The following is a 72,089-nucleotide window of genomic DNA, read 5'->3' on the forward strand; positions in this document are numbered from 1 at the left end:
CTCTACAAGAAAGATATTCACTCTAAATAGAATTCTATTCATAACACTCCCCCTTGAATGTCTACTCGATAAGTAATGTGCCTCGTTAAAACCTTAATTAAAATAAAACCCAATGGGAAAAAAATCTAGTAAAGGAAAAAAAGTACACATATCTAACAATACCCCTTTTGATTGCCTCATTAATAACCTTGCAAGGAAAACCCAGTAGGACAAAATCTTGTAAGGAAAAAAGAGTGCAACGCGCATTAACTCCCCCTGATGAGAGCATCAATTCACATCCTTGAGCCTTCGCATCCCAATCTTGTGCACTAGTTTCTTGAAAGTTGACGTCGGTAGAGATTTTGTGAACAAATCAGCCATATTATCACTTAAACGAATCTGTTGCACATTGATATCACCATTCTTTTGAAGATTATGTGTGAAAAATAACTTTGGTGAAATGTGTTTTGTCCTATCTCCTTTTATGTATCCTCCCTTCAATTGAGCTATGCATGCTGCATTGTCTTCATACAAAATCGTGGGTAACTTGTCACATTTCAAACCACATTTGTCTCGAATAAGATGTATTATAGACCTCAACCACACACACTCTCGACTTGCTTCATGAATAGCAATTATCTCAGCATGATTAGATGAAGTAGCCACAATTGATTGCTTAGTCGGTCGTTAAGATATGGCAGTGCCTCCACAGATAAACACATAACCTATTTGAGATCGAGCCTTGTGTGGGTCAGATAAATACCCAGCATCAGCATAACCAACAAGATCGGACTGCAATTATTGTCATAAAATAAGCCCATATCGGTAGTCCTTTTTAGATACCGCAATATGTGTTTGATTCCATTCCAATGTCTCCTTGTAGGAGCAGAGCTATATCTTGCTAAGACATTAACTGAAAAAGTTATGTCAGGCCTTGTAGTATTAGCAAGATACATTAGTGCACCAATTGCACTAAGATATGGTACTTCCGGACCAAGTAGCTCTTCATTCTTTTCTTGAGGTCGGAATGGATCCTTATTCACATCAAGTGATCGAACAACCATCGGAGTACTTAATGGATGTGCTCCATCCATGTAAAACCGTTTCAATACCTTTTCTATGTAGGCAGATTGATGAAAATTCCGTTTGCCAAATGTTCAATTTGCAAACCAAGGCATAATTTTGTATTTCTGAGATCTTTCATCTCGAATTTCTTCTTTAAATAATCAATTGCCTTTTGGAGTTCGATAGGAGTTCCAATAAGGTTTATGTCATCAACATATACGGCAAGTACAACAAATTCCGATGTTGTTCTCTTTATAAAAATACATGGGCAAATGGCATCATTTATATAGCTTTCCTTTAATAAATACTCACTAAGACTATTATACCACATTCGTCATGATTGCTTTAGACCATACAACGATCTTTTCAATTTGATTGAAAACATTTCCCGGGACTTTGAATTATTTGCGTTTGGCATTTTAAATCCATCGGGAATTTCATATATATCTCATTATCAAGTGAGCCATAAAGGTAGGCGGTAACCACATCCATTAAATGCATGTCAAGCTTTTCATGGATAGCAAAACTAATGAGATAGCGGAAAGTTATAGCATCCATAACGGGTGAATATGTCTCTTCATAATCGACACCAGGCCTTTGTGAAAATCCTTGTGCAACAAGGTGTGCCTTATATCTTTGTACCTCGGTTTTCTCATTTCTCTTGCGTACAAAAACCCACTTATAGCCAACAGGCTTAACACCATTAGGTGTTTGGATTACAGGCCCAAAAACTTCATGTTTTGCAAGTGAGTTCAACTCCGATTGGATTGCTTCTTGTCATTTTGGCCAATCAAGTCTTTGTCGACATTCTCCAACAGATTGAGGTTCAAGATACTCACTTTCTTGCATAATGCTAGATGCAACATTATATGCAAAGAAATAATCCACCACTATATCCACTCGATTCAACTTTGTCTCAATATCGATTGGATTTATTGATAGTTCCTTATTTTCTTGAGTCTCGGGCTTAGTGGATTCCTTATGAATCTCAGAATTTATTAAATTGTGGATTTCTTCATGAGATTCTTTCGTAGTGTCATTTTGATCATTTGTTTTCCTTTTTCTAGGATTTCGATCCTTAGAACCTAATGGTCTACCACGTTTTAGGGGTACTTTTGACTCATTAGCTATGACACTAGAAGATTGTCCAACAGGGACATCAATACGGATTGGGACATTCTCTACAGGGATATGTGATTTTGTTATCCTTTTCAAATCCGTAAATGCATCTGGCATTTGATTTGTTATTCTCTGCAAATGGATAATCTTTTGCACCTCTTTTATACAAATAGAGGCACGTGGATCAAGATGAGATAATGATGGATTTTTCCACAAAATTTCCCGTTTGGTTTCACCAACTTCTCCCCCTAATTTTGGGAAAAGTGTCTCATCGAATCGACAGTCAGCAAATCGAGCAGTGAATAAATCCCCCGTTAATGTTTCAAGATAGCGAATAATGGAAGGCGATTCAAACCCTATATATATTCCTAACCTTCTTTGCGGACCCATTTTGGTGCGATATGGCAGTGCTACAGGCACATATACTGCGCATCCAAAATTCTTAAATGGGATATATTAAGTTCATGACCCAAAACTAATTGCAACGGGGAATATTTATGATAATTTATCGGTCTAAGACAAACTAGCATTGCTGCATGCAAAATGGCGTGACCCCAAACAGAAGTGGGCAGCCTTATTTTCATGAGTAACGGTCTTGCTATCAATTGCAGATGTTTAATTAAAGACTCTGCAAGACCATTTTGAGTGTGAACATGAGCTACAAGATGTTCCACTTTTATCCCAATTGATAAGCAATAATCGCTAAATGCTTGGGATGAAAACTCAGCAGCATTATCAAGTCTAATATACTTAATTGGATTATCGGGAAGTTGTGCCCGTAATCGAATTATTTGTGTCATTAATTTTGCAAACGCGAGGTTGCGAGATGACAATAGGCACACATGAGACCATCTAGAAGATGCGTCTATTAAGACCATAAAATATCTAAACGACCCACTAGGTGGGTGAATAGGTCCACAAATGTCCCCTTGTATACGTTCCAAAAACGCAGGGGACTCAATTCCAACTTTTGTTGGTGATGGTCTAATAATTAACTTGCCTTGATAACAAGAAGTACAAGAAAATTCATCATTTAAAAGAATCTTTAAATTCTTTAATGGATGCCCATTTGAGTTTTCTATAATTCGTCTCATCATAATTGATCCAAGGTGTCCCAATCGATCATACCAAAGTACAAAAGTATTGGAATCAGTAACCTTTTGGTTTACGGTAGAATGTGCTTCAATTGCACTAATTCTTGTCTAATACAGACCACAAGATAAAGATGGGAACTTCTCAATAACCCTCTTTTGGCCAGAGACATTCTTGGTAATGATGAGATATTCAAGATTATTCTCATCTATTGTCTCAATATGATATCCATTTCGACGGATATCTTTAAAACTCAACAAGTTCCTCTTGGACTTGGAGGAGAACATTGCATTCTCTATGATAAGTATTGTTCCCTTAGGCAGAGTTATAGTAGCTCTTCCAGAGCCTTCAATTAATTTACTACTACCAGAAATTGTAGTAACATCTGCCTTACACATATTTAAATGAGAGAAATATTTCTTCTCTTTGAATATTGTATGTGCCGTACATGAATCAATTAAACAAATATTTTTACAATTGAACTTTGATCGAAGTTTGTTTTGTGAGATATCCATATTTGCTTCCCATTGTTTGACATACAAAAAAAAATATACGATAAACATTAGTACGAATAACAACACATTTTTTTCTTTATTTGTTGGTACAAAACTAGTAACTTGAAGTATCATTTTGTTGTTATAATAAATGTATAAAATATAAACATTCGCAAACCATAACTGTATGTTCTCGGAAGTACGAACACGTAAGGATAAAGTAACAAGGGATCATAACAGATTATGTAATGAAGTATGAATAATGTAAGTTTTACATGTAACGTGATTTAACACACATTGTTTTAAAACGGATATTAAGCAAACTGATCAATTTGGATACTTTGTTTTGAGAAGACTGAGCAAGCCGAAACATTATTTTAAAGCGAACTGATACTATCCCATAAAATTATATTTAATCAAAATGAACTAACACTATTTTATAAAATAAATAATACTAATGACTACTACTCATGTAAAAAAAATTATGATTACATGATATTTATTCACTAGCTACTACGAATAGGAAAAATAAAAATTAAACTACTCAATTATCTTTAACCACGGATTCATCACCGATCAAGTGATCTATTTTCCCATCAGGGCACTCAAAGAAGTCTGCCACATCCAAGTGGGTGATGTCAAAATCATTGTCGAGGCAAAATTAGCTTCAGGGCCTTTGTTCTTTAGAGATGCTTGATAAAGCTCAACCAAATATCTTGGTACACGACAAATATTTGCTCAATGGCCTTTTCCACTGCAACGATAACATTCGGTTTTTGAACCATTTGCCTTTGGTTTCTCATCTTTCCCTTTCCACTTTTGGTGGTTATTTTTCTTTGGGAGCTGATCAGCACTAGGAAAATTTCTTCCTTGTCCACGGCCACGCCCACGGCCACGACCACGAATAGGGCCACGGCCTTTTCTACGCTTAGCATAATGGGAATACACCTCATCCACTTCAGGCAATGATATAGACCCAGTGAGCCGATTTTCGTGATTTCTCATGAGCAAGTCATTGTTTCGCTCAGCCACACGGAGAAGATAAATCAACTCAGAGTACTTTTTGAAACTTTTCTCTCTATATTGCTGTTGCAAGACCATATTGGAGGCATGAAACGTTGTGAACGTTTTTTCAAGCATATCATAATCAGTGATAGTATCTCCACAGAGTTTCAATTTAGAAGTAATTCTGAACATCGCAGAATTATATTCAGAAACAGACTTAAAGTCGTGGAGCCTCAGATTAGCCCAATCATATCGTGCTTGTGGAAGAGTGACCAACTTTAAGTTGTCATATCTTTCCTTTAAGTCATTCCACAAAACAAGTGGATCTTTGACTGTGAGATATTCTATTTTCAACCCTTCATCAAGGTGATGGCGCAAGAAAATCAAGGCTTTAGCACAGTCTTGGGTGGATGCTTTAGTTTTGTATTTAATGGCGTCTCCAAGACTCATTGCATCTAAATGGATTTCAGCATCCAACACCCATGTCATATAGTTCTTGCCCGAAATTTCAAGGGCAACGAACTTTCTTTTCATAATATCAGTCATAATTAAAAGAGGAGAAAAGTTGTACCTTAATCTTCTTGAGACGGTAGAGTCTCGTGCTGATAACGTGTGATAAAACAATAAAAGTAGAAGAACAATATTGCAGAGAAAGAAAGAGAGGAAATTCTTATTGAATTTTGGGATGATTTACAATGGGGTAAGACCCTTCTATTTATAGGGGAAAAATGACTTAGCCACAAAGTAAAACTCTCTACAAGATAGACATTCACTGTAAATAGAATTGTATTCATAACACTTTTTGAAATGATCAAACCAAAACAATTCAATACTGTATTGTCTCTTATCTGGATAGGATCCCATCTCTGTGCTTTATGTGTTTCTCACAACCTTGGGATGTCCATAATTTACGCGTGAAATATAACAACCAAAATACCAAAAATGCTGTAATTTTTTTCAAATCAATATTTTGCTTTCCTTTTCTTCCTTCTTTTAAGCTCCTTTGCTCCTAAATACCTAATTTATTTTCTTCCCTAACAATCAACTATCTCTAATGATGAGGGATTTTCATAATCTCCTTTCATTAAAAAAGGTGCGCTTTCCTCTTATCTTTCAGTTTCTCCTTTAATTTCCTCCCTCTCCTTGTTTTTGGAATTTATGCATTTTGTTTCAAAAATTTGTGATATTGCTTTAGATATGAACACTAAGATGAATCGTCTTTTACATTCTTTAATTCATACAACTTTTCTTGAAAGTGTATGTCTTAAAAGAAAATTGATTTTATATCTTTACATTTTTCATTTATGGGTTGGTTAGTGGTGGGAATGGCTAATCTACATTTTGGAAACAGCCTTTTCGGAAAAGTATTCACCTCAGCGGTAGATGAATAAAAAGGAAATGGTTTAATTAGGATGAGAAAAAGGAATATTTAATAAAAATCTTTTCGCCATCAATTATTGAGAATATTGATATTTAATTTAAAGTGTATTTCCAGTGTGCTGAACTTGATACCTATATTTGTAATGTGCACAAGTGAATTTGGCTGGAAATTTGGTCAGAGAAGTAGTTGTCCTCTTTTGTAAATTTGGTTGGGACTAAAGTACGTGCAAAGTTTCTTCTCACGAGTCATGTTATGAATTGGGGAAAAAAAAGAGAAAGAATGGAAAAGAATTATATTTGATATAAGAATTCTTTTTTCTTTTTCTTTTTTTTGGCGTAGCGAACCCCTTTAATTTTTTGAGGTTTGGAAAAAATACTTCATTCACATGTTGAATACTAGGGCTGTGCACGGATCGGATTTAATATATTTCGGATTCGAATTTCGGATTTCGGATTCTAGAAAATACAATCCGAATCCGATCCGAATTATATCGGATCGGATCGGATTTTAAAGTTTGGATCGGATCGGATATCGGATCGTATTATTATGCCTCAAAGTTAAACTAATATGTATATTTTCTTTGTAAAAGAGGCAACACATTAAAAAAAATTCATGTTTATGCAATTATGAGAGTACTATGATGCCAATATAGCTAAATCTAGCAAAGCAATTGTAAAGGTAATAACTTGGAGGTTGATGTAAATTAAAGTGTAGTATTTATACATGTCCTAATAATTTCGGATTGGATTGGATTAAAATATACTAATCCGAAATCCGATCCGAAATCCGAAATTTTAATAAACATAATACGAAATCCGATCCAATTCGAAATTCAAAATTGAATGGATCGGTTCGAATTTCGGATATCCGATCCGAATGAACAACCCTATTGAATACTCCATTCACTAATATAATGGGGTGGAAAACGACAGTGCATCTAAAGTCAACAAGCAAAATGAAATGATGGTTGTCTCCGTAGAATTAACTGAGATGTGCACAAATTGATCTGGACATTATGTTCATAAAAAAGGTGATAATAGTTGTAAACTATTCAAAAGGTAAGAAACAACCCTTAGTAATACCCCTATTATGGATTATGAGATGTTCTAAGTACCAAAAATAATTTGTGTTTTGTGGGACCTTTTTCTCTAGAGTTTCAAATTTATCTTTGAGGAATTAGTGTTTGGTCAAAGGGGTTTTATTCTCGGGAGTGTTATTTTCCAACCTCGAAAGGTTAAGGAGTTAATATTCTTTAGTTAACATCATAAATAACTTATCTCTCCTTTTCTTAGTGAAAATAGTGTCATCGCTTGAGCTGCTAGGTGATATACGCAATCCATTGGCAAAGTTTGAAAGAAAACCTTCCGCCCTTAAACTAATAAAGAAAGCTGAATTTCTTAATAAAATGAGAGGGCAGAGCCATATACGTTTTGCTCTTTTAATTGTAGTGTGATTCTCTTTATTCTTACATTCCCACGTATTTGTTTACACATAAAGTTCAATTTCGAATTTAGGCTGCAATATATACAAATCTATACCTTAAGAAAAGTTCTTATTCTCTAATCTATATATCTATATATATAAAGGAGAGAATTAAAAAGGTGACTTGGCACCTCTCTTTAGCCAAGGATCCTATTTATCTTTTTTCTCATTTTTTTTTTGCCTTTTCCCTTTCATTCTTTTCATTTAAATTAAATTGTTAGTAATTGGAAATTGCTCTATCATTACTAAATTAAGCAAACATCATGTTTTAATGGCATAAAAACCAAAACTTGCGCCTTTTAGTCCATTTAATTAGCCACTCTCTGTTCATAATCGTTTTCTCACTTAACCGTTACCATTTATACCACATATAACTTCCCTTCGTCCATAAAGGGTTCCATTATGCATACCACCAGTTCATATAAGATCTCAAAGAATTCCTAAATATTTAGTTGATTTTGTTGAAGTTTGGCAAAATGCCAAAGTCCCACATTGGTTGGGAGTTAAGTTTGGGGGGATTTTTCCCCTATAAAAGAAGGCCTAATGTTTAGGATTGAAACACACCTCTCATTTGCCTTCTCATCTGTTTAAGGCATTTGTATCTTCTCTCTTTAGTATTATTTCACTTGTATTTTTGGAGTGAAATAAAATATTGGTTGTGTCCGAGGAGTAGGCAAAATTAGCCGAACCTCGTAAATTCTGGTGTTCCCTTTATTATTGTTTTATTGTCTTATTTATTATTTGGTGGCTGTCATAATTTTTGGTATAGTAGTTGTGACTTATTCACACTATATACATTTGGCTTCCGCAACAATTGGTATCAGAGCCAAGGTACTGTCTAAGTATGCTCTGTGGTTGCAGCATAGTCTGATCTTCCACATCAGAAAAGATTTATCTTGGTAACTGAGTCAAGGTTCTGTCTGAGTATGCTCTGTAGTTGCAGCTTAGTCTGATCTTCTACATCAGAAAGGAAATAATCTTGATTTGTGTCGTCAGCTATTAAATAATATTTGTGTCAAATATGGGGGACAATAAACAAGAAGAATCTACATCAAGTGTCAACAATACGTCATCATTGGCATCTTCGCTTATGACAAGAATTGTGTCAAATGCGAAATTTGCGGTAGAAATTTTTGACGGGTCCGGACATTTTGGGATGTGGCAAGGCGAGGTTCTAGATGTCCTTTTTCAACAAGGGCTAGATCTGGCCATTGAAGAAAAGAAACCAGATGTTATTGGAGAAGAAGATTGGAGAATTATCAACCGTGTTGCTTGCGGTACCATTCGATCCTACCTTGCTAGAGAGCAGAAATATCCATACACAAAGGAAACTTCTGCAAGTAAATTATGGAAAGCACTGGAGGATAAATTTTTGAAGAAAAACAGTCAAAATAAATTGTACATGAAGAAGAGACTGTTTCACTTCACCTATGTTCCTGGTACCACGATGAATGAACATATCACCAGTTTCAATAAGTTGGTCACAGATTTGCAAAATATGGATACAACTTATGATGATGGTGACTTGGCCTTAATGTTGTTGGCGTCACTTCCTGATGAGTACGAGCACCTTGAAACTACTCTACTCCATGGAAATGACGAAATTTCTCTCAGAGAAGTTTGTTCAGCTTTGTACAGCTATGAACAAAGAAAGCGAGAAAAACAGAAGGGCGGAGAAGGAGAAGCACTGTTTGTGAGGGGTCGTCCTCAAAATCAAACGAGGACAAAGAAGGGAAGATCCAAGTCAAGATCCAGACCCAGCAAAGATGAATGTGCCTTTTGTCGAGAAAAAGGGCACTGGAAGAAAGACTGTCCGAAGTTGAAGAATAAGGCCAAACATAACAATGGAAAGGCTATTATGGATTCAAATGTAGCTGATTGTGATGATTCAGACTTCTCATTAGTTACAACAGAGTCATCAACATCATCAGACATATGGTTGATGGACTCGGCTTGTAGCTATCATATGTGTCCCAACAGGGACTGGTTCGTGGAATTTCAAGAAGGAGAATATGGAGTCATCCACACAGCGGATAACAGCCCTCTTACCTCATATGGCATTGGTTCAATACGATTAAGGAACCATGATGGAATGATCAGAACATTGATAGATGTTCGATATGTACCGGATTTAAAGAAGAATCTCATCTCTGTGGGAGCCCTAGAATCAAAAGGGTTCAAAATCATTGCAGAAAATGGAGTGATGAGAGTATGCTCCGGTGCACTAGTGGTAATGAAGGCTAATCGGAAGAATAATAATATGTACCGCTATCGTGGCAGTACAGTTATTGGGACAGCGACAGTAACATCCAGTGACGACAAAGAGGCAGAAGCAACCAAGCTATGGCACATGCGCTTGGGACATGCTGGAGGAAAATCCTTGAAAACTCTATCAGATCAAGGATTGTTAAAAGGAGTAAAGGCTTGCAACTTGGAGTTTTGTGAGCATTGTGTTAAAGGGAAACAGACAAGGGTTAAATTTGGTACAGCGATCCATAATACTAAAGGCATTTTGGATTATGTACACTCTGATGTTTGGGGTCCTTCCAAAACACCTTCATTGGGTGGGAAGCACTATTTTGTAACCTTTGTTGATGATTTTTCCCGAAGAGTATGGGTGTATACAATGAAGAGCAAAGATGAAGTGTTGGGAATTTTTCTCAAATGGAAGACGATGGTGGAGAATCAGACAGGCAGGAGAATCAAGTGTATTCGCACAGACAATGGAGGTGAATACAAAAATGATCATTTCAATAAGGTCTGTGAAAATGATGGCATCATCCGACACTTCACTGTTAGACATACACCACAACAGAATGGAGTGGCAGAACGTATGAACCGGACCTTGCTGGAGAAGGTACGGTGTATGTTGTCCAATGCTGGCTTGGGCAAAGAATTTTGGGCTGAGGCAATTACATATGCATGCCACCTCATTAATCGTCTACCATCTGCTGCTATTGATGGCAAAACACCATTTGAAAAATGGTACGGAAAACCTGCTGTAGATTATAACTCTTTGCACGTGTTTGGCTCAACTGCATATTATCATGTGACAGAGTCAAAATTGGATCCAAGGGCAAAGAAGGCTATTTTTATGGGAATTACTTCTGGAGTCAAAGGATATCGCTTATGGTGTCCTATGACAAAGAAAGTAATATTCAGCAGAGATGTTACCTTTGATGAATTTGCTATGGTAAATAAGGTAACAGAAGATACCAAACAAAATGAAGGTGCTTCTAAGCAGGTGGAGTTTGAGGGAAAATTTATTTTTCCTACACAAGAAGCAGAGGAGGAAACAAATGAAGATTACCCTCTGGAAGGAGAGCCAGTAGAGGAGATTCCAACTCAGGAATCTCAACAACAACTTGAATCAATAGCAACCAGCAGGCCAAAAAGAACAATAACGAAACCTGTTCGTCTCATAGAGACGGTTGCTTGTGCAACCTCAATTGTAGCTGATGATGTTCCTACTACTTATAAAGACGCTGTCCAAAGTTCAGAAGAAGATAAGTGGAGGATTGCCATGAATGATGAAATACAGTCCCTTCATCAGAATCATACATGGAGATTGGCCAATCTCCCGAAGGGAAAGAAAGCAATTGGGTGCAAATGGGTATTTGCAAAGAAGGAAGGATTTCCTAACCAAGTAGATGTTCGCTACAAAGCAAGATTGGTGGCCAAAGGATATGCTCAAAAGGAGGGAATTGATTACAATGAAGTGTTTTCTCCAGTTGTAAAACATTCCTCCATTAGAATTATGTTGGCTTTGGTAGCACAATTGGATTTGGAACTAGTTCAGATGGATGTAAAAACTGCGTTTTTACATGGAAACTTGGAGGAGGAAATCTACATGACTCAGCCAGAAGGATTCAAAGTTGCTGGAAAAGAAAATATGGTGTGCAAACTTGAAAAATCGTTGTACGGATTGAAACAATCTTCTAGACAATGGTACAAGCGATTTGACGAGTTTATGTTGCGGCAAGGGTACAAGAGAAGCAAATACGATCATTGTGTGTATTTGCACAAGCTTAAAGATGGTTCTTTTGTATATCTTCTCCTATATGTTGATGATATGTTGATAGCTTCCAAGAATTTGGAAGAAATTGATAAGTTGAAGATTCAACTGAAGAAGGAGTTCGAGATGAAGGATTTGGGTGAGGCAAAGAAAATTCTTGGCATGGAGATAATTAGAGATAGACGTTCAAAGAAACTCTGTTTATCTCAAAAGGAATATTTGAAGAGAGTACTTCAACGTTTTGGCATAGATGACAAGACTAAGCCAGTTAGTACTCCACTTGCTTCCCATTTTAAGCTAAGTACTACTATGTCGCCAATGGATGAAGCTGAACGAGAGTATATGTCAAAGGTACCATACGCAAATGTTGTTGGTAGCTTGATGTATGCAATGGTTTGCACAAGGCCTGACATTTCACAAGCTGTTGGAGTTATTAGCAGATATATGCACAATCCAGGGAAGGAGCATTGGCAAGCTGTGAAGTGGATTCTACGGTATATTCATAATACTGTAGATGTCGGGTTAGTTTTTGAGCAGGAAGACAATCAGTCTGTAGTTGGATATTGTGACTCAGATTTTGCGGGTGATATGGACAAACGAAGATCAACTACTGGTTATGTGTTTACTTTTGCAAAGGCACCAGTTAGTTGGAAGTCTACTTTGCAGTCAACAGTTGCTTTGTCTACAACAGAGGCAGAATACATGGCTATTACAGATGCTGTGAAAGAGGCAATTTGGCTTCAAGGATTGCTAAAGGAGCTTGGTGTTGAACAAAAAGGTATCACAATTTTTTGTGATAGTCAAAGTGCTATTCAATTAGCGAAGAACCAAGTTTATCATGCAAGGACGAAGCACATTGATGTTCGGTATCATTTCGTACGCGAAATCATAGAAGAAGGTGGAGTCACGGTGAAGAAAATTCATACTACAGAGAATCCTGCTGATATGCTGACAAAGGTGGTGACTGCGGTCAAGTTTCAACATTGTTTGGATTTGATCAACATTGTTGAACACTGAAGATTGAAGATGAAGACACAACCAAAATTTGTTATTGAGAGAGAATTGAAAATGTGGAATTTTGCCAAGGTGGAGATTTGTTGAAGTTTGGCAAAATGCCAAAGTCCCACATTGGTTGGGAGTTAAGTTTGGGGGGATTTTTCCCCTATAAAAGAAGGCCTAATGTTTAGGATTGAAACACACCTCTCATTTGCCTTCTCATCTGTTTAAGGCATTTGTATCTTCTCTCTTTAGTATTATTTCACTTGTATTTTTGGAGTGAAATAAAATATTGGTTGTGTCCGAGGAGTAGGCAAAATTAGCCGAACCTCGTAAATTCTGGTGTTCCCTTTATTATTGTTTTATTGTCTTATTTATTATTTGGTGGCTGTCATAATTTTTGGTATAGTAGTTGTGACTTATTCACACTATATACATTTGGCTTCCGCAACAATTGGTATCAGAGCCAAGGTACTGTCTAAGTATGCTCTGTGGTTGCAGCATAGTCTGATCTTCCACATCAGAAAAGATTTATCTTGGTAACTGAGTCAAGGTTCTGTCTGAGTATGCTCTGTAGTTGCAGCTTAGTCTGATCTTCTACATCAGAAAGGAAATAATCTTGATTTGTGTCGTCAGCTATTAAATAATATTTGTGTCAAATATGGGGGACAATAAACAAGAAGAATCTACATCAAGTGTCAACAATACGTCATCATTGGCATCTTCGCTTATGACAAGAATTGTGTCAAATGCGAAATTTGCGGTAGAAATTTTTGACGGGTCCGGACATTTTGGGATGTGGCAAGGCGAGGTTCTAGATGTCCTTTTTCAACAAGGGCTAGATCTGGCCATTGAAGAAAAGAAACCAGATGTTATTGGAGAAGAAGATTGGAGAATTATCAACCGTGTTGCTTGCGGTACCATTCGATCCTACCTTGCTAGAGAGCAGAAATATCCATACACAAAGGAAACTTCTGCAAGTAAATTATTTAGGAAGTGAGGAAGAAAAGAACATATCGTATTATTTGTGGATAATATTGTAGGTATTCAACTTTAACCTTGATAAGTACACTACCATTATTATTACTCGTTTAGTATGTTGCTTATAGTTATAGTATGAATATACATGTAATAAGTAATAAATTTGCTTTTTTGTCTTGCAGTAAAATGCTATACTTATTTAAAAATATTTAGGAATGATTATGATAGATTTACGTTGAATTTTTTAATATTTTTTCATTATTTTAGAAAGAATTGATAAAGTATGACTACAAAATGCTCAAAACAAATGATAATTTGCGACAATAAGATTATTTTTCTCATCCGAAAATAAATGACATGATTTGTGTTATGGTACCTTTTGGTGGCACTTTGACAGTTTTAAAGAGACTATCTCGCCAATTTCTTCAAAATATATATATATTTCTTGACTCCTCTCTATTAATATATAAGATAGGCGTGTTGTAGTGCCATAAGTGATTAATCAAGATTGATTTTTAGAACTTTTGTAAGATTAGTAAAAAAAAAGGTAATTAATTTGATTATTCAAGAAAGGATAACAATTTCTCATTTGCTTGAGGTTTTGAAAAAAATGAGAAAGAAAAGAAAAGAAGAACAAAGAAAAAGAAAATAACACTTGAGAAATATTCGAGCATTCAATTATGCATTTTATTAGCATGTGATTTTTATAAATTAAAAAAGAGATGTCAGTGAAAGAAGAGAAAGATAAAGAATTATAACTAAGATTATTGAAGAAATGACTATTGGATCTCTTAATGTATCACAAAAATTGTGAACATTGCGATGAAAAGTTAATCAAGAGGGAAGAAGTCGAGTTTTGTAATTTTTCATAAGATCGGTAGAAGTAAAAATGAGAATTGAGTTGATTATATTTGGGAAGGATAATAGTAGTTCCTAATTTACAGAAGAATAGAAAGACATGAATACAACAACGACAACAACAACGATCCAGTATAATCCCACAAGTGGGGTCTGGGGAGGGTAATATGTACGCAAACCTTACCCCTATCCCGAAGGGTAGAGAGGCTGTTTCCAGGAATAGAAAGACATGAATATGATAAAGAAAAGAATAAAATAAGAGGATTAGAAAAGGTAAAGAAATGAAAAAGAGAGTGAGGAAGGATAGGAATCGATAAATAGTATTTTGAATGAATATACATATGGAAGTGAAAGGATTATTATCAAGAAAAAATATGAAAAATATAAGGAAAGTAAGGCCTGATAAAGAGAAAAAATATCAAAAAAGGAAAAAGGAAATTTAAAAATTATCAAGGAGATAATGAGAATACGATCAAATGAAAAGCATTCTTTTTGCTTTTCCTTTATAAAATATATAAAATCGAATAGAAGTTTTTAGAAATACTAGAAATCTTAACAACAAAAGTGAGATGGGAGGGTTATGTTTAAATTTCTGCAACTGTCCCTTTTAACTAGAAATGCATAGAATTTTGATTCAAAGAAGTAGACCAAGAATAATTTTTGACTTAACTGTTTGTTAGATAAAAATAATTTCTATAATAACATGGCTATTTCAATAGCATTGTTTTTATTCAGTTATTTTCAAAAAGGAATATATCAATAATTTAACCGCACGAAGCGCGGACAAATTTACTAGTACGTACATAATTTGTGGTGCTTTATATAGAAAAGTAATGAAAGAAATTTGACTTTTTAATGCACTTAAACGTGATATTAGTTGCTTGGACAGTAAGAACGGCCATACTCAATATATACTGATAACGCAAAGGTGTTTTACCCTTGTGATATCATGTTAATTAACTACTCCCTCCGTTTCAATTTATGTGAACTTGTTTGACTGAGCAAAAAGTTTAAGAAAAAATGAAGATTTTTGGAATTTGTGGTCCTAAACAAGTCAAAAAGGGGCCCAAAATATTTGTGTGGTTGTAAAAGCTTCTCATTAAGGGTAGAATTGTAAGTTTAAGCTAAATTGTTTCCAAATTTAGAAAGGGTTCATTCTTTTTGGAACGGACCAAAAAGAAAATAGGTTCACGTAAACTGGAACGGAGAGAGTATTATTTTTATGTAGTTTTAACTTTTGACTTCTCAGTTACCATAATAACATGTTCAACTATAAGAATATTATGACATAGATTACAAATTGTAACAGTACTTTTGGTATGTATTAAAAACTTTCTTTATCTCTTAAATTCTATATTTAGTCAAACGTCTTCATATAAATGAAATGGAGGAAGTAATGATTATATTTTTTTAACCATCCGATTTTGGAATGCACTAGCTTGACTAACTTGAATTCGGCCGGAAAGCCCACTGTGCTGGTTTTTAGCGGTCAGGTAGTCATTTTTAAGCATGTTGTTTAAAATATATACAAAATTTATAATGTACTTAAAGATTGGCCAACTTGCTCCAACTTCATAACACAACATACTGAAGTTTGAACCTCACTAGCTTGACTAACTTGGATTCGATTGGGAAGCCCACTATGTTCGGTTTTAGCGGTGGAGATGATAAAGTATAGTCACTTTTAAGCATATTGGTTTAAATATATTCACAATTTACTATGTATTTAAAGATTAGTCAATGCTCAAACTTCAGAACATAGCGTCCTGAGGTTTAAACCTCGAGGTTCAAACTTCAGGACATCGTGTCCTAAAGTTCGAATATTGTGCCGAGAAATTAAAATTTATGTCCCGAATTTAAAATTAGCTATTCAAAAATTCAGGATACTTAGTGTTGAATTTCAAATTAGCAATTCAAAAATTCAAGATATTTAGTCCCAAATTTCAAATTAGCATGCTCAAAAATTTAGGATACAATGGATATTTAATCCTGAAGTTTAGATAAATTGGCTAATTTTTAAATGCATTGTAAATTGTGAATATATTTTAAATAGCGGGCTTAAATGTAGCTACTAGTTCACTCAGTGGCAAAGCCACATGGTTACAAAGGTGGTCAGTTCGTCGAAAAATTATATTGTGTATATAAATAAAATATTATGTTTTAGAGGTATATAACATATATTGAACACCATTTATCAGAATTTTTTTCACTTCTTTCAAATTTGGATACCTTTGAATAAATTCTTAGCTTCGCCGCTAAGTGCACTTCGAGCTCCCAAGTCCCAATAAAATATAACTTCATTCCTAAACTCCAATTCGACCGTTCTAGTTAAAGCTGAATGAATGTTTACCTCCACCATACTGCAGGTGCAGGTGATTAAAATAACGCTTATCGTACAAGCATGCTTGTACTTATCTTATAGTGACTTAGTTATGTACATATCTTATTCCTACTATTCCTACTAGTGCATACAATTTAGACTCTTTTTGAAAATTCCACCTCACCTTTTTATCTGTTTTCGCAACAAACTGCAGGTGTAAAATCTTTCCAAAAGCAAAAAACAATGGCAACAAGGTCAAGGGACACTGCTCCTCCTGGAAAGGAGAAGAGAGGGACATCTCCATCTCCAATACATAACCAGAGAAGCACCACCAACACATCAAAGACAACTTCTCCTGTCCGAAAACAAGCTGATCCAACAACTACCTTAAACAATAACATTCCCAGCTACCTCAAACCAACAATTGCTCAATCCAAGAAGTCTGCTTCCTCAAGTGACCTTCACAACATTCACAATAATAATAACAAATCTTCTCTTCTAACTCGAAGAAGATCATTTGATAATAAGCCTCCACTTCCTTCTTCCTCCCCAAAAACTCGAATTTCCCCTAATCCTAGGGAGAGAATTCCTCGTTCATCGTCATCTTTATCGTCCAAGACTTCCACTTCACAGAAACCCCTTTTGGATAAATTCTCGAAAACTAGCAAGGATGCCATTGGGAAACAACGTAGCGCTGGCCTAAATTCTAGGCCAGTGACCAAAAAGAAGACGATCATGACCACAACCACGATAAGGAAACATGATAGTACTAATGGTTCAAATACAAAAGCATCAATAATAACAAATTCTCAAGGTGAACAGTCAGAGCCAGAAGAAGTTCATGAAGAAGTAACAATCCATGAGAGCGCAAAGGAAATGATCATGAGTGATAGCGAAATGGCTTCTAATTCTGATGCAGGGGACAATGATTCAGCCATGGATGATCATGAAGAGAATAATGGAAATATAAACAATGCTGAATTGGAGGATATCAAGGCTGCAGCTGAATCATCAACTTTAGTTGAGGAAGAGCAAGAATTCATATATGAAGAAGCAGAAGATAAAAAAGTACAAGTTGAAGAACAAGAAAAAATCAGAAATGAGCCTAATAAACATGATTCAACAGAGAAGGAAAAGGAAGAAATGGTTATAAATACATCATCAGAGGAGAATCAAGAATTGAAAGAGGAAGATGAAGGAAAAGAAACTCCTATGGTAGAAGAAACTGAAGCAGTGCAAGAAGAAGAATTATGCCAAAATCCCAAGCAAGTTGAAGTTGACATTGAAGAAACTGAAGCAGTGCCGGAGAAAAAAACGACAGTGGCATCATCAAAATCTCAACTTCAAGTGGTGCAAGGCAAGAATAAGGAATCTGTGGTTTCAAATAATGTGATTGAAGAGACTGCAAGCAAACTTAGGGAGCAAAGGAAGAACAAAGTAAGAGCATTGGCTGGTGCCTTTGAAACTGTCATCTCCTTGCAAGAACCAAAATGAGTATTTCTATTATTAAGCTTGGGAATCATCCCTTGTTGTGTGCTTATAGTTTTCGGAATTATGTACTTTAAATTCTTTAAGTGGGAATTGTAGTATTTATTTTCATACATAATGTGAAAAGGTGGTTAATTTTAATGCTACTTATAAATGTCATGGTTACTATTATCACTCTTTGACGCTATAAGCTCCCGAAGGTCAACTAGGGGTCTTTTGTCCCAATATTAAGTCATGCATTTACAGTTTGATGATTGGTTGTCTTTTTCATTTAGGGTATGTTTGGAAAGTCATCCGTGTTGGGATCGAAATAACATGGTGCATACGGAAACTAACAATACAAAGCTTGGTGGACGATAAATCAGACGACAAAAGAAAAATATACTAAACTAAGCATAATAGTTTATAATGGTTTGGTCAATTGATCTACGTATGATAAAACTAATATAAAAGAAGAAAACTATCGAGAGAAAAATCTCTCCCTAAACAAAGCTCTTTAATGATTACATTGTAGATATTTTTTGTTGTCCTCTTGTGAGAAGTAGAGATCCTTAATTTATAGATATGCAAAACTTGTCCTCCAAGAAAAGGATAAGACATATTAAGGAAATTTAATCCTTTTAGGAGTCTTTTTCCAGTCCTTCAAGAAAGTGAGTCCTAATAGATTAGAAATTCAGGGCAAATCCTAACAATCTCCCCTTGGTCTGAATTTTCTTGACAAAGTTTATTCACCTTCTTCACATAATCTTCATCACTGCTGCTTGCCATGATTAAAAATCGATAAAGGTTGAAAATCTTGGTATTGATTAAAAGAAGCCCAAGTATGGGTTAAAAGGATCCCACGTGTTAAGAATAAACATGGGGTAAAAGAAGCTCATGCATTAAAAAGAAGCGTGAGTTAAAACTGACATTGGAACTAGGGGTGGGCATAAAATCCGAAAAACCGAATTCCGAACCGAACCGAATTAATTTGGTATTTTGGTTTCGGTTTTTTCGGTATTTCGGTTTATTTCGGTACAAAAATTTCGGTATTTCGGTAATTCGGTACGGTATACGGTATTGGATTATTGATATTTCGGTATTTCGGTATACTGAAATACCGAAATAGTTTAATGAGGTGAGATCAATATTTCGGTCATCTCCACACTTGCACTTGTTTTGTGATCAGAATATGCAGGTTTTTCCTCGTCAGTTGCCGTAGAAGACGACCGTTTACGATAGGAACAAACGAGGAAGAGAAGTGGCACGGCGATGAGTGTTAACGTTAATGCTAAACTTCCGAAAAGGTAAGGAAGTGGAGATTTCCAATGCAACAATGAAGTACTACCATTTGAGCCCATAGTACTACCATTAGAGATGGAGGTTGAGTTTGTGGCTACAACCCTCATTATTATAATTTTCTCAGCTCTCTCTATATATATGTTGAAACTGTGTTATAGCTGAAATAAAAATCTTGAATTGTGTTGGGTTTTATAGAGGTAGTGCTGCTGTACAAGCACTATAAATGAAATTGCTAAAATGGCACTAGGCTCCAAAAAGATTCTCCTGTTGCTTTGCAAATTGCACGACAAAATTTTGATTTTGTTTATTAAGTTATGATGTTTCCAGGAAATTAATTCTGCATAGTGGTGATTCCCCCTTTTTTTTTAACGTTTTTCAAAAGGTTGATAAAGTTTTGAGGGGCATGATTTTATTTAGTACCTTTTCCTTGCTAGCTGCTACTGTTATTTACTATTGTGTTTTTTAAAACCATATATTTTGTGGAAGGCTCAAGCACATAAATGTAGGTATCAAACAAATGGCAAAAGATTCTGTGAACAACTTTAGAGGATCAAGAAAAAGAAAGCACAATATTAAAGTAATTGAAGGTAAAATAATGTTGGCGCCAGATTTTGCTAGTTAATGGAGGGGGAGACAATGAAGATTTGGTTTAAACCGAAACCGTACTGAAATAGTACCGAACCAAAATAAGAAATACCGAACCGTACCGAAATATTATGGTACGGTATTTGGTATATATAATTGATAAACCGAATACCGAAATACCGAACCGAAATTCTTAAATACCGAACCGAAATACCGAACGTCCACCCCTAATTGGAACTCATGCGTTACAAGTAGGCATGATTTAAAACTGGCATTGGTTAAAAGTGCCAAAATATGGGTTAAAAAGAGAGATGTAGCAGCAGGCGTTTTGAATACAATTGTGATTGTAAATTTATCTCCACATGTAGTATGTTGAATAAATCTTCATTATCGTCCTGATCTAAACACGCATTGAATCTGTCTTCAACCTCGTTCAACCGTTGACTCTGAATCATTGGCTCTGATGCCACTTGTTGGGATCGAAATAACATGGTGCATGCGGAAACTAACAATACAAAGCTTGGTGGACGATAAATCAGACGACAAAAGAAAAATATACTAAACTAAGCATAATAGTTTATAATGGTTTGGTCAATTGATCTACGTATGATAAAACTAATATAAAAGAAGAAAACTATCGAGAGAAAAATCTCCCCCTAAACAAAGCTCTTTAATGATTACATTGTAGATATTTTTTGTTGTCCTCTTGTGAGAAGTAGAGATCCTTAATTTATAGATATGCAAAACTTGTCCTCCAAGAAAAGGATAAGCCATATTAAGGAAATTTAATCTTTTTAGGAGTCTTTTTCCAGTCCTTCAAGAAAGAGAGTCCTAATAGATTAAAAATTTAGGGCAAATCCTAACAACCCGGTAATTGAAATTGGTGTAATTACACAGCCTAGTAATTACACAATATAGTAATTACGACGATTTGTTTGTTTGTCATAATGTAATTACAGTGTAATTACAAGTATATTGTTTGATTGCACAAGTGTAATTACATAACTAGATTAAATTATAAATGAAGCAATTATCAAAATTTAAAAGTTAATATAATAAATATATTCCTATAAATGATTTTGTATAAGTATAAATGATATTAGATTTGGTATTTAAGATGCATTTTTTTCCTAATATACATCAATTAGTAATCATATATTTATAACTAATATTGTAAAAATAACTAATATATATTTTTCAAATTAATAATATTTAGTTTAATTAATTATAAAAACTAAAAACATACGTATTCTAAGAACATCATGGAATGCATATTTGATAAAATAAATTAATATCTATAAATATAATGTCATAACATTATTCAAATGTTTGACAAAACGAATTTATCAATTCTAACTAAAAAATGAACAACATGCAATGTGAAATAACAAGCCAATACTACTAAAAAAAAATAAACTGGAACCATAAATATAACACAATTTCAAAATCAAAATCCAAAAAAAAAAAGTTTAACATATATATGTCAAATTCCAACATAATAAAAATAAGTTCCAATACAACTTAATATTAGCAAACATAATAAGTTTATAACCTCATTCAACAATAAAATTATACTTTAATGACATCACTCATTGTATGCCAAGTTTGTTAGTGACTCATTATTTCTAATATTAGGTGTAGTTTCAAAAACTAGAATAATAACACAGTTACGCTAAATAAAGAAAATAAAAATATACAAGCATTACATGGAATCACAAAAAGTAAAAGTAAAGGAATAAAAGATGAATAATGTACAAAGCAAAATATGTTTTAAAATTAAAAAGTAAATAAAATAAAATAAAAAATAAAAAGAAAATAATGGAAATAATAAATAAGTTATAAAGAAAATAAATAAAAATGAAAAGGAAAAAAATTAAAAAGTAACCTTTTTATCCAAAGTCTAAATTCTTGGGGCACCACTTTTCTAGTTTCCAATAGTTCAATCAAACCAAATTTATTTGAGGAAGCCCAAGTCACATAATGATCAATATACATATTCAATTGTGTCATCTTTTTATCTAAAGTCTAAATTGTTGAAAATGACACATTTATTTAATTGATTATGTCATGACACGCCCTCTTTTTCGTAACTATGTGAAGGTACTTAGATTCCGTTTGTCAAGCCGTCAAAATCTGCTTATTTTTAAATGTGATTTTAATTAAAAGTCCTTTCTGAAAAAGTACTTCCGCAAAATAATAATGTGTTTGACCAATTCGTTTGAGTAGTACTTCTTGCAAGCACATTGTCTTTGGTCAATCTTTCCAAAAAGTACTTTTAAGTAACAAATTAAAAAGGACAGTAAAGGTTCAATTTGCAATTAGTATTATTTAGAAAAAGACATTAGTTTTTTGCTATAAAGGAATTCAATTAAAATATAAAACATAAAGTAAAAACATAAATTAAAGATTCAAATCAATATAGTTATTCCAAAGTAACAACATTTAGTATGTAGTATCGCTTATTGTTTACATAATAATTTAAATATATTAAAATACACCATTCAATATAAATAAAAAATTGTTCGTGCGAGACTATTCCAAAAAGGAATAAGAGAAAAAGAATAAAAATATGATTGAAATAAAAAAGAGAAGAAAAGTATGGGAGAAATAAAAAGGAAAAGAAAAAGGTTAAATAATGGAATAATTTGAAATATATAAATTTATTGTAAGTTATTTTTATCTTGAATAAATTAATTTTCTGCTTCTGCTTCTTGGAAGAAACCAGAATTTGTAGCTTCTCCCCAAAAGCAAAAAAAAAAAATTGCTTCCGCTGCAACTTGAAAGCACTTTCCATTTTGGCCAAACACTTCAAATTTTCCAAATGTACTTTTTTTTGTAAGAAAAAATATTTTTGACCTCCCAAAAGCTTGGCCAAATAGGCTCTTAAACTCTACCTGGTTTGACACCATATTAAATTTCCTGAATCATCTAAAAACTTGATTGATAATCACGTGAAAGAGAACCTTAATGCTGGTCCAGTCGAGGCTCAACCATGCCTGCCCGGAACAATTTACTTATTTAATCATGCCTTAACAACTCCAAAGTTCGCATATACATGAATATTTCTATCACCAACCCAGCACCAACATTATATATAGTTGAGAAGATAATCGAACCACTCAAAGCCGATAGTATTGCAATCTAGAATGCGATAAAAGACACATGAAGAACTCAGCAGCCTGAAAGAAATGATAGCCTACTCTAAACTGAAAAAGAATACGCTCATGCAAATTTCCTTTGTTGAGGTATACTATCTATAAATTTCAATAGGTTCCCTACAGGCAGAAGAATTTTGAACGGCTAGCTCTGATGAAGTTGGAGCAAGCTTATATAGCTGTTCAGATGTAAAAACTCCGACAGCCCTTACACTGGAGCTGTAAAACATTCCGCGCACATTTTCATATTTTGCTACAATAACCATTTTGTACCTCTTCTCTAGCATTAGATCAATAACACGACCGATGGATGTTGAGGTTGTTACAGAAGGAGGTGGACTTCTCATCATTGCTGAAAGTGGCGCATCCAGCTGCCATATTAGGCATCAGAAAGCATTAGAATTAACTCCACAGCCCAGGGTTATCAGTGGTTTAGTAGACAACCAAATTAACTACTCAGTAAGGCAATCAAAGCATGAACCTAGGATGTTGGTTACTGTTTTTATTTAACTTCTTTAATATTCCACAATGAACTCAAGAAAATTTTTCTGAGACCAAAGTTCAAAGTCAAGTTCATGCAAATGATAAACAGAATAAAGGATGAGAAATAGTCCACACAGCCCTATATTAGTGAAGGCGTGGAGATTAGAATACGCCAACCACTTAGCTGTGTCTTTGCTCTAGGATCGCCGTCTTTCTACTGAACTTCTAGTAGTCTGATGTTCATTGATGGCTTTCCTTCCTCCCTTTGATTCCACCAAAGCATACTAGCACTCTTATTATCTTCACAATCGTCTCTATGGCACCAGCAAGGATACTACTACTAACATGACTATGAACAGGTTCTAAAGCAACTTGACAGAGGACAAGAAGTCATCAACCATATCTTTCACTCTTTTTCTCTTTCAGCAGTATCTAACCCCTTTTTTTGATAAGGTAAGGATTTTATTGAATGGTACCAAGATGGTACGGAAAAGGAACAGAGCAACAAGGAAACAGAAATCAGCCTACTACAGTCTTCTTCCTAACAGTTCCAAGAGTTGTTACCAAGCATCCAGATATTAACAAGTATGGTGTAGAAAGCCACTTGGTTGGGAAGCTGTTTCTTGGGCGCTATAGCTCAAAAATGTGCAGCCAATTATGCTTTTTATTACTTTACCAAAATATGTGGTCATGATGCTCTTCATACCCTCAAAAGATACACATACTTGGCTTGTTCAGATTGGCATTAGGTAGGTACTAGGTAATAACAGGAATTCATTTCAAAGGCCTACCTCAGTATATACATCTAGTCCAACTTCCATGTGACATAACATAGTCCCACTATTGGCCTAACTACCACCGGACAAAAAGATGCTTCTTTCCATTTTATTCCACAATCTACATGATCTTTTTCCCAAAAACATAAAAGATCTTTTTCACAAGTTTACTTATGGCACTACCTTAGTTATCTTTTGTCTTCAAATTCATAACTATCTTCCAGTTCCAGACTTGTTTGTTTCCTTCTAAAATCCTCCTTCAATCCTAGAACAACTATGGACTCACTCATTATGATGCTTCTGCATTTCTTCTTCACATTGAACCAGCTGCACCTCTTCAAAGACCTTTAAATAGAGCAGTAAGTATCTGTTCTTACATGTCACAATCTTAAGCAGCTTTTGTCGTCTGATCCACTGATGAACTCTCTCACTCACTAGTCTTCTGGAGCTTGATATTTTCTATAAATTTTTTATAACCAATGCAGAAGCAGATAACTCCACCCTATGAGAAGGTAGGATGATGATTGCTTAAAATGAAGACAATACTTCCCACCTTAGTCGATTGTATTTTTTTCAAACTATCTGGATAAGAACAACCAGCATACCTTCAAGGAGGTTGACTTTTTCCATCAGGAATGATCATAAATTTCCTCTCCATGAAGTTGGAAAAAATGGAAGGGTGAAAAATGCAGAATTAATAAGAGCTGCTTCTGTTTTCCTGCTTATTTCCTTGGGGTTAACAAATGATAAATGTTCCTTGGCTTGTGTTCTATTAGTATCCAGTGAAAAGCTCTCGTTCTTTTGCTTTCTCTGTGACATGGATGCCATTGACAGGATGGAGATATTTAGGAAGGGCTGACTGAAGCAGTAACTGAATCCCTTACATCATCTTGAAAAAATGTCCTATGACTTGCTGATTGAGAGAGTATCTGTAATGTTTAAGTTTACAGTCCTCACACAAGTGAATTTTTTGGATGGCCAGTTTATATAAGCAGCCTGTCTTTTCATGCTTGGGACTTCCCTTCCCCCCCCCCCCCGTGTGATTCAAGTCAAAAACCTATTAGACCCAACATCATAGAAACTATCACGCCAATATTCAACCCACAGGTGACAGGCCCACAGCTAATTCAGTCATTCACCATTAAAACTCTATATTCTCAAGGATGTATGAACTTTTTGTCACGCATGAAGAGTGGTAGTGATTAGATTGCCAGGTCAGGGATAAAATTCGCAAGCTGCTAATAGATGAACAGTCTCTGCAAGCACCTAAACATACAGTGTCCATGTAGCCGAATGCCAAAGATATTAAGATTGTAACTGTACAAGAGTGTGTAATGTTTCAGAAGCACATGGAGACGAACTAGAGAATAATGTCATGCAGTGAACCAATATAGCCAAATAGATCATACAGGTCATAGATAAAGTACCTCATTGCAGTCTTCACGATGAAGTATGCCAACACAACTTCCCCAATCATCTACGACTGGAACAGTCAAATCCTTAAAGAAACGCATGACCACTTGCGTCAGTTTCAGGGTAGCTTGCAGTGGCCGTGCTTCAGAAAATGGCACCATGATATGCTCGATAGTATCACGTACTGACAGCTGGACCACAAAAAGAGGAAATTAATGTATCAACAGTTTATATACATATAAACTAAACAAAACCAAAAAATTACTACCAACAGACTGAAGATGGCCAACTTATATTATCTTTAGAGCAATCTATAGCACAAACTCAACTTCTACTGCATTTACCTAATTCTCTACACAAATTCTTCAGTTTGAATTTGAGACTTAAGGGGGAGTGTATCAGCTCAGTTTCAGAGGAGAAACGCAAATATTACAGATATCACAATGATGGGTGCTTGAAATAGAAAAGGTAATGAAAGCTCATCTCTACCATAAGTACAGATACAGTGGTTGCCTGGCAAAGAAAGGAATTGGTTGACATTAATGTATCTGCGAGTGCAAAATGAGATAGCATACCTCTGGCAATATGCAAGGGCTAAGTATAGAAACACTGGAACCAAGCAATGCCTCAATTCGCAGAGCAACCTGCAACAGTACTAAACTGTAATATAACGTAGGTGGTGTGAAATAATATGAAAATAGATATCAATAGGAAGTCCTAGAATCAGCAAAAATACCACGTGAAACACCAAAGAGAAGGAAAACCAGAAACTAAAGGAAAAGAAAAAGGGAACAAGAGAAAACTATCCCATGTCTAAGCTTCTGTTTGCCTGAAAACTTGAAATCTATACACTTTCTTACCCTAGTTTTCATGAATTACTCTTATGGATTCTAAGTTACTGCATAAGATTTAAAGACTACAAGAAACTCATTTTGGGTTCAATTGATACATTTCTATACCTAGGAATGAGAGGAGAATTAATTGCTGGGAGCCCCACTTTCATACTGACCCAAGGCATAGATTAGTTGGAGAATCTAGACTCCAGAGAATGAAAGAAATCATGTTCTGGGACATATAGAAGGGCACAAGTCGCCAACGTTAGAAAGAAACCAAAAATCAAAGAGTCAGACTAACTGGACAACAATATACTCTCTCTGATGAGGAATACTGCCAGGAACGATAAGGAATCAGGAGTACATTCCTGAATCTTCCACAAAAATTGGATACTCAGAGATATGGTAGCATCAAACAGCTTCAGACCATTGACAGTTTTCTTAGACATGATTGGAAGATTGTTAAAAGCATTGCTCAGTCGGTTCTATCAATTTCACAAAGTACAAGAGAAACAATGACCAAAGGATGGACACTTCTTCCTTGATAAGCCTTGAGTTTGTTCTCTAAAGAGGAACTGGTGACAGCCAAAAGGATTTCCAAGGGAATAAAGTTCCAGTTCCAGACAGATTTACTGTGGTTTTTTTAATTTTAGTTTCTTTTTTCCATGTGGAGAGGTGTCAAGGATAACATGATACGATCTACCACTTTATAACATGGATAAATACTCGGTGCAATTTCTAGAGCCCTTATTTTTGAAAGGTCGGCACTAACATGTGGCCCATGAAGTTGAAAAACGCTAAGCTTAAGCACCAATTAAATCTAGCATATCATAAAGGAGCAAAGTAATGGGGTTATTAAAAATATGTGACAAGTAATTTTATTATTTGGAGCTCAAATAGATGAAATCATTAGAGACTAGGGCTTACCATTCCACCTCGACTAGCCCATGGTATTTGCTTCCATTTCCCAATAATGCCTTTCATGTACTGTAGGGCCAAATCCAACTGAGAAAGGACAGTTGAGCAACAGTTAGCACAGGTAATTATGTCCATAAATTATGTACAACAGGGTGGATCCAAAACTTGAGAAGTGCGCTTTTGGAACATAATTAAACGTTAAAGATAAGATATAACAAGTCCATGAGCTGATTGATTTAATAAAAACAACTAAATTGACGCAAGGTTGTTGCATGTCAAATGGGTGGAAATACAGCGTTGCAGACCCAAAATAACTGTATAAAACTGATCATCGTCAAGGAAAAAGAATAGGTCACATGAAGGGGCACGTTGCAGACCTAAATAAAATATACAAATTGATCATCTTTTAATGGTTTAACCGGATGAGACGGTTCACATAATTCAACAAAAAACAAATGGCTTACGAAGTAGAAGCATGGTGTTTCTAATCCAGTTTTGAGCAACCAAGCAGAGTTTCATTCAATGAAAAATCAGAAAGCATAATAGAGGAAGAACAGCGATAGTTTCATGTTGAAACCATTAAAAGAGTTGTGCGTAACACTTCATATAGCAACTGTTGTTGTTACCACTCATGATTTTGAAATAAAAGATGGATTATTTAGTGACAAAAAGAGATAAAACAGTAAGAGAAATAACCAGATAATAGGTTCCAATATCTGCTCAGCTTACACAGTAGAAAATGTCCAGATGATGATCAAAGTTCAAACAAATGCTAAAACTGATTTTGTGTCAGAAAGAAGGAGAAATAAATCATTGTTTCTTTAGTTACTTTCTCAAACTATCTTGAAAGATGGGACAACAAAGATATTACCACTATCTTAACAAGAACTTGCTTTTAACCCAAGAAAAACAAAGGCCAAAGGATTAAAGAAACTTAAACCATTGAGATAGTCCTAGTACTAGATACTAAATAGACAGGCTGGTCACTAATGGGTGGCGGCATAAGATCCTAATCTGCTTGTACACGGATAGAGATGATGGTCTTCTACTGATATCTCCAGAAAAGATAGGTGAAGCGTCAATAGCAGTCTGTTCTCAATCTGCCTTCACACTTCCCAGTGCTTATACCTCTTGCCTACCAGAACACCAACCCAATCTTAGAAAGATGAAGTGGGTTTGGAAACTTGAAGAACATCTTCTTTACCACCTTAGCTGTAGAAGCGCCTCTTTTTTATGCTAAGCGTATAAGGAATTTGAAGTAGTAAGACCAACCATCATTCCCATAAGACTCTAGGTCAATCCTGCCACCTCATAACGTGCCAACAAGCAAGCAGATTGGGTGCTTTGCCTCAACATAGTAGGACCTGAAAGTGCATTCTTCCATCCATGTGCATGACACTTTCTTTCATTTCCCCACTCCTGTGTAGGAGCACATCTTGTTTTCAAAGATGAGTTGTAGATGAGTCGATCACAGTGGAAGGTATTTTCATGAACTTGTTATGGTCCAAATTTTCTCATAGGAACAATTTTTCCTATAGCTGAGATCTTGGCAGTTGAACCTTAAAGAAATCAATATTAAACAATAGAGATCATCATAATTGTAATAGTCCACGGACCGCTGGCGGTTGAGCTTGATAGGGGGCTTCGTTGTAAAACTTGCCTTAGGCAAAGCCCATATCGGAATGAGTGAAAAGCTAATGGTCATACAAGGGCAAGTTCATGATTCAACCGTTAAGACGCCTTTTGAGTTAAAATCCAAGGAAACAAAACTGTGAGGCCTAAAAGCCGTGAGGTGGCCTACAGCGCCGGACCAAAGAGGACAATACCTTGTTGTTGGGTTTGGGCCGTGACAGGTGGTACCAGAGCCGGTATCTGCCCTAGTACGGTGGTGGGCAAACCTCAAAAAGTATGCTGGCTGCTGAGTCCCTAAGAGGGTAGAGTGTAACAACGCCCCGATCATTTGTGGTTGAACTCGAAAGGGTGTTAACTATGAAACTTGCCTTAGGCAGATCCTACATTAGAATGAAGGAAAAGTTTAGTGACCATATAAAGGCGAGTTCAGGAATTAACTGTCGAGGCACCTTTTGGGTTAAACCCCAAGGGGACTAAACCATGAGGCTCAAAAGCCTTGAACTGCCAAGAGAGGTCGGGTCAAATCAGATAATACCTTGGTAGTTGGGTTTGGGTGGTGACAATAATATCAGTGAAAAAGTTTTCATTTAATTCATCTTAGACTTTTTGCAAGTTGCAAATATGAATTGTCTCTACTAGGAGGGGATATCCACCTTTCACCTCCAGCGCATTCGATTTCTCCAACTTATTTAGCGTTGCTTTTACTTTATAAAGTAATTTCATCCGCAACACCAAGCGTAACCTCTTCTTTACCTAAATCAAGAACAATGTCCATGAAAGAGTGTACCATTGCAAGCTGATTTCCATGGGAAGTGGTACATATATAACAATCTAGACTTACTTGAGATGGTGTATAAGAACTTCAAAATCAAGACCAATTGTATGCAGGAAGTACCTGCGCATTGTTCAATGCTGCCTCCATAAGGAGATGATCAGCCTCTTCATGAACTTTAGAGGTGATTGTTCCAGATGAATCCAGCCACATGCGTCCATGCAGCTTTTTAACCATTTCATACTCTCCTCTAACAGCAAAAGCGCGCATCAGAGCAAGGAAGAGATGAGGCTTTGGCCTCAAGCAAGAATCTTCTCCAGCTCTCTTTACTAGTTCCCCATATACAATCAGAGCGCCTATTATATTGAGTACAAATATTCAATATGCAAAGTGACAATGGAGGTAGCAGAAAAACCATCAACGTAATTATAACTTTTTCTTGAGAATGATCAACAAAATTATAACTTACATACTCCTTTTCTTTAATTAGATAATTTTACACACTATAAGCTACTGAAACAGAATAAACAACAAGAGAGTGCACATTGAATTTAGCATTTAAGCAAGAATCTCCACAATATGGAGAACTTCAACTCCTTAAGAGATGGTGATGCATATTCATGCTATAGGAAACATGCTTCATTAAGAGATTAATTCACCTCATCGAATAATTTAGTGCATCAATTTGTTTAGCAATCTAAACACATAAACCAATTAATATCGATAAAGGTCATTAGTCTAGAAATATAGGAATTTCAGAATATTGTACATACGAACCTGGCAAATATTCCAAAATTCATTTGCATGAACCCATAATACCGATAACAATAAACAACTAAGTGATTACTAATTCTTTCAAAAAGAATAATACTCATATTTATAAATGACGACAGATCTTAATAGACTACATCTGTTTGCAGCATGAGAGGTATTACCGGAGTCACTCACTTTTTCCATTTTATATAAGGCACTTCTATGGACTAACATGCACCTCACCCTTATGAAGGTGTTAATTAAACTTCAGTTACCTTAGTAATGTGGGACTGTCCCAAGATATCAGCCTTTCAACGAAACGAACTTTTGTCAAAGCTTAATGACCTCCTGTTGTATATAGTACTGGTTGATCTGTGAAAGCCAGGAGGCCTAGCAACAAGCACCACTTACTATGCCTGATATATTATTGTGGGAGAGGTGATACTCTCAATTTCAGCCCAAATCCCAGTTGGGCTAGCGGTTTTGTTCTTTGAGAACAACTCTGAAGCAGGAGGAAGCCTCACTTACCTAAAATGTTGCTTGGACTCGGGTGTGGGTATCCCATCCGGGTGCAGATCCAAAGGGCGGATCCTTCGTAATCTAAATTTTAAGATTCGGGGATATGAGATCCAGATACGGATAGCAGTGCAGGGATCTGGAAAAAAAAATTTAAAATTCTAAAAATAGATTAATAAAGATATCCTAAACTACGAGAGATGTTTTGTGGAAAACTTACTTGTAATTTAAGTCAATACTTATAAGAAATAATATCTGTATAATTATATTTTATTTGTAATTAATTTTTGATTTTTCCCTTAGATTAAATCTCTAATTAGTATAAAAATTAAACTCTCTAAGCCGCACTATAATAAGTAATACTATGTGTCTTCAGTAATGCAATGTGTAAACGTGTCACCACATTGCATATAGTGGAGATATAAGGGGTGGAATACTTTAACACACAAACTCTCCAATTCACAATTACAGTGTCATTTAAGAATTGAACTTCTCCCATTCACATCTGAGTCGTCTTCCCCAACTTGCCTCTTTAAAGTTCTCTGTTCTTTCCCCCTAAAAAGAAAAAATGGCAAGAAATACAGAACACATTCAAGGCATTCCCAGCGGTGGCGTACCCACAACCACAAGCTCCATCCACTAACTCTTGGTACAGATCTCACACCTTCTAGAACAGCGCCTTGAGCTCTTGGTTACTTTCTGTTCGGCCGAAACATGGTGACAAAGAGGAATATCTGAAAAGGAGACAAAAGGACTAGAATAAATTGCTACCGGGAAGTAGCTAATATTGAAGGAATGCCATTTCCCATGTCTTCAAATCTGTACTAGCTTTTATCTTGAGAAAGTAAAGTATCAATTTTTTCCTCAAACTTGTCCATGGATTGTGGTCAAAGTATCAGATGTCGGGTTGACCACATCAGGTACAAAACCCACACTACTAGTGTCGTGTCGACACTGGTGTGGTGCCGAAAATGAAGAGCCAGTGCGACATAGTTACATAAAAGCTTTAGACTTGTCAAGAAGCTCATCATTGTGGAAAGAAGCTTGCCAACAACACTTACCAATGTTTTCTGCACTCTAGCAAGTTTTTCGTTCTTGTCAAAACCTTAACACAGTTGCTTTTACTCGATTACTGAACGAACTAAAAGTGTGAAATCTCCTGCTGATTTTACCAAACAAACAGTAGATCTTTTGTCTAGCTGTATTTCTTTAGTGGCATATGTCATATGAAGTTACATTTTTAATGGAACATTGGAATTTGTCTAACCTTTCTTCTGAAGGTTCTTAAGATCCGGTTTCCTGTTTCCTGATCTGCATCTTCTAGCTACTTAATTTAAAAACCTTGCTTCTTAAACTGAAAGCTCGTCATTTAACTTACTTTTCCATACTGACACATAAATCTGAAATCTGAACCACTAAACCTCTCAGGGTTTGAATTTTAGAAACTTCAAAACTTAAACGCAGTCTGCTTGTGGGAAAATCAAATAGTTTGACAATGCTGAAAAGGTTCCAGTTTTTAAGGACTTATTCTGTTTTGAAACCAGTTTATAAAGACATAGGCATAGACCGGGGAAGAACTGAACTCAAATAATGGACTCCTCACAACAGATTACTGATTATGCTTGGAAAATAAGGCAGTGATAGGAGGAGGTAAACTGATAAAGGTCAAAAAGGAACGCTACTCTTCTTTCTTTTATCAGCTGGAGTTTTACATTTTTTTTTTCTTATTTATTTCATAGAGACAAATGTACTTTTGATGACAACTTAAGAGGTGCTCACTGTATCCTATTTTAATTGACCTACTTACAATCCGAAAAGTTAATTCTCTTCTGCCACGAATTTTTCAAATAATCTTTTGAAAATTTCTTAATGCGAAAACTTGTGGTAATAGAACTTTGTACATGTTCTCTATAAAAATTACTACACCTCAATCCCAAGAAAGTTGGGGTTACGGAATTCGAAAAAGGATGTTCAATAAATCTCACACTTATCACTTCATAGGCACACAGTCCCAAATAAGTTTATATGTCACTTCTAAATCTATAAATTTTGTTTCAGAAAGACATACCAGTCAACATCTAAAGTTGCTTTCCAAACTGATCAGTTTGGTCTTTGTGACCTGAATCAGTTTATCAAATTGTGAGTGTAGGAACTCAAAGCATGCAGATGCAGTTGCACATAGAAAGAAGACGTCACATGATATACACAGTAAATTTCTCGTGTGTGACCTGAATCAGTTTATCAAATTGTGAGTGGAGGAACTCAAAGCAAGCAGATGCAGTTGCACATAGAAGACGCCACATGATATACACAATAAATTTCTCGTGGTAGCAATTTGTCTCAATTCCATGCCTTCTAGACTTTGTTCTGCAGATACTAAGATTTTTGTTTTCATCGCAGATACTAAGATTCAATATTTACAATTGTGTGTTAAATGTTATTTCCATTTCACCAGTGATAGCCACCTCACTCTTATTATCATTTGGAATTGGCATGAGTTATTCAAGTATACTTTCATAACCATGAGTTATAGAAGTTTCAGTAATATCTGTGCATAGAGCATACCTTTTATTGTCCCACAGTTCAAAAAGGCATCAATGATTGCAGTGTAAGCAACTCGATCAATACGCAAGTTGTTGGATGATTTCATTTCTATGACAATCTTTTGAACTGAAAGAGGATCCTGGGCATGACCAAAACCCTACACAAAAAAAAGAAGCAAAACTCCTAAACGCTAACAAGTAATGATAGCAGAAAACCTAATTTCATCTATATTAATGTAAGAGTATATGTAGGTTTCCCGACAGAGCTTCAATTTAGTCTTTACGTTAAAACAATATACTTATATTGTGAAAGAATTACTACATTGTGAATCTAATTAAAAAACCTAGCACCACATCTCAGATTCTTAACGATTATTCACTTTATCCGTCACGTGTTTATCTCATTTCCATAGAAGGAGACCAAAGCAATGGTTTTTAACTGTGTATAAAGAGTATCATGCCCACGGACCTTTAGCAACGTAGTGTAGGTGACTACATCCGGAAAAATGTCATCATTACCAACAGTTTTTCCTCTGTCCTGCACCAGTTAGATATACACTTTTTCAGGTAAACAATAATGTGCGCTAAATCATTTGAGCAAATAATGAGGCTCTAAATTGGCCTTTCAAGTATCAAAGATGAAACCTTCATGTCCTCAAAGAACTGCATTGCAACATCCAACTTTCCAGTCTCCACACATGCAAGGATTAGTTTATTATATGTGAGCTTATCCAGGTTCAGTCCATGTCTTAGTATTTCATCATGCAAACTTAATGCTGCCCCAGGACAACCTGTGCTTATGTACCCCTGAAATTTTGGAAATGGCTCTGAGAAATAATTCGATGTATGATTTTTTTTTAAAAAGAATGATAAAAACAGGAGATCTAACAAATTGGGAAGTTAAACTCGTGGGTAGGCAGAAGACCTTCATCAATAAATTGTATACCAAGACGGATGGATATCCGCTCTCGTTAAGTACAAAGCCGTATCGTGCAAGAAGACCATTAGCACGGCGTAGATCCCCTGCACTAGAAAGGCAGAAGTAAAGGAGGTATATTCAGAAAGCCAAGACATTAATCTTGACACAAGCAACTATATCCAATAATAAATCACCACCTGACATTTTGTGTAGAAGCATTCAAAAGAAAAGGAAGGGAAATAAAAAGAGTAGTTAGTAGAGAAAGTAAAGAAAAATGAAAGAAGTGTTTTCCCTCTTGTTTTATTTCTTCCACAAACTCGTCAGCCATCTCATTCTTGAAAAGGCCACTGCATGATACATGATGCTACAACAAGGCTAGTGTAGAAAAACTATCTCGCGCTGTTGCCTTTGTTATCAAAAATATACCAATAAACAAGGCATATAGCTATGTTAAATGGTTACGCTTGGAGGCATTACTATATTGTACGTATTCATGTCTGTTTATGTGTGTGTGTGTGTGTGTGCGCGCACACATCCAGCTTTACCTCGTACATGTGCAATACGGAAAACGGGTTAGTCCTACAGCCTCCAAACTTTGCGCCAGCAATATAGATCTTGGAGAACAGTAAAAGCATGTAATGAAATTCCATTTACTCCAAGAAAAAACTTACCTGCTTCAATTAGGGAATTCAGCAGACCACTAATAAGGGGTGGCGAAAGGTTTGGGCTTCCAACAGCAGTACCTTGCTCAATAGCTTCAAGTAATTCAAATGCTTGATCAATTCTTCGGGCATCACCCAAACCCTTCCAGGAAAAATAGTAAGCATGCTTAGATATGTTCAATACTTCAATTGCTTCCAGACTATAACCTATTTAGGGGTGTGCATTCGATTTATCAATTCGATTTTGACCCTTATCGATAATTACTTATCGATTATCGATTTGTACATATGCTTATCGTTATCGTTTCAATAAGGTTTCGATTTTTTCGATTTCGATTTATCGATTTTTGGGGCTTATCGATTCGGTTATCGATTACACCAATAAGAAAATTTGCGGGATTCCACGGAAAGTATATTGCTATAAACACGCCTAGCTAATATGGACAAAAATAAGCTAAAATAAGACGAACACCGTTTATAACATAAAAGCTGTGTCAACAAGCACATGCAACGAAACTAAAGTAAGGGATCAAATGTATGCCACCAACACTCCAACGGTATAAAAAAAATAAAAATACATCATCACTAATTCTATTTTCCATTAATTTGAACTTCATTCCCTTGAGCTTTAAATATGATCATTTCTTAAATGTGGTAGATAAAATAATAGGGTTAGGGACTTAGGGTAAAGGAAAGGGTATTATAGAATAAGGGTAAAAAGAAAAAAAAATTAAGTATATCTTATCGGTTTATCGATAAACCGATAATCGAAGAGGACAAAATCGAAATCGATAACTCGATAAGAAAAATTTCGAAATCGAAATCGATAAATCGATAAACCGATAACAAATAATCGATTCGATTTATCGATAAACTGATTCGGATGCACACCCCTAAACCTATTCATCGGGTATAATTTTTCATGTAGTATTATAGGGAATTCACTGTGCACCAAATACCTTTAGAAGCGTAGCATAAGTGATATAATCAACACCACAACCCTCTGTGCCTGACATTTCATCAAATACCCTTAAGGCCGATTCTATATCAGCACAGTGAACACAAGCCTGCATCACCGCATTCATCACAATGGTGTTCAACTGCCCATGTCGTTTCTTCGCAATCTCAATTTCCTCAAATATCTACAGACGAGTTAACAATTTTGAGAGTTAAAACAAGTTGTAAGAAAATCAAATGTTCCAAGGTTAACAGTTCGATTTAGTTGTATACTACTGCAATGTTTGACATTCTCTTGGTCACCATATATAATTTTTCATGTTTTATCCAATTTAGGTATATCTCTTAAGCTTCGTCCTAGCATTCTCATACGAGCTCTTAGAGTCCTACTAGAAGTTAAAAAGCAGTTGTTCAATAAAAGCAATGAGAGCAGAAATTGAGGAAAATAAACCCTATATTGAATTGTACCTGGTGGAGTTGTCTTCGGCGAGTGAGCTCAACGATGCGGGAAGTGAGGGCTTTAAGATTAGGTTCAGAACGGAAGCGTCTTTTGAATCTGCCCAAATAATACCTACTCGACTGACGGCGAGACACTGGCAAGCAACAAGACGACGACGATAAAGCGGGTATATAAAAAGAGTAATTTTGTTTCCAGCTGCACCTTCTTGTAGGAAACAGCACATGAATATCGTGAGCAGGCAAGGCGTGAAACTGATGCATATTTGCATTGATTTGGTTGATAGAAAAACTAACCATTGCTCCACATTTGATCGGTGGCTGCAATTTCTGGGGGGAATTGAAGGTTCAGTTGGCTTCTAAGAGCTGTGAATGGAGCACACCAATGGATAATGTGGAACACAGAATTGGACAATTGGCGGGTAACTAAATGAAAGATTCTATGCGTTTTATCGCCAACATATAATACCCATTACTTTTTGGTTTCTTTTGTTTTTGCTGCTGCTTCTTCTTTCTTTTTTTCTTTTCTTTTTTTGACAAGTATTTTCTTTGGTAAACTCTGCCCGCACTCGATTTTTTAACCGTTATTTTGCATGGATATCATTAAATTAGGATGTACCGTCTAGTATGGCATCAATTTTTTGTGATTTTTAGGGTGGAAATTTTTAAAAATTGGAAAACTAATACTAGTAGATATTTGGTGCAGTATCAATTTTTTATGATTCCTTTTTTTTTTGTGGAAAAATTTATACTTTAGAAAACAAACAGATCAATTGTCTAGATTTTGTTGGGTAGTTAAGTTACGTAACTTTTTCTTTGTTGGTACACTTAATTAGTTAGGTAACTTATACTTCCGTAGAGATCGTGCAGTTCTTTTGATAAATTTAAATATCAAATGTTACCGATAAAGTTTTTACCCGTTGATTGAAATAAGTGATACAAAAAGAATGATCAAAATCCATCCATTCGAAAGAAAAAAGAGTAAGTCTTTTCTTTTTTCAATTTAAGGCGGTTAAACATTGTAATTACTTCTTATGAGAAATTGAGAGAAATTTTAACATATATTTCCTAATTCGATTTAAAAAGTTAGAGTTTACAATTTGAGTGACAAGGTTCTTGAAAAACCTTTTTTTAATAATGATATTGGGGTTAGCTTGCACGTACATTAAATACTCCTCTTCAAGTTTCTTGCCCATGTTTGCAACTCAATATACTTGTAGGAAAACTTTATTTCCGGTATTAAAAAAAAGTATTCAACTTGTGATCAATTTCTTGGTGACAATTAGTTCTGTGTTTCTCCGCTGCAAAGGAGGGGCACAAAACTTCTCATTTAATGCTTTGTTTCATGTTAATATGATTATCAAAAGTTCCTCAAAGCCAAGTTAGATTGTATGCACATTTTGGTGTATAGCTTGTCCTAGAGAACGATTGGAAAATCTGGACGCGCGAATACCAGAAATTAACGTTCAACGACTACCAACAATCAGAGAAGAAGTTCGGAAATAATAAATAATGGATAGCTCGAGGGATGTCAATTGGTTAATCCATCACCAAATGTGAAATGGATACCTGAGCACTTGTTATCATCAAAGAACTGTTACCATCAATTACATGGTTACAGAGGACCACACAAACTTGTCAATTTGTGAATTCTAAGATGTAGTTCGAATAATTATGTTCAAGATTATATATATATATATATATATATATATATATATATATATATATATATATATATCACATACAGTAAAATGCCTTCAAAATGAAATAGCAAAAGAGAAGAACGTATAATAGCAATAGAGATCATATGTCATAAAAAGTGGATGAAGTAACTGTTAGCCAATCTGTGTTACTGTAATGAATAATAAAACAGTAAACTTTCTGAAACAGAAACTGAAAGTTAGCAGCAACAGAATGTCGAAATAATATCTGAAAAGCCCAATGAATGCACAGTGTATTCTTAAGGAAATTATTCCCCTCAAGTATCCGATGTGCTGGAAAATTATACTTCAGGATAGAACGATTTAACTCATCAGTGTATTGGTACCAAAAACTCTGATGAACTTCGAACCACTCAATGGTTGTAAAACATACTGGAAAATTTTGTGCAGAAGAAGAAGAAGATTAGAAAATTTCGTAAGAAAAAAATCTGTGATCAAGGTATATTTATAGTCATTTTCTGGCACTGTTTCTGAAAAGGTTTGAATCTTTCAAGAACAGTCATGGCTGTTGGAACAGGTGAGAACATCACATTTGAAATATTTGGGGAAAAAGGATTTAAAATAATCCAGAAAAGAAAACGGACTGGATCGCGTCGCGTGTCCTGGCTTATTCAACGTTAAATTTTTGTTAATTAATTAAATAATTAAAAAAAATTGTCCTAAAAGATTGATCAAGTTGAGTCGAGCAACGACGACGCGAGGCTTACTTTCTTTCCAACTCATTTAACACCAAGAGAAGTGTTTTTTCAATATAAGCACATTCACTTTTCTTTCCACCATCAATGAGGGACACTTGCTCCCTCCAAAGCAAAAGAGAGCTCACTTTTTCTCCACTTTCTTTCCTCCATTTCCCATTCAGCAATCTTTAATCCCAACAGTAACATATTGACATAAGAGGTTAGGTATCTAAGTATCTCATCTAGATGACCATATATTTAAAAGATTTAGTTACATAGCGACATACAAAGCATTACTAAGAGAATGTAGGAACTAATGTCAAGCAACATCATGGGAAGAATAATCAAACATTCCATTAATTCCTCCAGGACATAATTTGGGCAGAAGAACAATCAAACATTCCATTAATTCCTCTTAGACATAACTTGGGCATGCCGTGACATTGTTCTTCTCTTTGTTACTTGTTTTATTTCCTTGGATTTCCATTGCCTCTACTATTATCGTGCGATCTAATTAAGGACTGCACTAACTTAAGCATCGGCGCATGCTCCGACAAGCATATGTGCCCAATCTAACATATCTAATCTTTGGCGACTGTAAGATAGGGATCATTTTAGACTTGCAGCATGTTTGGTTAAGCTTATGGGAAGTTAAAAATACTAATTTTTTTAACCAAAAGAAGTGCTTATTTTGGAGAATTAAGTTTTTTGGCCAAGTTTTTAAGACAAAAATAAGTACTTTTGAGTAGCAGTACACGTTTTTCAAAAGTAAAAAAATAGTTTTTTCCTAAAAACACTTTTGGAACCTTGGCCAAGCACAAATTGCGACTTCAATATTGGAAAAAGTGTTTTCAAATACAAATATAATAATTTTTCTCCAAAAGTACTTTTTTGGAAAATTGTTCTGACAAAAAAAAATACTTTTTAAAATAAACAGATTTTAAAAGCTTAACCAAACAAGCTTAATAGAGAATGATTGAGTTTCAGAGTAACGTTTACTAAATTCAAGCGAAGTTATGTGTGAAAGACAATGAAACAGGTGATTGTTCGACCAAAAAGTATAAAACCCTTTTATCGAACTAATTATTAGAAGTATAGAAGATAAATTTTAGCCAAATATAATTAATCCTAGATCCAAATGTACAGAGTACGAAAATAAAAAAAGAACAAAAATGTGTAATGTTTCTTAATGTAAGAATCATACATCAAAACATGAATGATAAGCTTACATCTAAGACAGGTTTGCGTCATAATCGTGGAAGCTAGGAAGGGGAAAAGAGGGAACTGTTGATGACGAAGAAATTCCTCTTGTTGGCTCTGTAGTGGAAGCTCTCAAAAAACAATCCTATTTCTCTAGGTTCAGCTCCCCCTATATATATTAACAATCTTCCCTTTTTATCTAATGGCCTTTGACCAGTGTACTTTCTTACGATTGTATCTTTTGTCGTTTGCTCGAACATTACGTTTGTTCAGTGATGTGAGCTTTCTGATGATTTGACCCCGGCGATGGCTGAGGTGCTCTTTGCTATCTCGCCCCGTGGGCATGATTAGGGCTTGGTCGACCCCTTATCGTTCCTCTTTAGGACAACTATCCTAGTCAGATTTTGACCCATACAGTTAGTGCCTCCGTCCGTCGGGGTTGCCTCTTGGCGGGCTCAACGGATGGACTTTGTTGATTCAAAAGTTAGGATAAATCTGATCGTTATGCGTTGAACGAGATCCCTAGGTCGAGGTGGCGACATGACGCTTCAATGGTACCATCGGACCGTTATATCAGTTCGGAGCTGAATCGTTGCATTGCTTCGAGACATCACGAATACCCATTATGCATCATTATGGCGCACATTCCCTAAGCACCGTATCATTTCTCGTGCCCTATCAATTTTTGATTGGTGGATCTTGGGTTTCCCGCTCAGGACATGTATGTTCCTATAAATAGGGGAAACCACCATTCGATTGTTACGCTTTTCGATTCATCTGAGGAATTTTTCAAACCTCCACCTTCTTCAGTATTTCATACTTCTGATTTCATATTTCTGCTCTTGTCAAAGTTTGACGCTACTATCCTCTCTTTTCCTTCAGCATACCTGTTTATTCCAATCAATTCAGACAAATGGCTGGTACTTCTTCCTAGACTGATAGGTTTGTCGAAGCTCCGGTGCCAGAAAATGATACACCTCCTCTCGGAGAGGGGGTGGAGGCGACGGAAGATGAGGGAGTTCCAACAGTGGCTGAGATACTGCCCCGTCCGGGGAAATTATGGACTGACTTCAACAGCCTTGCCGGAGAAGAACTGAAACCTGTACTCTCTATTATGGATGAAATGGCGATAGTGGCGCTCAAGACCAAGTGGGGAATTCCAAACCATATTGAAATGGTGCTGGCAACGGGAATGGACATTATACATTTGCACCGCCCAGGGTACTGCGCATTTTCACGTATCCTTTTGTTGTCAGGTATACGCTTCCTCTCCCCTCTTTGGTAATAGACTTCTGCTGCTTCTACGAAGTGTGCCCGGCTCAGCTTTTCACCATACGTGTATAAGCTCTTCCTCATGCTTCTCAAGTACACGGAGCTTGTCGGTCTAGGGATCACTTTGGGGCACATGCTTAATATTTTTTCCCCTCAATTTATTCGAGGCATGATGATCCATATGCGCCATCGAGGAACAAAGAGTTTGGTGGTGAAGATGGACGATAAGGCTAATCGCCACTTTTGGGAAAGCTATTTTTACGTGCGGATGGCACACCTTGTGGTGGACTCGGCAGGGTTCCCTGAGATGTGGAACTTCGCATGTAAGTTTTCCTTTGTTTATTTCGTGATTCCTCTTGAGGCGGTGGCCAATCATTCTTCTTTAGGTGGCATTGATAATTTTTGTTCACTTTCGTAGCTGAGAGACTACCTCCGCTTCCAGTCGACGACATCCGTGAGTGGGTAAACGCCATTCTTCCCTGTATAGTGAGGGTTCGCGAGTGGGCGTCCTTCTACGAGAGATATGGGCATAAGCCTCTTACTGGTGAGTCTGCCCACTACAGTTCTTTTTTCTTTGCCTTATTGTTCGATCTCGTCATTGTATGAATGTCTTTCTTTACTAACAGGGAGGGTGCGAAGGGCGAGGGCTCCTCCACTTGCGTTCTGTCAATCGGCGCCTCCTACTCGTCCTGCACTGAGGGCTGCCATCCGTCCTACATCGAGATCTACTATCCAATCTGCTCTTGTGGCTGGGGCCGTGAGCATAGAGGCAACTCCTCAACTTGAGACCCCGGCTCCTACCATCTGTTCAACGGGCAAATCTTCCGGTGATAATAGTGGAAAGGGCCCTTCGAAGAGATGGAGAGTGGTGTTAGAAGTGGCTCTTCCAGTCGAAGCATCTTTGGGGGGCGACCCTCTTTTGGCGGTGTCCGACATTGACAGCGGCGCTAACCCGGGAGCAGAGGCTACGCTCATTGTGAGTGGTCAACAGACTATTGTGGCAGAAGGACGGAGTCCCAAGGTTGTCGTTGCCATCTTGGGTGGCCTTTCGTCATCCGGACTGAATTGTGCCTCTTCTTCGTCCACAGAGAGGGGAAAAGGTGTCGTGGTTGATGATTATGAGTCTGACTCTGATCTTGATCCTGATGATGTTAGGATGTTCGAGGAAGGCTTTACTCGGACTGTGGTTAAGAGCGGAAGGTCCTTCCTGAATAATTGAGATTCCATCGGACCTCAATCTTCTGCGAGACACAGTGGATCTAGTGCCGCAGTTCGATCTTCCATGCTCTGCCGCAGAGTGTGAGGCTCTTCAGGACGTCAGTGAAATCGAATTATCGCAGGAGGTGGCCACGATGGGCCTGAGGGTTTCTTCTCTTTGCTTTTTCTCCCCCCCCCCCTTTTTGCGGCCTTGGCCTTCACTAACTTTTTTCTTTATTTTAAGTCTTACATGCGGGAGATCGAGAGTGCGCGTAGGGCCGAGACTCGGTCCAAGATTTTTCTGATGATGCTTGAAAAGTATCGGCGCTATCGCAACAAATGCCGTGAGATGCATGAGTGGCTCAGAGCAAGCACTGACAATCAATCTCTTGGGGAGGAGCTAGAGAAAAGGGATCAGGAACTGATGCAGTCCATCCGCAGGTGCAGTGAGCTCGAGGAGCTACTTCATGCTAAGGATGAGGAACTTGAGTTGGGAAAGGGGATCGCTGTAGAGTGCGAGCATCTTCAGGCGAAGGTGTTGTTGTTGCAATCTGAACCCGATTAGAAAGATGCCAAAGTTGAAGCTTTGAGTGCAGAATGTATGGGGAAGTTAGCCGAGCTGGAGAGAAAAGTGACTGAGCTGGAGAATGCCAAGAATGCTCGAGCGTCAGGTTTAGCAAGAGCAGCGGCGTTGGAGGACACTATCCGTGTCCTTCAATCTGAGCAGGAGTTTGAGAGGGCAACGACCGTACTGAGGGAAGCGAGGCTCGAAGAGCGCATTGGTAAAATTGACCGGGAAGCTCCGAACTTGGGTAATTGGGTCGCAATCCTCGAGGCTGAAAAGGCGCAATTGTTGGCCCAAGTTGAATCCGCCTTTGTCGCTATTCCTCGCCACTTGCATGAGCTTTGGGTTCATGCCAAGGCCCAACAAGATATATACTAGGGTTTGTGGGAGGTGGGCAATGTTTCTGAGGCTGCTTATGAAGGAGCCCGGGTGAAGACACGAGAGGCTCGTGTCAACTGCGGCTACGACCCTACGACACCGGAGGCCCGCGAGGATGCTGATGTTGAGGAGGAGTTTCTTGACGACAACGGCGGGGAGAATGTTGGTGATGGCGCCGAGTGAAAATTTGTTGCTTTAGTATTTTTTTGTTCATTTTCATCTTTTTTTTTATTGTGCCCGTTTTGGCCTTATGTAAGGTGCGGCTGTTGTGGACGTATATATAAATAAAAAAGTTATTTTGCCTTTGTACGTCCTTTGATTTTCTTTCCCTTCCTCTTGCTTGTTACATCTTTTTATTTTGGCGTAGACCTTCGAATTTTTGTGTGGTGAGTCCCTAATTTTTTTATTTGGGAATCCGACCTTGATCGGATCGAGTAGGGTCTCGTCGTGTGTGTCCGAATAGAGTCGCTTTGGACTTGCATATTCAGGCGAGATTGACTTCTGATTTGTCGCTTTAGGCGAAATCATCCTTGGTTTAAACGAGGTTGAATTCAGATTCTCCATTTTGAACGAAGTCAGTTTCGACTTGGCCATTCGAGTGGGATTGAGTTCAGACTTGCCAATTTAGGCGAAGTCAACTTTTTCATATGTATTCGAGCAGGGTCGAACTTGGATTTACAGTTTGTAGGGAAGTCAATTTCTAACTTTTATTTGAATGCGTTCGAACTTTTCTTTTATTTTGACGATGACTGGTGGTCGTAAGGGTGTTATTTCGTACTAAGGTCAAAATGTTAACCCATTGTAATTCGAGCGAGGTCGAATTCTTCTTTTAGCGATGGTTGTTGGCCGTAGGGGTGTCATTTCGCACTTAGGTCGAAATTTTAACCCGTTGTTATTCGAGCGAGGTCGAATCTTCTTTCTGCGATGGTCGTTGGCCGTAGGGGTGTCATTTAACACTTAGGTTGAAATGTTAACCCGTTTTAATTCAAGCAAGGTTGAATTCTTCGTTTGGCGATGGCCATTGGCCGTAGGGGTGTCATTTCACACTTAGGTCAAAATGTTAACCCGTTGTTATTCGAGCGAGGTCTAATTCTTTGTTTTGTGATGGCTGTTGGCCGTAAAGATGTCATTTCACACTTAGGTCAAAATGTTAACCCATTGTAATTCGAGCGACGTCGAATTCTTCATTTGGCGATGGCCGTTGGCCGTAGGGGTGTCATTTCGCACTTAGGTCAAAATGTTAACCCGTTATCTCGGTCTTCTTTTTACTGGAGAATATCGGGTGTTCCCTAGGTGAGTCCTAATTTTTCTTAGCTTCTACGTTTTTTGGGTGAATCCCAGTTTGCTTATGTCACGACCAAAAATCCACCAGTCATGATGGCACCTAACCCAACCCGCTAGGTATGCCAATTAATAATTATCCAATTCTACTTAACTTAATAAAACATTTAAACAATAGAATTATCTAAATCTTCTACATTTCCCAAGGAGGTAGTACAAATCATGAGCTTCTAAGAATAGAGTTTACAAAGCTGTTATGAAGAAAATACATCTTCTGTTTGAAAAGTACATAAACAGAATTTTTGTATCTAAGGCTACCGTGAACAAAAGGCAGTCGCAGCAGGAACACAAGTACGCCTTCAAATCCATCAACCAATGATCGTAGCAGCATCAACATCTGGGATCTGCACACAATGTGCAGGAAGTGCAGTATAAGTACAACCGACCCCATGTACTCAAAAAGTAACAAACCTAATCTTAGGTTGAAAGTAGTGACGAGCTGGAATATAGGTCGGGTCCAACACACATAACTAATAGTAGTTCATACAGTGTACTGCCAATAAATAAAGAAATAGATTAGAAATAAAGTGCTTAGCCTTTTTCATAGTTTTCCAAAAACAATTCCACTTTTCAAGTATATCAATGAAAGCCCAAATCCTCTACCGAAATCGTTAAAAATATGAGTAAGTTTTAAAAACTGTAACTTATCCTAAAATTCCTTTCCATAATAGGTAAACATGTTTCATTTCCTTTTTTAAATAACGAATGTGAAATACCTCTTTATAACCACATATCACTGTATGTAAAAAGTCATGAATGACGTGATACCGTACACCATGAGGAAAATATATTTCTATGCATGTATCCATATATGCATGTCAATGTCATGTATCTCATAGATGAATCATGTATGCACACTCTCAGAGTACTCAACCTCACTGTATCACACCTTCCACTTATCATAATCGGCCACTCGATACTGTATATGGCCCATACAGCCCAGGAAAGATCCATCTCGGAATATATATATCACTGACTATAAGTCACCCAGTACCGAGGAAACAGGCCAATCCAGCTTCATGGAGAAGATCCATCTTCATACCAAGGGAATATCCATCCCTGAATGTAATTAAGTACTTCAGACAAATCCATGTCCAGGGAAATCCATCCCTCAATAATATCATCTGCGCTCACTGGGGGTGTGTAGACTCCGGAGGGGCTCCTTCAGCCCAAGCGCTATAACAAGCCAACAAATGCATAATTAATAATCTGTTATGGCGTGCAGCTCGATCCCATAACTGTCACTCATAATTAGGCTCTCGGCCTCACTCAGTCATCAATCTCTCCAGTCTCACCCACGAGCTCACAATGTCATGAAAACTTACCCGGAACAATGATATGATGTATCAATAAGTAACAACTGAGACTGAGATATGATATGAATGCATGAATGTGACTGAGTACGAAATATCAATGAATTCAATGAGATGACAGCAAGAAACGACCACTATGGGTCCCAACATTATCAACATAAAGCCTAAATATGATATCTAGCATGATGTACATCTCATTTATCTTATAACATGGTGAAAACACATATATCAATAAAATAGGGCCACTATTCAGTGCCCTGGAAACAACAGAGTCACAACTCACAGGGTGCACGCCCGTCACCTAGCATGTGCGTCACCTCAACACCAATCACATAGCACATAATTCGGGGTTTTATACCCTCAGCACTAAGTTTAGAAGAGTTATCTTAAACAAGCCAATTCTGACACTGAGTAAGCGAAGTGATGCTCCAAGAATCCCATCACGCGCGTTCTAACCTCCGAATGGATCGAAACTAATCAAAAACAACTCATATACATCAAACAATTCTAAAGGAACCAATCCCAATCGAAAAAGGTCGAATCTTTAATCAAAAGCCCAAAATCGACCAAAATGCCCAACCCGGGCCCGCAATTCGGAACCTGATAAAACTCACAAAATCCATCAACCCATTCAATTACGAGTTCTACCATACTAGTTTCACTCAAATCCGACTCCAAATCGGTGTTCAAAACTCAAAAATTCATATTATGAAACTTTAGGCCAAAACCCTCAATTTCTTCTTTAAAATTCATAAACCAAAAGTTAAATCGAAGATAGATTCATGAAATATAACTAAAAATGAGTAGAGAACACTTACCCCAATTCATATGCTAAAAAGAGCCTCGAAAAATTGCCCAATTCCGATCTCCCCAACTCAAAATATGTTAAATGCACCAAACCCTCGTTTTAACATTATCCTGCCTCGTTTCTTGAGCCAAAATATCTTGAAACTCATTTTTGATACCTCTAATGGATTTCTTGTAAAATTCTAGTCAAGTTAGGCTCTTGAATCACTCCATTTGACCTTATATTGAAGGAGATATGTTGGTTTCAATATTTGAAAATAGTGCAGATTTTTAAATACGCAGCATGTCAATTTCGTAATTAATCTGAAAAATCTGGCAACCCAATTCTTAGTAAAATGACCATAACATCCTCATACGATGTCTAAATTTGATGATTCTTTTTGCTATGACTCCGTAATTACGATACAGATCTAATGCTTCAATAAAAATAGAAATCGGAGCTCATTTGTTCAATGTGGTACCATTTATGCTTTAAGAAATGACATCGAAACATAAGAAAAACGAGCGCAACACAACCCAAACCTATCTGAAACTCACCCGAGCCCCTCGGGACTGCATTGAAATATACCAACAAGTTTCATATCATAATGCAACGAGGCCTCAAAACACACATAATAATATTGAAATGACGAAACGCGCCTCAAATCAAACTTAATGAACTTTCGAACTTTCAACTTCCAAAAACTCACGCCGAAACATATCAAATCAACTCATAATGAACCCAAATTTTTGCACACAAGTCCTAATAAATCATAAGGAGCAACTCCTGCCCCCAAACTAACGAGCGAAGTGTAAATACTCAAAACGACCGGTCGGATCATTACATTCCCCCCTACTTAAACATACGTTTGTCCTCGAACGTGCCTTGAGTTGTTTCAAAAGCCATCAAATCCCCGTGTAACCTCACAATGCACATACCCGGAGGTGATCCCACGTCATCCTATCCCATATAGATCTGATAACACAACATGACTGAAATTTCTTAATCCAACCTAGCCCATAAGCCTTCGAATCCAATTTCCACATCCAAAATTTTCTATAAGATCAGAATCTCACATCTACACACTGTATAAGTCTGAACAAGCTGTATCAAGCCATAGCCATGACTCAAGATGAAATCACATTATATACCATATAACTCAAAAATACTCATAGCGATAACTTCTAATCATAGTAACTGCTCAAAACAACCCAATACCGGTAATAAACCTCTTATCAAATAGAGCCTCATTCTAATACCTTCATATACTGCCAACGATGAAAGAAACATGCATAATCTCATAACCATTCGTCAGACCAACAAGTTGTGGAACTCCCTCTCCTTTGATAGGAACTATAGTAAATTTGTAAGCCAATCAGCATCAATATCCTTCCAAATATACTACAATCTGATCCGATAGCACCCATTCTAGGTACAATGACCTCATCCCATCTAACATAATCACTCTAGTGACATGACACATTAATACAGTCTAAAGCCGCAACTCGTGCACCAATAAGCAACATTCAAAATTTACTCAATAGTGGAAAATGACTCAGACGAAAGAAGTATCTCACAAGCTCAACAGGTACCGCCACAAAGCAATGCTAAGAACCTATCACACACCGTATAACCAAAACACATGAATCTAACGCAAAGGATCATGTCTCAACATAACTCCGCTACAATGCATGACCCATCCAAACACTGGTCCATATTATGTACCTCGAGCCACCTTGCTCAAATTCAATAACCACGCAAAATTCGACATCAAGCACCCAAGGTGCATTACCATAACCACGAAGAGCAAATAACATAATACCACAATCAGGAAAGAACATAGCCAATGTGCAATCAATCATGCAATACCCAAATACTCATCTCGCTCAAATTCCGCGATAAAGCTCAAATAGAACCGCACCATATATGCATATAACCAACGAATCACAACTCCTCATGGCATAGAAAAGTAACTCATAGATCATTTCAGAATACGAATAAGCTCAACAATAACGAAATTGCACATACCTCATTAATAGCAGTATGGAGCCAACCAATCCAACTCGATGTAGAATACACATCTTAATTGGGCCTACCAATGGACCCCCAAATCAACTCTAGTCACCCACAAATAGATAAATAATCCTTCGAAAGTCCACAATGACTGAATCATAACACATACTATCACCTGGGTAGTTTCGCCCACACTTCACAGTCCACAACCATGCAACAATCTACTCCTGAGAGCTCCCAGTCTCCAAATTCATAGAACTCATGAATCATCATATCTCATCCCAACTCCATTGCCTGAATGTCTAACACATCTCTCATACACAATCATCCCGCGAGGAATACTTCTATAATTCTTCTGTGTCATAAAGCAAAATTTGAACACCAGTAGTCGATCAACTAGGGGAATGTCGCAATACCAATGAAGTATCCATAAATGAAAACACATCCCCTCTTCTGAAATGTATAATCTCATCAAGCCATACTAAATAGTAATGTTATTTACCTAGTCATCTGAAACTGTCCATGTTGCCTAAGGACTCATGACCTCCCCTTCAAAACTGAACCGTGATCTTACACATGCAAATCTCAATCGTACACAACACACCGCATATACTATGCCATCATACAAAAAATACGAAAACTTCGTAATCCACTCCGAGTCACAAGAAACTACTCACTCAATTAGCCAAGAACTTTCCATTTGATTTCATCCGGAGAAAATCACTATATATCACATGCTCCTCACGCTAGTAGAAAATATACATCTCAAACCGTGGTAGAAACTATTGAGAACTCTCCGAAACCCATTTGCACATAACCAAACAATCAGAACTGAATCTCTCTAACTCAACCAAGCCACGCATGCCACCAAAACCCAAGAGTACCACCACAAAACACCTGTAGAAACTCACTACCTCATGAGGACCAAAAGAGCCAATCACATCCATTACCATGCTGATCCAACCTACTACCAAACTGTCCTATTTATCCTAGTTCCTTCTGAATTACCTTCAAATTGATACTTCTCCTTGCCATAATACCACAATCCTTAACCAAGACTCACCACACGAGACCCTAGCATAAACCACACTGCCCTAAGGCTCATAAGCCGCTGAATGCTCTCTTAATCACCCCAAAAGTACCACAACCGAGATACCCACTCTGAAGAGACCTTCTACAAATATAAAGCCATTACTTTCGCCTTCCTAATACTGATATGTAGAATCTATAATGACATAGAAATGCCACAAGTCATGACATCCTCCAATATAAATCTCAGTTTCTAACCAAATACACATCCTGAAGATTCCCAATTGCCACGCTCAAATCTTAAATTCATTTGAACCATTCTCGAGAGCCTTCCACTCTACTCAAATCTCAATTAGACTAACCAAATGGACCAAATGACCGGTGACCCATTAGCACTCCAACACCCAAGAAAGTAACTCCACCTTAATGCAACCAAATAAATTCCTACTCCACACACATTACATCCTTCACCAATAACAACTCAAATCATTCCGTGATTCTCATATACTCTTAAAGTTTACCCAAAATTTCCTTTACTCAAGTCATCCTCGATCACAACCTCTATAAGCCATAACTGATTTACCAGCATACCTCAAACTGAAACCAATACAACACATAACAATGCAATCAATCCGTCGATAACAGACTCCCCCACTTGGCTCAAAGCTAAAGAATAAAGAATCTGATAACTTAAAATAACCACCCCATACTAGCATAACATCGCAATAGGATTCAACTAAATCCTTCTTAAGCTCATGTAACACAAACCATATAATAACTCAAATCATTTGCAAATCTCGTATTCATCCTCGTAATAGTCAAGCCAACTCTCATAAGCATACAAAATCAAATTACAACAAATATTTTACTAGTAAAAGAGAACTCCCAACAAGCAATCATAGGGATCACACAAACCTTAGGATACCCCGTAGGAGATAGCCAACCTACTTTGTTGTAACGACCCGGCCGGTCATTTTAAGAATTAACGCACCGATCCCTTATTAACTGCTTTTCTCGTGTTTATTTCTGCTATTTTGATTTGCCGGGATGTTCGGTTTTAAGTTTCGGAGAGTTTTGGGACACTTAGTCCCTAAATGAGAGCTTAAGTTTTGAAAATTTAACCATAGTAGGAACAGTATGAAGACGACCTCGAAATAGAATTCCGATGGTTCCATTAGCTCCGTTGGATTTCGGGCTTAGGGGCGTGTTCGTATTGTGTTTTGGAGGTCTGTAGCTAATTTAGGCTTGAAATACCGAAAGTCGAATTTTGAAGTTTCTAGTTCGATGGTGAGATTTTGATCTGAGGGTTGGAATGGAATTCCGAAAGTTAGAGTAGCTTCGTAGTGTTGAATGTGACGTGTGTGCAAAATTTTAGGTCATTCGGACGAGGGTTGATAGACTTTTTGATCGAAAGCGTAAATTTAGAGTTTGGGAGTTCTTAGGCTTGAATTTGTGGTTGATTCATCATTTTGATGTTGTTTTAGGTGTTTTAAGGATTGGTATAAGTTTGGACAGTGATACTAGATTTGTTTGTGTTTTCAGTTGAGGCCCTAGGGGCCTCGGGATGTTTTTGGAAGGTTGTTGGAAGAATTGGGAGTTGTTTGAGCAGCTTAAGCTACTGACCTTCTGTCATAACCGCACCTGCGATTGGGTCCCGCAGGTGTGTGGCCACAGAAGTGGCACCATCATCGTAGAAGCGAAAAAGGGGAGAAACAGGAGGAGCCGCATAAGCGGGAGATTTACCGCAGAAGAGGTACCACATCTGCATATGGGGAGTTACAGGTCCGGAAAGCTGAGTTTAGTAATTTGTTGCAGATGCGACCTTTGTTCCGCAAAAGCAAGACCGGAGGTATGGTCCCATGACCGCAGAAGAGGATTAGCTGGGAAGAACATATAAATAGTTGCCTCCGCGAATTTGAGTTATTTTCACCTCTTTTCAAACGGAAAGAAGCCTTGGGGAGCATTTTGAAGGGAGATTTTCAGAGGAATTCATTGGGGTAAGGTCTTTGGTCCCTAAACTCGTTATTGAGGTGATTTTTATCATTATAAGCATAAAAACTTAAGGAAAATCAGTGGTAATTTTGGGGTTAGGGCTTGATTAATTAGAGACCTTTGAGTAATGATTTGAAGGACCATTTGAGGTATGATTTTGGTACTTTTGGTATGACTGAACTCGTGAGAGTGTGAGGATTCTGGAAATATAAATTTTTACCCAATTTCGTGATGTGGGCCCGAGGGGCATTTTGGTCATTTTACCTAATTTTGCGTATTAGTTTAGAATTTCTTTGAAAAATCAGTTACTTGAAGTGTTATTTACATTATGAAATTGAATTGAATAGATTTGGGCCATTCGGAGTTGAGTACTCGTGGCAAGAACGTGGTTTCGGGTTGACTTTGAGCCGGTTCGAGGTAAGTGGCTTGCCTAACCTTGTGTGGGGGACCTTCCCCTTAGGATTTGGTATTATTGATAATTGTAATGCCTTGTACGTGAGGTGACGAGTGTGTACTTGTGCTAATTGTTGAAAGTTCAATTTTCATTAAGTAATTACTAGTATGTTTCCTTTCCTGTTTATATTACTTGCAATATAAGCCTGTTGTTAGCTTAGGAAAGCATGTCTAATTGACTTAATATCCTTACTTGTTCAAACTGCCTTGTTTGTATTACTTGCAACATGCTAGGTTAGAAATACCTGTTTTACCTTGGTATGGAACTTGAATTGAACTGTGTACTCTTCTTGCTATTGCTGTGTATTTACTTTGGGACTACGGGACGGTATCCCGGGAGATCCCTTTATATGTTTACTTTGGGACTACGGAACGGTATTCCGGGAGATCCCCCTGCACATTTACATTGGAACTACAGGACTACACCCAGTAGATTCCCCCTGTACTGAGTATTTACATTTGGGACTACGGATCGGTATTCCGGGAGATCCCCTCGCATTATGAGTTGGACTACGAGACGGTATCCCGGGAGATCCACTGGATATTTACATTTGGGTCTATAGGATGATATCCTGGGAGATCCCCGGTTGTTATCTTTGTGTTGAGCTGTATTTCTTTCTGTGTTTACTTTGCCTCTGTAGTAGTTGTTACTGTCCTTTATATCCTGTGTTACTTTTACTGTTTACTTATTTATACTATTTTATTCTACACCGTTGAACCTTATATTTTACTTAACCTCAGTAGGGCCCTAACCTTCCTCGTCACTACCCGACCGAGGTTAGGCTTGGCACTTACTGAGTACCGCTGTGGTGTATTTCATGCCCCTTTTGCACATGTTTTTCATGTGCAGATCCAGGTACTTCTACTCAGACTTATCACGTTTGAGACGAGATGCTTGTAGAGACTCCAAGGTATATCTGCCGCGTCCGCATACCAAATAGTCCCTTTCTACTTTTTCTTTTTGTATTAGCCCTTCTATACTTTCGTTTCTTTGTTAGATATTCTGGGTTTTGGGAAATGTATTAGTTTTTGAGAGTTGATATTGTGTATGTTGAGCGGCACTTTTAAACGTTGTTTTATTTCACTATTTCAATTTTTAATTATTTTCTTTTGCAAATTGGTTTATTTTTCGCATTGTTAGGCTTATCTAGTCGTAGAATCTAGGTGTCGTCACGATGGTTCACGGAGGGCGAACTGGGGTCGTGACAAGTTGGTATCAGAGCTCTAGGTTCATAGGAGTCATGAATTCACAAGCCAGTTTATTAAAGTCTCACTGATCGGTACGAAAACGTCTGCACTTATCTACGAGAAGCTATGTAACTCTTAGGAAAATTTCACTTCATTTGATTTCCTTGTCGTGCGAGATTTTAACATCATAATTCTAAACTTCTGTCTTCTATTCTCTCACAGATGGTAAGGACACACACTACCCGAGACGATCAGGCACCAGTGGCCCCTACTGCAGCCGTTAGAGGCCGAGAACGCGCACGTGGTACAGCTAGAGCACCCGCGCAAGTTGCAACCGAGGTACCACCAGCAGTTCCAACCAGAGTCCAGGCACCTGATACGCCTACTACTACTCTAGCTCTCCAGGAGACTCTTGCGCAGCTCATGAGCATGTACACCACTTTGGCTCAAGCAGGGTTGCTCCCCCTTGTTTCAGCTACATCTCAGGTTGGGGGTGGAACACAGACTCCCTCCGCCTGCACTCTTGAGCAGTGAGTGCATGTTGATCAGGTCCTAGAGATTATTCCTATATAGCATGTAGCCCCAGGTTAGCCTGAGGACAGGGCATCGACTTCAGAGGATGAGAAGCGGAGACTTGAGAGGTTCAAGAAGTATGATCCTCCTGTATTCAGTGGGTTAGCCTCCGATGATGCCTTGGGATTTCTGGAGGAGTGTCACCTTATCCTCCGCACTATGGGTATATCAGGATCGAGTGAGGTTTCCTTCACTACCTTCCAGCTTCGAGGAGCCGCCTATGAGTGGTGGCGTACCTATGAGTTAGATAGTCCGGACGAGGCAGCTTCACTGACTTGGACTCAGTTTTTAGATATGTTCCTGAGAGAGTTTGTTCCTCAAAGCCTTAGGGACGCATGACGTGTAGATTTTGAGCATTTGCGCCAGGGTGCTATGACTGTCTTGGAGTATGCTGTCCGTTACACTAGCTTGGATAGATATGCCCCAGCCTTGGTTTCTACTGTTCGCAAGAGGGTTCACCCATTTATTGAGGGGCTTATTTCCAACATCAGGTCTAGCATGGCTCGTAAGTTGGAGATGGATATTTCTTATCAGCAGCTGGTGAGCATAGCTAGGAGGATTGAGGGTATGCATGCTAGGGAGAGAGAGGAGAGGAAGGCCAAAAGGTCTCAAGAGTCGGGCCATTATTCTGGTGCCCGTGCCCCAGTAGCAGGTCGTCATGGTAGGGGTTATATGAGTCACCCTGTTCATTGCTCTTCCAGCAGCCAGTGGTGTTCCAGCTCCTCCTAGGCCCTAGGAGCCTTATTATGCACCACCAATATCTAGTGCGCCTCCTGCGCGAGGTGCTTTCAATGGTCAGTCCAGTAGACCTAGTCCGAGCCACTCACAGCCACCACATCCTCTCAGAGCTTGTTTTGAGTGTGGTGATACAGACCATATGGTGAGGGATTTCCCCAGACTTAGGAGGGGTGCACCTCTATAGACTTCTCAACCACAGCGTGCCCCACAGAGTTCTCAGGCTATGGTTACAGCTCCAGTTGCTACCCCACCTGCTCAGCCAAGCTAGAGGTGGAGGTCGGGGAGGTAGAGGTCCCCCTAGAGGGGGAGGCCAGGCCAGATACTATGCCCTTCCTGCCCATACCAAGGCTGTTGCCTCCGATTCTGTCATCACAGGTATTATACTAGTTTGTCACAGAGATGCATCAGTTCTATTCGATCCAGGCTCTACTTACTCTTATGTGTCTTCTTATTTTGCTCCGCACTTGGGTGTACCTCAGGATTCTTTGAGTTCCCCGTTTATGTTTCTACTTCTATGGGAGATTCTCTTGTTGTGGACCGTGTTTATCAGTCGTGTTTGGTTGCTCTTAGTGGTTTTGAGACCAGAGCCGATTTACTGTTACTCAACATGGTAGATTTTGATATTATCTTGGGCATGGACTGGTTGTCATCCCATTATGCTATTCTTGATTGTCACGCCAAAACTGTGACGCTGGCTATGCCAGGTGTACCGCATGTTGAGTGGAGGGGTGCTTTAGATCACACTCCCAATAGAGTTATTTCTTTCCTTAAGTCTCAGCGTATGGTTGAGAAGGGGTGTGACAAGTATTTAGCTTATGTGAGAGATGTCAGTATTGATACCCCTTCAGTTGATTCAGCCCCAGTAGTACGAGATTTTCCTGATGTGTTTCCAGCTGATCTTCCGGGTATGCTGCCTGATAGAGATATTGATTTTGGCATTGATCTATTGCCGGCCACTCAGCCCATTTCTATTCATTAGTATCGTATGGCTCATCTTAAGTTTAAGGAATTGAAGGATCGGTTACAGGAATTTCTTGATAAGGGTTTATTCAGCCTAGTGTATCACCTTGGGGTGCTTCTGTTTTATTTGTGAAGAAAAAGGATGGTTCTATACGTATGTGTATTGATTATCGCCAGTTGAACAAAATTACAATGAAGAACCGTTATCATTTGCCTCGTATTGATGATCTATTTGATCAGCTCCAGGGCACACGGGTGTTTTCTAAGATTGACTTGTGCTTAGGTTACCATCAGTTGAAGATTCGGGAGCCAGATATCCCGAAAACTACTTTCAGGACTCGGTATGGTCATTACGAGTTCCTTGTTATGTCATATGGGCTAACCAATGCCCCAGCAACCTTTATGTATTTGATGCACAATGTGTTCTGGTCGTATCTTGACTCGTTCGTCATTGTCTTTATTGATGATATTCTGGTGTATTCCCTGTCACACCTCCTTTTTTACTACACCACCGTAAAGGGTATAAATACAAGGGAGTTTTTCCAATTAAAGGACAATCGAAACGGGATCATTTATTTATTCAAAATCAGAGTCGCCACTTGGGATAATTTAGGGTGTCCCAATCTAGATTGACTCAGGGTTCAAATGTCCTTACATACCTGAAAATGTGAAGAAAGAAACATCGAGATAATCAGAAAACCCAGCAGCAGTAACAAGTAGCAAAGTGGACCTCAAATCTTGTGGAACAGTGTACCAAAACAGCTCAAATTTCCAGAAAATGCAATTCAGCAGACCAGATTGCAGTGTCAAACACACTTTCACACAAGCAAACACCCAACACCTAGCCCTAATGACTAAGTCTCAAGCCATCTTAGCCCTCGATTGTTCAGAGATCATTTCAGAAGTGAGAGCCTCAAGAATTACAAAAAAACTTTCAATGGAACAGTGACTTTTTAGTTGTTCTGATTTCTCCTGTATTTCAGCCTTTTTAGTCTCTCTAAGGTGTAAAAAACTGACTTGAATGAGAAGAAAGATTTCTTTTTAAAGGTTGAGGGTCTACTGTGTGCCTTCCAAGGCAAGGCAGTCAGATTTTCTAAAAATACCCTCATAGGGCATCTTTCAAAACTGATTTTTGGACAGCTGTCCATTTCCTTCAGATATTTTCAACTTACAGCCTGTTTTCCCTAACCATTTTGGGCACCTGTCCATTTAGGAAGCTTCCCATCAGTTATTAAAGATTCCTTAGGTTGAAACAATCTCCAAAATTACCCCCTAAAGTTCCCCATTATTCACTTACCCCCATTAAATTATGAATGCTCACAATCACAACAACAGCAAACAAACGGGCTGACACTTTCAAACAAATTGAAATTCGAAACAACTATTGAAATTATGAGAAGCTAGCTTGAATACCCTTCACACAAAAACATGAATTCAGAAAATGTTCTTGAAACAATAATTAATGCGAACGATGAACTACACTTGACTCAGTTCCAAAATTAATTCGCAAATGTGAAATAAAGCCCAGAGGAAAAATAAAATCTCGTGAATTGCAACCAAATTAAACCCAAACCTTATGAAGCCGATTGTCATCGACAACTACGCAAACAAGCTAACTAACAAACTTACAAACCAGAACATAATGCAATTAATCAAGAGACGAAATTCAGAAAAACTGGAAAACAAACAACCAAGCAAACAAACAGAAGAGATCAACAGAAACCAATCGACGCAAAGGAAATTTTCTCAAACCTACTTCGACAAGAACTGCATGAACCCGACCAATCTTGGAGGAGACAGTGAACCTTTGACGGTCATTAATCGGTTGTCCTTAGCAAAAGACAAACGATTAATGACGGTATTAGGTTCACTTGACCTTGCTAAGCCAGAAAGGAACCCAAGGAGAAACTTGGCTATCCCGCCTTCTGCTTTACCACTGACGGACCTTTTGAAACGAAACAAACACGCATTTGAGGCAGGAGGGAGATGAGGGGTTGCATGGTGTGATTTTGGGTGGATCTGGGAATTTTAGGGTTTTCGGTGCTAACCTCATATCTGAGATTCGAGGCGTTGGAAGGGGATTCGAGAGGAACTATTTGGAGATTTGGGATGGGGAGGTGGAGAGGAGTTCATGGTGTTAATTTGGTGGCGATTGGACGCCGGCGCCGCCACCGGACGGTGGGGAATTCTGGGGCAACTACTAGGGTTTGGGGGCAGGGTTCTGAAGTTGGGGATGTTGGGGACGATGAACTGAGGGTGTGTGTGTATTCGGACATATATATACTCCCTCAGCTTTAGTTTCGAGCCGTTCGATCAAGTGAGGATCAACGGCTCAGATTGGCACTAGTCAAAACGGTGTCGTTTCGCCTAAAAGGGGGATCCGGACAGGGTATGGGCGGGTTTGGGCCAGAATTGGGCGGGTACGAGGGGGAAAGGGCAATTGGGCTGAAGGGGGGTTTACATAAATGGCCCAAATTGAATTTCCCTTTGTTTTTTTGAATCGTTTCTTCTTTTTTCAATTTCCAAATTTCTTTTCTTTCCAAAATTAAAAATAAATCCTAAAGTAATTATTAAAACTAATATCATCCTATCAAATTAAACTAATTAACCTCTAAAAATAATTACCATACTAATTAAATACCAAATTAAAGAAACCTAACAAAATTCGAGAAATTAAAATTAAATGCAAAAATGAACTATTTTTTGTAATTTTTTCATTTTTATAAAACACTAAATTACTAATTATTTCAAACATGCAAAAATTAAATCCTAAATGCAAATGCAGCGTATTTTGTATTTTTCATTAATTAACAAACGAAATGCTCAGACAAAAATGCAAATAATTAACAGCAAATGCCATAAAATCCACAAAGTTGCAAATAATGAAACGAAATTACTTTGTTTTGAATTTATAGGAGTATTTCATGTAGGGCAAAAATCACGTGCTCACATTAATTTCAAGCAAAAGAATATGGGCCTAGCACCTAAGGACAGTGCTCCAGACTCTAAGGGAAAAGAAGTTATATGCTAAGTTCTCGAAGTGTGAGTTTTGGTTGGATTACATGGCATTCTTAGGCCATGTGTTATCGAGTGAAGGTATTCTGGTGGATCCGAAGAAAGTAAAGGCAGTGCAGAGTTGGCCCAGACCATCCTCAACTACAAAGATTCGCAGTTTTCTTGGCTTGGTGGGTTACTACCGTCGTTTTGTGGAGGGGTTTTCATCAATTGTAGCCCCTATGACTAGGCTGACCCAGAAGGGTGCTCCGTTCTAGTGGACAAAAGAGTGTGAGGCGAGCTTTCAGAAGCTGAAGACAGCTTTGACTATAGCCCTAGTTTTGATATTGCCTACATGTTCGAGGTCTTATATGGTCTATTGTGATGCCTCGAGGATTGGCCTTGGAGCGGTGTTGATGCAGGGCAGTAGGGTGGTTGCCTACGCGTCCAGACAGTTGAAGGTGCATGAGAAGAATTACCCTATCCATGATCTAGAGTTAGTTGACATTGTTCACGCCCTGAAGATCTGGCGCCATTATTTGTATGGTGTTCCTTGTGAGACTTATACTGATCATCAGAGCTTGTAGCACCTATTCAAGCAAAAGGATCTTAATTTGCGCCAGAAGAGGTGGTTAGAGTTGCTGAAGGACTATGATATCACTATTTTGTATCACCCGGGCAGAGAGTTTGGGTACTTTGGCTTATTTACCAGCATCGGAGAGACCTATGGTAATGGATGTTCAGGCTTTAGCCAGCCAGTTTGTGAGATTGGATCTTTCGGAGCCCAGTCGGGTCCTAGCTTGCGTGGTTTCTCGGTCTTCCTTATTTGACCGTATCAGGGAGCGTCAGTATGATGACCCTCATTTGCTTGTCCTCAAGGACAAGGTTCAGCATGGGGATGCCAGAGATGTGATTATTGGTGATGACGGGGTATTGAGGATGCAGGGTCGGATTTGTGTACCCAATGTTGATGGGCTTCAAGAGTTGATTCTAGAGGAGGCCCATAGTTTGCGGTATTCCATTCATCCGGATGCCGCGAAGATGTATCAAGATTTGAGACATCACTATTGGTGAAGGTGGATGAAGAAAGATATAGTCGGTGCCTCAACTCTCAGCAGGTAAAGTATGAGCACTAGAGACAGGGTGGGTTGCTTCAGCAGATAAAGATTCCGGAGTGGAAGTGGGAGCGGATCACCATTGTCACACGCCTTTTTTTATCCCTCCAAAAGATATGTACAAAATGTAACGTGTTATGGATTGTGGGTTAAAGAGTTTTTCCATTTGAAGTGACAAATTTGAAATAGGGATTATTTTATTTACAGTGTCGCCGCTTGGAATTGATTTTTGCCGGTGTTCCAAGTCACCTTTTATTTGAATCACATTTCAAAGGAAGGTTTGACTCTATTATTATTGGTCTACAAAAACAAGTCCGGGTAAGGAATTCTGCTAACCGGGGAGAAGGTGTAAGGCATTTCCCGAGTCCCGTGGTTCTAGCACGGTCGCTTTATCAACTACATTTGGCTTGAATTAATTTTGGACAAACTGTGATTTATATTATTTTCATGTTTTACCTATCCGCTTTTATCTCTTGATTATTAGAAAAATTAAAGAATATTTTTGAATAAGAAGATGTCATAACCACACTACGCAAGCGAATGCGTGATCGACGAAATTTATTATTTAGTCATAACGGTGCTATGCAAGCGAATCCGCAGTCATGACAAATGATTGTTAGTACGTTATTTATTTCTAGGAAAATTACTACATTCGAAGAAATTAGTTTTGAAAATTATTTTTAAAAAATCAACTATCGCACTACGCAAGCGAATCCGCGATCTTAACAAAAAGATTAACTAAAATTAATGGGTATGGTATGAGATTATTGAATTAATTTGTCGAATGTTAAAACATCACGCTACACAAGTGATTTCGTGAGTTAAAGAACGCATACTAATTGCCTAGCGTTTAAATTAATTAAAAGGAAACGAGTTAATTAAAAATAGTAGAAAAATCTGATATTATTATTATTTTCTAGCTTTATAGTTGGGAAAAATTATGCAAATAAAAGTTGGACCAACTTAATCTATTTTAAAAGAAATGAGCCAACTTCTTGTTAAAATGGGCCAGCTTGTAAAGAGCTCTTGGGCTGCTGGAATTTATTATTAAAATGGGCCAACTTTTATTTTTTGGTTCAAAAAGGCCCAAAGTTGATACAATCTTGGTTCTTTACTTAGTTTGCATTTATGACCATTAACTACATAGTCACAATTGTATAAACGCACACTTTACAAAAATAGCCACTTTTGCAAATCTTGCAAAATGGCCAGATTCAAAAAAAAAAATTATCACAGCATTCCTAGAAGCATATGTTGGCAGTGAAATTTCAGCAACTAAAACGAACTCATGCTATGTGTTATACACCTAAAGTCATTCATGGCATACTTAGCTTTGTTACTCGGATACAATAGCTTGAAAACATGCTTAAAAATCCACAAACTACTTACATATCACATTCAAAATCTTGCAACTCAATATTCAAGTATTATGAAGGACTATATTCACATTATCACATGCTTGATACCTAATAATAACATACAAGCTCTTTTGTTGTCAAATTATTCATCACATCAAACACATTTAAATGGTGCAGCATGTTCAAGTTGTTCCCGTTGCTGAAAATACATACAGTACGAGTCTTAAAGGATTACTTGGATAGCAAAAGAATAAACAGTAGTCCAGCAATTAAAGCAACATAAAAACAGCAGCACAGCAGCCACAAAACCAGCAGCAAATTCGTGTTAAAACAGCCCAAACACTCAGAGAAGAAACCCAGAAACGAACTCTAAAGAGGACTTATACTTTTCTAAAACGTTTGCACTCTAAGATTCACTCTTAAGACTTACAATTTCAGCTTACTAAAGGATGCTTCAGCTGCTGATTTTTTTTGTTTTGTTTTTGTATGTTCAAGGCAAAAATAAAATGCTCTATGGAAGTGTGATGGAGTCCCCCCTAAAGTGAAAGGACAACCCTTAAATAGACAAATTTGGACAGATTTTGGTTTACCAAAAGTCTGTCCGACAAAATTTGACATTGTGTACTAAACACTGTTCAAAATCTGTCCAATGGTCAAAGGAAATCTATTATGTCAGAAACAAGGAGAAAAATGTCATTTCAGCCACCCTAACTAGTAAAAGTAAGCTACTAGCACCCTATTTTGTGATAAAATAACATAAACTTCAGATTTTAGCAACATCAATATCACCATGTTGATTTAAACTAAACCAAGTATTAAAACATGTAATTAAACTTCAACACATGTGTTATGAACCAATAGTAAGCAAACAAAAATTAACTATTAACGCCAAACAGAACGCTGAAGAAATTTAATAAAACCAACTAGACAAACATAATAAAAAATGGATTAAATGAAGAAACAAGACAAAAACTAACTCTAACTAAAAAACCAAAAGATCAAAAAATTAATAACGGGGTCGAGGAATACGATTTTACCACATACTCGAGCATCCCGAAAATGACAATAGGCAGTGGTACGACTTCGAGCAAGCTTCTATTGTTGATATTCATGAAACCAAAAATTCCGACGAATTCGAGTCCGGTTTCAACGATATCAATGACACAACCTTGCTCGAGGCCGATTTGAGAAGAGAAGCGAGAGGCAGTGGCGGCAGAGGGGCGGCGGACCAGCGGCAGTGGGGGCAGCTGCCGGTGGTGGTCGGGTTTTTTCGAATTTTGAGTTGGATATATGGAAAGAGGGTGAGAAGACGAGTCCGGTGGTGTAAAATTTTCGGAGTTTGGAGGTGGTGGGCGGCGACTAAGGTGTCATTTAAGCTTAGATCTATGGAGATTGAGAAGTGTTATGGGATTTTGGGGTTCAGATTCGTGGAGAGGAGGTTGAGCGGAAGAAGTGGTGAAAAGTTGGGCCGGATTGGAGGTTGGCCGCCACCGGTGGATGATTTTCGGTGGTGGCGATGGGGCGGTGACGACGGTTTGGGGGGAGAGAGAAGAGGGAGTGATGAGAGGGAAAGAAGAGAGAGGAAATAAGGGGGAAATGGGGAAATGTTTTGGGGATTTTAGGCTTTAAATACCTAGGATGAAGATCAAACTAGGACCGTTGGATTAAATCAAGATGGGTGGATGAGATTGAATCTTGTCACTTAACCAAAACGACGTAGTTTCAAGACAAAACTACATCGTTTTAAGCTCTTCTTGGAAGCTCCTTTTGGACCGGATTTGAGCTCTTTGGGCTCAAATTTTGGGCCAATTTTGGCAAAATTTTAATTAAATTACACTATCCCAATCCCTACCCCATTTATCAAACCATTACTCAACTCTTAAACCTATACATACACAAATAAGAACAAACACACACACACACATACATATATATATATATATATATATACACACACACACACACACACACACACACACACACACACACACACACATATATATATATATATATATATATATATATATATATATATATATATATATATATATATATATATATATATATACATATATGCATTTACAGCTGCCCCTCTTTGCTCGAGAACATGAAAAGTTTTCGTGCAAAGACAAATAAATGCCATGGAAAAATTATGACCTTAGATTGGATCTTAATTCTTTTGAAGAAAAGATTATGACTCAATCTCGGTGGCTTGCTTTCTGGATCAGAATTTGAGAAGATGAATCTCTAGAAGCTGGGCTGCTGACACATTATCAAAGCTAAACTCCGACTATCTTGTGATCGAAGGATTTCTTTCTTCTGATGAGAAACTGAAACTGCAAGCTTTAATCGTCACTTGTGCTATACGGTAGAGCCTGCAAAGCCATCAAAGACAAACAAAAATGAACAAAATTTTTCTGCCCCAGTCTAGCACTAGAAAAATTTTGTGAGTTATTAGAGAAATTTGTAAATTATCTAATTAATTGAAAAGGCAGACAGAAACAGTAGTAAAAACTAGCTAAAAGGGATAAAATTTGGTAACGAATAATTGTGTAACCATGGATAGGTACCCCGTACTACTGAAAGGAAATGTAATCAGGGGCTGGTACCTTCTTGTACTATAAGGAAATAGAATCGGGTGTTAGCACCATGTATTATTGATAAAGTGTTGAATCCTTCTAGGTGAAAAAAGGTTCGATCTGAGTTAAATTGTATTAAACAACCTGAGCGAAGATTACTTCTACCCGGAACTACGAACTGGATCCCTCTAGGAGAAATGGTTCTACCTCGGTTAAGCTACGTAAAACACCCTGAGCAAAGAGTACTTCTACCCGGAAACTATGACCTGGATCCCCCTAGGTGAAACGATTCTACCTGAGTTAAGCTACATAAAACACCCTGAGCGAAGAGTACTTCTACCCAAAAACTATGAGCTGGATCCCCCTAGGCGAAACGGTTCTACCTGGGTTAAGCTACATAAAATACCTTGAGCGAAGAGTACTTCTACCCGGAAACTATGAGCTGGATCCCCCTAGGCGAAACGGTTCTACCTAGGTTAAGCTACGTAAAACACTCTAAGCGAAGAGTACTTCTACCCGGAAACTATGAGCTGGATCCCCCTAGGCGAAACGGTTCTACCTGGGTTAAGCTACGTAAAACACTCTGAGCGAAGAGTACTTCTACCCGGAAACTATGAGCTGGATTCCCCTAGGTGAAACGGTTCTACCTGGGTTAAGCTACAAAAACACCCTGAGCGAAGAGTACTTCTACCCAGAAACTATGAGCTGGATCCCCCTAGGCAAAACGGTTCTACCTGGGTTAAGCTACGTAAAACACCTAGAGCGAAGAGTACTTCTACCCGGAAACTATGAGCTGGATCCCCCTAGGCGAAACGGTTCTACCTGGGTTAAGCTACATAAAACACCCTGAGCAAAGAGTACTTCTACCCGGAAATTATGAGCTGGATCCCCCTAGGCGAAACGGTTCTACCTGGGTTAAGCTACGTAAAACACCCTAAGCGAAGAGTACTTCTACCCGAAAACTATGAGCTAGATCCTCTAGGAGAAACGGTTCTACCTGGGTTAAGCTACGTAAATAGGAGGTGTGAACAATCATGATACATGCTAAAAATAAAAGAAAAATGGAGATTTTAAGGAGCTTATGTTTGGTGACATTCGTTCATTTAGGATTGACATTTTGCACTGCTTTGTTCCTGCTTCAAACAAAGAAAAATTTATGAGTTTTCAAAGTGGTGGTTGGTTTGTGGCCTTGATGCCCTGAGTAGCTTGATTCACGGCCACTGCTGTCGAAAAACCGATTCTGTCAGCGAGGTACCGAGATGCTCTGCCTCTCTATATCATTTTCTAGAGACCTTGGCTTTACAATGTTGCCCCCAACTGTTTCATACCCAGATGTCCATGGTACCACTACCCTTGTCTCTAAGGCAAGGCTATTTTTCTTTAAAATCAAGCTCAGTTGTCTTGCGCCCAGTATCAGTTTGTGTCGTAGTGCTTATCAACTTTTATCATGAAGCAGGTCTTGCTTAGGCGACCTTTTCAGTTTCTTTGAGACACTTTGTTCGCCTTATCAAATGAGATCACAGAGGATTCGTGCCTTCGTCAATGCCATATATGCCCCAAATTGTGCTCGACATTACATGGAAACTGTAGACAGTTTTGCAACTTTTTCTTTGCTTCGATTTTGATGCAGGATTAGACTAAAAGGGACTCAAAGAAAAATTATGGGTAAAAACAGAATAATAGTTGGAAGCGAAAAAGAACTGTGCTTAAACAAAAGGTGTTCCTTTAGGGGAAAGGAATAATGAGACTTATCTAGAGGTATGTGCCGATTTTAATGAATCATGACATGCATTTTGGACTGGACGAGTTTTCACTGATAAGACTCTCTCATTTCTTTTTTTTTTGACTAAAATACTATATGAGGGAGGTTACCCAACGCCTTAGGCATGGGGACTTCAATCATTCTTAAAAAACATCGATCAGAAGTTCTTGAAAGGTAAAAGGGCAAAATGAACCTTGAACTGAATTACAACTTTTGGAATCGTCTTTACAGAAAAAAACGTGAAATAAAACAAACTTCTGCCCCAGTTTTGGAGTATTGGGAATATGGATTTTTTGTTCTGATGGGACTGAACCCAGGGTAAGGCTGCCTACGTATCCTTTCGAAATCAGGTCGGACGTAGTTCAGTGACTCAAAGATTTGTTGTTTTTTTTACAAGTACACAATTCCAAAAAGTGAGAAACAAGGAAGACAAATACGGCTCAAAAGGATTAACAAAAGGGTGACACTTATTTGGAATAGCGAGCAAATGATAGCCTTCGTCACTTCAATCTGAGAAAATCAATGCGTGAAAATTCTACAATGGGTATATATCAGACATAATATTTTGACTGCATCTGCCTTAATAGTCATGTCTGGTACCCATCCCTCTTCATCTACCAAGTGAAAGGCCCCTTTTGGTAACACTTTCTTGATGATGTAGGGTCCTTGCCAGTTCGGGGCGAATTTTCCTTTAGCTTCTACCTGGTGCGGAAAGATGCATTTCAAAACCAGCTGGCCTACCTCAAACTGCCTTGGGCGCACTTTCTTATTGTAAGTGTGGGCCATTCTTTGCTGGTATAACTGGCCGAAACACACTGTTGTTACCCGTTTTTCATCGATCAACATCAGTTGTTCTAATCGGGTCTTGACCCACTCAGTGTCTTCAATCTCTAATTCCACAATAATTTAGAGAGAGGGAACTTCGACTTCAGCAGGTCTTACAGCTTCAGTGCCATATACAAGCAGATACAGAGTTGCACCAATAGATGTACGAACAATTGTACGGTATCCCAAAAGAGCAAAAGGCAACTTTTCATGCCATTGCCTGGAACCTTGGATCATCTTCCTGAGAATCTTCTTGATGTTCTTGTTTTTCGCTTCAACGGCTCCATTGGCTTTTGGCCGGTAAGGGGTAGAATGGTGATGCATGATTTTAAATTGTTCGCATACCTCCTTCATCAAATGACTATTTAGATTGGCTGCACTGTCAGTGATAATGGTGTTTGGGATACTAAAGCCACAAATTATGTTGGAATGAACAAAGTCTACCACTGCTTTCTTGGTGACTGCTTGGAAAGTGACAGCCTCCACCCACTTGGTGAAGTAATCAATTGCAACCAAAATGAATCTATGCCCATTTGAAGCCTTTGGCTCAATCGGCCAAATAACATCCATTCCCCAAGCAACGAAAGGCCAAGGATAGGACATGGGATGCAACTACGAAGGAGGTAAGTGAATCAGGTTACCATGAATCTGGCATTGGTGACACTTGCGAACAAATCTGGAGCAATCTCGCTCCATAGTAAGCCAGTAATACCTTGCCCGCAGAATCTTCTTTGCCAAAATATATCCATTCATGTGAGGTACGCATACCCCTGAATGCACTTCACTCATGATCCGCTCTGCTTCTGTAACATCTATGCACCTCAACAAGTTTAAATCTGGGGTCCTCTTGTACAGAATTTCCCCATTCAGGAAGAAACCACTAGCGAGCCACCTTATAGTTCTTTTTTGATCTCCTTCGGCATGCTCGGGATATTCTCTTGTTTTCAGGAATCATTTTATGTCATGATACCATGGTTCACCATCTGATTCTATCTCAATTGTATTGCAGTAACCATGTTGATTCTGAACTTGAATTTCTAGTGGCTCAATATGAGTGTTGCCTAGATAAGGGAGCATCGAGGCTAAAGTAGCCAAGGCATCCGCTAGCTCGTTGTGAACCCTGGGAATGTACCTGAACTCGATGGATTTGAATCTTTTGCTCAAATCTTGCACACATTTTCTATACGGAATAAGCTTGATGTCTCGAGTCTCCCATTCACCTTAGGCTTGCCGGATAAGCAAGTCAGAATCTCCGATAACCAATAGTTCATGCACATCCAGATCGATGGCCATTTTCAAACCCATGATACAAGCTTCGTATTCTGCCATATTATTAGTATAGAAGAACCGAAGTCGGGCCATCACAGGGTAATGGTGTCCAATAGGTGAGATGAGGATTGCCCCGATCCCAACTTCTTTTATATTGACAGCCCCATCAAAATACATTTTCCATACAGGGTGATCGTCTAAAACCACTTCCTCTATCGAGTTGACCTCTTCGTCCGGGAAGTATGTGCTAAGTGGCATGTACTTATTATCAACTGGATTCTCTTCTAAATGATCTGCCAAAGCCTGTGCTTTCATCGCGGTGCGAGTGACATAGACGATGTAAAACTCTGTGAGCAGGATTTGCCATTTTGTGTACCTGTCAGTGGGCGCTTTTGGAAGATGTACTTCAAAGGATCCATTCTAGATATGAGGTAAGTAGTGTAGGCCAAAAGATAATATCTCAACTTCTGAGCGACCCAAGTAAAGGCACAACATGTCCTTTCTAAAAGGGTGTACTTAACCTCATAATCGGTGAACTTCTTGCTCAAATAATAGATTACCTGTTCCTTTGTGCCAGTTGCATCATATTGCCCCAGAATGCATCCAAAGGAATTATCCATCACTGATAGATATAAAAACAAAGGCCTACCAGATTCAGGTGGGACCAGTACAAGGGGTTTTGACAAATAATCTTTGATCCTGTCAAAAGCCTTTTGGCAATCGTCTGTCCATCTGACAGCGGCATCCTTTTTCAGCAACTTAAAGATGGGCTTGCACGTGGTTGTGAGCTGAGCAATGAACCTACTGATGTAGTTCAACCTCCCGAGAAAACTCATGACCTCCTTTTTGTTCTTTGGGGGTGGAAGATCTCGAATGGACTTTATCTTATATGGATCCAATTCGATGCCTCTCTGGCTGACTATAAAACCGAGGAGTTTCCCAGATGGAACCCCAAATTCACACTTGGCTGGATTAAGCTTAAGGTCATACCTATGAAGCCGTTCGAAGAACTTTTTCAAATCATACACGTGATCGGCTTATGTCTTTGATTTTATGATGACATCGTCGACATATACTTCAATCTCTTTGTGTATCATGTCGTGAAAAATGGTGGTCATGACCCTCATGTAAGTTGCCCCTGCATTCTTTAAACTGAATGGCATGACCCTGTAACAATAAGTACCCCATGGCATGGTGAAAGTGGTCTTTTCTGCATCATCCTCATCCATTAGAATTTGGTGGTACCCAACATAGCAATCCACAAACGATTGGATTTCATGCTTTGCACAATTATCTACAAGAATGTGGATGTTTGGCAAAGGAAAATTATCCTTTGGACTTGCTTTGTTCAGGTCCCTATAGTCGACACAAACTCTAGTTTTTCCATCCTTCTTTAGCACGGGCACAACATTTGCCACCCAGGTTGTGTATCTGACAGATCTGACCACATTGGCGGTTAGTTGTTTCATTATTTCTTCTTTGATTTTGTCACTCATGTCTGTTTTAAATTTTTGTTGCTTTTGTTGGACTGGTGGAAAGCCAGGATACGTAGGAAGCTTATGAACCACCAGATTAACACTTAAACCCGACATATCATCGTAAGACCAAGCAAACACATCTCTGTATTCAAATAGAAGTTGAATCAAGATATCTCTGGTTTTTTGTTCAGTGTGAATGCTTATCTTCATTTCTCTAACTTCTTCAGGACTTCCGATATTAATCGGCTCAGTTTTATTGAGGTTTGGCTTAGGCTTGTTTTCAAATTGTTCCAACTCTCTTTTTATTTCCTCAACAACCTCATCTTCATCATATTCAACCTCTTGATGCGTTATTTCGATATTAGACAGCTTTTCAAGATCTGGGCATGAAATCTGCATGCATGTCATGTTATTAAAGCCGACATTAACAAAACTGAAATGGAAATAAAATGACAAGAATTAGGAAAAGGAAAAGATAGGAAACTTAATAAAAAACTGAACTGCATTTTATTGAATTCGAAAGGATAGAAGGGTTAACATCAAAACAAAACAATCATCCTTAGATATTTGGATTACAACCCTGAAAGTAACCCAAAATACGAAAAAGAAGCTGCAAAAGCAAACTACCAAGACTCCTTCCTTGTGGGGAGAGGAGTTGCTTCCCATTTGGTGAGCATGGTGTCTGGGTCAATTAGTTGCACATCGGCACGACTAGTGCCTTCACCAGCCTGGATCATATTGACTTCAGAAAACATCTCGCTGAGGTCATGGCAAATTTCATCAATATTTGCATGCGCTGAGGAATTTTGACCCTCTAGGAGTCGTGGCTTGACAAAAGTGTAGAAAATATGAGGGATAGACTGTTGCAAGACCCATCCACTTTTTTGCGGTGTTTGGATTTGTTTTTGTCTGCTTGTGTTGGCCTGAAGCCTAAGCCAAAAGTACCCTGGTTTCCTAATGGAGAGATAGGCTCTAAAATTTCTTGCAATGATGCCCCCAAACCTTTTCCTGGCTCATAACCTTGTCTTATCATAACTATATCCACCATTACAAATGTGGCGGAAAGACGAGGATGCAGAATAGGCTTTCCTTCCTCGACATGGTCGACAACAACCACTTCAAAAGCCTGATAGAAAATGGACTCAGAACCGTCCTTGGCCTCAATACAAGGGATTAACGAGTCTTTATAAACGGAAGACTCGTCTTCTCCGTGAACAATAATTTCTTGCCCGTCATATTCGAATTTGAGCATCTGGTGTAATATGGATGGCACAGCTCGGGCCGTATGGATCCATGGCCTTCCAAGAAGAAAGTTATAAGAAGTGACCATGTCCACTACTTGGAAAACAATCTCAAAGTGCCCCGGCCCACTCGTCATGGTGAGGTTGATTTCCCCCATGGTATCTCTCACTAAGCCATCAAAAACCCGGATGCGAACATTGCTGGGCCGGATTCTGTCCGTATTGATCTTCATGCTTTGCAAAGTAGAGAGAGGGCATACATCTACACTTGAGTCTCCATCAACCATGACTCTCTTTACATTATGACCCTCACATTTGACCATCAATTTCAAAGCCCTATTGTGCCCAGCTCCTTCCTCGGGAAGTTCATCATCGGTAAACGAGATTCTGTTTACCTCAAAAAATCTGTTGGCCATCTTCTCTAACTCATTCACTATGGTCTCCTTTGAGATATGTGCCTCGTTCAGGACCTTGATTAGTACACGGGCATGCTCTTTGGAATGTATGAGCAGAGATAGTAGAGAGATTTGGGCGGGAGTCTTTCTTAGCTGGTCAATGATTGAGTAATCCTGAGCTTTTATTTTCTTCAAAAACTCTTCTGCCTCTACTTCAGTAACTGGCTTCTTTATTGGCAATTGGCCTCCTCTGATTTGCTTGGCCTTCCTCAACTATTCTTGAGAATAACACCTTAATGATCGAGTCAAACCTCCAGTTTCCCCCACTTCCTCTATGATTTTCTTGCCTTTGTAGGTCATCACAGTTTTGTTGTAGTTCTAGGGAACGGTTTTCGTGTTTGTCACAGGAGGTTGCACGGCAGGTTTGATTATGATCGGCTCTGTTATACCATTCGTACCACCCTGATTTTGCTTTGTGATAGGGTGGCCTCCAATGACATACAACCTTGGGCTTGGAACATTGGAGCGAACCTCTAACTTCGAGACCTTGGGCACAAATAAAGTTACCTTTTCTGAGTTCGGGGCGCCTTTCACAATCAACGACACATCTCGACTTGGTATTACTTCCAGACTTGTTCCTTCTTGAATTGCTCCCACTGTCATTTCTGTATGGCCGACCGGCTTGTATTCCTGATCTCGGCCAATCATTCCCACGCAATGAACATTGTTGTATGCCGGCAACGGCTT

At 38.0% G+C, this 72,089-nt stretch overlaps 3 protein-coding genes across 4 annotated transcripts; 1 reads left to right on the forward strand and 2 right to left on the reverse strand.

Annotated features, from left to right (window-relative positions):
- Nucleotides 1-4,487: 4,487 nt before the first annotated feature.
- On the reverse strand, nucleotides 4,488-4,946 carry LOC138875763 (uncharacterized). Its single transcript, XM_070154627.1, has one exon. The coding sequence runs from the start codon at nucleotides 4,944-4,946 to the stop codon at nucleotides 4,488-4,490; it is 459 nt and encodes a 152-aa protein (XP_070010728.1).
- Nucleotides 4,947-5,741: 795 nt separating this feature from the next.
- Nucleotides 5,742-18,405, forward strand: LOC104218540 (uncharacterized). Its single transcript, XM_070153296.1, has 2 exons — nucleotides 5,742-5,847; nucleotides 17,002-18,405. Exon 2 carries the CDS (start codon nucleotides 17,031-17,033, stop codon nucleotides 18,279-18,281), a length of 1,251 nt encoding a protein of 416 aa, XP_070009397.1. The 5' UTR covers nucleotides 5,742-5,847; nucleotides 17,002-17,030; the 3' UTR covers nucleotides 18,282-18,405.
- A 4,700-nt stretch (nucleotides 18,406-23,105) lies between these two features.
- On the reverse strand, nucleotides 23,106-37,405 carry LOC104218539 (pentatricopeptide repeat-containing protein At5g10690). Of its 2 annotated transcripts, none has more exons than XM_009769066.2 (12): nucleotides 36,942-37,405; nucleotides 36,476-36,658; nucleotides 35,526-35,658; nucleotides 34,882-34,958; nucleotides 34,581-34,742; nucleotides 34,405-34,473; nucleotides 33,958-34,093; nucleotides 30,247-30,479; nucleotides 27,729-27,806; nucleotides 26,544-26,612; nucleotides 25,983-26,159; nucleotides 23,106-23,667 (listed from the first exon to the last, which is right to left on the reverse strand). In XM_009769066.2, the coding sequence occupies exons 1-12, from the start codon at nucleotides 37,227-37,229 to the stop codon at nucleotides 23,392-23,394; spliced, it is 1,881 nt and encodes a 626-aa protein (XP_009767368.1). In that variant the 5' UTR covers nucleotides 37,230-37,405; the 3' UTR covers nucleotides 23,106-23,391. The 2 variants fall into 2 exon arrangements, with proteins under 2 accessions (XP_009767368.1, XP_009767366.1); XM_009769064.2 differs by having other exon boundaries at nucleotides 34,861-34,958; nucleotides 36,942-37,403.
- Between the last annotated feature and the right edge of the window lie 34,684 nt (nucleotides 37,406-72,089).

This window comes from Nicotiana sylvestris, chromosome 8 (genome assembly GCF_000393655.2).
Source record: "Nicotiana sylvestris chromosome 8, ASM39365v2, whole genome shotgun sequence".
Classification (NCBI taxonomy): Eukaryota; Viridiplantae; Streptophyta; class Magnoliopsida; order Solanales; family Solanaceae; genus Nicotiana; species Nicotiana sylvestris.

What these genes read in the sequence shown, in the direction of transcription:
- LOC138875763 (XM_070154627.1), bottom strand. Translation starts at nt 4,946, where the DNA reads ATGTTCAGAATTACTTCTAAATTGAAACTCTGTGGAGATACTATCACT.
- LOC104218540 (XM_070153296.1), top strand. Translation starts at nt 17,031, where the DNA reads ATGGCAACAAGGTCAAGGGACACTGCTCCTCCTGGAAAGGAGAAGAGA.
- LOC104218539 (XM_009769064.2), bottom strand. Translation starts at nt 37,229, where the DNA reads ATGGTTAGTTTTTCTATCAACCAAATCAATGCAAATATGCATCAGTTT. An exon ending in GCCGAAGACAACTCCACCAG is followed by an intron (nt 36,659 to 36,941) that starts GTACAATTCAAT and finishes ACTCGTCTGTAG; the next exon opens with ATATTTGAGGAAATTGAGAT. An exon ending in AGTTCTTTGAGGACATGAAG is followed by an intron (nt 34,474 to 34,580) that starts GTTTCATCTTTG and finishes TAACTGGTGCAG; the next exon opens with GACAGAGGAAAAACTGTTGG.